The sequence below is a fragment of the Monodon monoceros genome, unplaced genomic scaffold (genome assembly GCF_005190385.1).
Source record: "Monodon monoceros isolate NGI ecotype Baffin Bay Population unplaced genomic scaffold, NGI_Narwhal_1 Super_Scaffold_18, whole genome shotgun sequence".
Lineage (NCBI taxonomy): Eukaryota > Metazoa > Chordata > Mammalia > Artiodactyla > Monodontidae > Monodon > Monodon monoceros.
The window spans coordinates 179,776,591-179,844,936 of NW_021703774.1; the positions used below are offsets into that span (position 1 = coordinate 179,776,591).

The 68,346-nt window shown below is 60.1% G+C and overlaps 3 protein-coding genes across 9 annotated transcripts; 2 read left to right on the forward strand and 1 right to left on the reverse strand.

Moving 5' to 3' along the window:
* The first annotated feature begins 3,708 nt into the window (after positions 1 to 3,708).
* PEX10 (peroxisomal biogenesis factor 10) lies at positions 3,709 to 10,640 on the forward strand. Of its 7 annotated transcripts, XM_029229837.1 has the most exons (6): positions 3,709 to 3,932; positions 4,883 to 4,963; positions 5,354 to 5,760; positions 7,022 to 7,197; positions 7,285 to 7,417; positions 8,263 to 10,640. In XM_029229837.1, exons 1-6 carry the CDS (start codon positions 3,821 to 3,823, stop codon positions 8,329 to 8,331), a joined length of 978 nt encoding a protein of 325 aa, XP_029085670.1. In that variant the 5' UTR covers positions 3,709 to 3,820; the 3' UTR covers positions 8,332 to 10,640. The 7 variants fall into 7 exon arrangements, with proteins under 7 accessions (XP_029085670.1, XP_029085667.1, XP_029085671.1 ...); XM_029229834.1 differs by having other exon boundaries at positions 7,022 to 7,417; XM_029229838.1 differs by lacking the exon at positions 7,022 to 7,197.
* Positions 10,641 to 10,671: 31 nt separating this feature from the next.
* Positions 10,672 to 21,013, reverse strand: RER1 (retention in endoplasmic reticulum sorting receptor 1). The gene is made up of 7 exons (XM_029229839.1): positions 20,858 to 21,013; positions 17,273 to 17,354; positions 16,110 to 16,214; positions 14,237 to 14,336; positions 12,883 to 12,961; positions 11,573 to 11,708; positions 10,672 to 11,006 (listed from the first exon to the last, which is right to left on the reverse strand). Exons 2-7 carry the CDS (start codon positions 17,351 to 17,353, stop codon positions 10,917 to 10,919), a joined length of 591 nt encoding a protein of 196 aa, XP_029085672.1. The 5' UTR covers position 17,354; positions 20,858 to 21,013; the 3' UTR covers positions 10,672 to 10,916.
* Positions 21,014 to 21,285: 272 nt separating this feature from the next.
* MORN1 (MORN repeat containing 1) lies at positions 21,286 to 44,949 on the forward strand. The gene is given in 10 exon segments (XM_029230259.1): positions 21,286 to 21,361; positions 22,502 to 22,573; positions 23,477 to 23,575; positions 24,063 to 24,173; positions 25,075 to 25,165; positions 25,745 to 25,832; positions 34,470 to 34,572; positions 35,542 to 35,646; positions 44,163 to 44,286; positions 44,687 to 44,949. Coding segments are annotated over 10 exon segments (1,008 nt in total). The 3' UTR covers positions 44,826 to 44,949.
* The last annotated feature ends 23,397 nt before the right edge of the window (positions 44,950 to 68,346 follow it).

The following is a 68,346-nucleotide window of genomic DNA, read 5'->3' on the forward strand; positions in this document are numbered from 1 at the left end:
GCTGGGGTGAGGTGTGTTCCCAGACCGCCCAGCCGGTGACCACCGCCAGCTGGAGGAGCCTGTTCTCCAGGTTTGTCCTGAGGGAGTGCTGCGCCCTAAAGGTCAGTGGGGAGCAGCGGGCTCTTCCCCAGTCTCTCCACCCGCCCAGGCGCTGGCTGCAGGGAAGGGGAGAAACAGGCTAGTCCGGCCCCAGGCCTGGGGCTGGAACTGCAGCTGCCCACCCCCTATGCCCCACGGAGGGCAGCAGCACCCACCTCTGCTCCACACCCCGAAGGCGCCTGCCCAGTCATGGACGCAGGCCCGTAGCAAGGCTGGTGCCCAGCAACCCGTGTCTCTCCACCCCCACCACTGGGTGGGCATCTCAGCCTCAGTGGCCCCTCTGCCATTCTCCAACAGTGAGAAACACCCGCTCCTCCTTATAGGATGGGGATACACGGGGTCCAGCGAAGGCTCTGCCTGGGAGCACCCCACCCCACAGTCCCAGGGAGGGGTGCACCCAGCCCGGTGTCCGGCCGGCCTCGGATGATCCTGAGCCCTGGGATTGGGCGGGAGGGGTCACACAGTGAGACTGCCTTGGCTAGAATCAGGGGCCTCGAGCTGACCCACCTTGCCCCTCCTTCCTTCTTCCGACAGGTGTTCCTGAGTCAGGCTCGACGGCACAGCAGCCACCCAAGCAAGAAGCCCGTGTTGGGTGAAGCCGGCCTCCCAGGAAAGGGACACAGACCAGCTGGCCACTGGCTTGCCCACCAGTCAGCTGGGTGGGGCTGTGGGAGGGTGGGAGATGAGTGGCGGGGCTGGGAGAGTGAGGGGAGCAGCAGGGCCATGCCCACCCTCCAGGCCGGGCTCAATGAACGTCCCAGAGGAGGGACCGATCTGACAATGGGAGGAAGTGAATGAATTTGGTGGTGATGTAATCGAGAAGAACATTTGTATTCTACTATAAGTTAATCACTACAGGGATGTTGCCTGTAAGTGTAAATTCTACATAATGGCCCATCTCTGTGAACCCTGCTTCCCAGGTAGTGAGCATTAAGCTAAAATACCTTTGTTTAGCTCACAGGAAACATCCTGACCAGGCCCACGTGTGAATGACTGCAGGGAGGAAGAAATTCACACACCCCCTCCGGAGGCTGACCGGAACCAGGAAATGTTTGACTTTATTCCCTCCCCTTTTAGTACAAAAGGAGCCTGAATTCTAACTCAGGCACAATGGTTCTTTGGAGCAGGGGCCCACCATCTTCTTGGTCTGCTGGCTTTCCAAATAAAGGCATTATGCCTTGTCCCAACAACTCACCTCTCTATTATTGGCCTGTTGTGTGGTGAGCAGTACGAGCTTAGACTCAGCCTGCGTCTGCTGGTGCGCGCAGAGTATACGCTTAAGATCGGCATCTCCATTCCGGAGACCAGAAAACTGAGGCCCGGAGGTCAGACAGTGCGTGTGAGAGGTACCAGTGGATGAGGTCACACAGCCGAGGTCACAGCAGGTTCCTGGCTCAGCACACTCGGTTTATACACAGCAGTGGACATCAGGGCCCCACGCTGGGGCTGGACCCCAGTCAGATACCTCTGCCCGGCGCGGGTGGCCGCTTCCCCGAAGTCCACACGGCTCTTCCCCTTCCTGTCCCAGGAGCCAGGACAGAAGTCACACGGTAAGGCCTCCAGCAAGAGCCCTCGTCCCTCCAGCCCATCCGGAATCCCAGAGCCCGAGAACACAGCGGGCAGCACACAGGGCTCGGGCTCGCCTGGCCGCCAGGGGACCCGGAGAGCTGACTTGATGAGGCAGGGACTCCTGTCTGTCCCTCCCACCCGCCTTCCCTCTGAAACCACCTCGTCTCCCTCCCTGGCCGTGTGGCCATCTCTGCACCCGGCGAGTCATCACTCTGTTCTCCTTTGGTTCTGATCCAGATTCACTCTTTGGGGTGAAATTCACTCCCCAATCCATAATTCTACCCGCAACGTGGTGGAGCAGATGGGCCCACAGCACCATCTGCTGGCCATTCTGGGCTCTGACCCCAAACTCAAGTCACAGTAGGGGCCCTGGGGCACCAGCGGCAACCCCAACCAACCAGCCCCGAGGCAAGTGAGGACACCGGGGAGATCTGAACCCAGCTGGACCCCAGGCCGCACATCCCCAAGAACAGACGCTCGGTAACACTGTTTCTGGCCTTGCCCTGCCCAGTACGGCTGTGCTGGTGAGAAGACTGGGAAGGTGCAGTTCTGGGCAGGGAGCCGGGACCAGCCAGTGGGGGAGGTGCCCTGGGCAGGCCCCACCCCTCAGGCTTCCCTAAGGAGCCAGCCGGTGACCCTGAGGAAGGGGACAAGACCTCTTCCAGATCTGACTTGGTGCCGGTGGACACTGCGTCCATCTGTGCAAGCCCATAGGCCAGGGGGTCTCAGGGGCCAGCCTGTTAGTTAGGCAGAAACTTGTGAGGCCTCAGGGTCTCCACCTGGCCCCCGCCTGAGGGCGCACCCCTGGCTGCAAACCCAAGCAACAGGTGGCCTCTGCGACTAGGAAACTGGGTACACAGACAGGGGCACCGCTCCAAAGCGACACGGGGGCTTCGGTAGCAGGAGGCACTGCGGGACCACGCAGGTCCTGCCCCTTCCCTCTAAAAGGTGCCTGCCTGCCCCTGGTGGAGGCCCAACGAGCTCTGAGCCTGTCCCCAAGGCCTGGTTCTGTGTCGCTGAGCTGTGCCAGCCTGTGCATGTACCCACAGCTGACGCCCAGGTATGGGAGAAGTGAGGCCAAGAGCTACAGCCTGTCTCAACCCACGCCCTCCCGGCTGAAGTCAGGGGGGCCCCGTGGCTCCCCCGCCCCCTCAGCCCACTTGCCTTCTTTCTCTCCTGCTGGGCCCACAGCTCCCCTTAGTGCCCACAGGACAGGGCCCTCTGGTCTGTCTGGGGTATCCCTGCACCCCCTCCACTGGGGCACAGATACAGATGCCATGACCTGCTCCAGACCCAGAGCCCTCAGGGCACCCCCCTGCCTCCTCCCACTGCTCTCCCCCCAGGCCCCTCCCCCGGCCCTCGGCTGCAGCTCAAGTCCAGCCGTGGCCTGTGTCTGGGCGCCGGGCTCTCCTAGCTCCGTCCCCTCAGGTGCATGGCCTTCCAAGTTCCCCAGGCCCTCTTCGGTCCCCTCTCTGAGAGCAGCTGGGAGGGGTCAGGGGTCTGCACTTGTGGGGCCTGGGCAGCCGCCAGTAGAAACACCGCGGTTCAAGAATCAGAGCTCCCTGCTCCGCCCCAGGCCGCAGAGCACCTTTCCTGGGCCCGCAGTGGGGGTCGCGGGGATGAGAACACACGAGGTCCCAGCACCCCGCAGAGGGTACTGCGGGGAGGGAGACGAGCGCCCTCCTTACTTCTGGCCCCAGGGGGCGGGCAAGTGCCTCCCCACCGGGCGTCGGCACGCCCCCTCTAGCTCCGATGCCTCTCGCAGTACCTGGGGGCTGTCCCCGAGGCCGCTCGCCACCCTGCGCCGCTCAACCCCCCACCCCGCGCACCCGCCCCCTCCCGCCCTGCGCGCGCTCCTCATCCGGGCCGCGTTCGCCCCGTACGGACCGCGCACGGAACCCACGGCCCTACCACGCGCTGGCCCCCGTCAGCCCCCGCCCCGCAGCAGGCCCCGCCCCGGAACGCGCGCGCGCCGTGACGCACAAGATCTGTGACGCACAAGGTCTGCACCGCACGCCGAGCAGCGCCATCAGGAGGCGCCGCCGCGTGGGCGTGGCTATCCGCTTTCCCGCAGCCCCAGGTCGTCACGATCTCCCCGGTCACCGCGATCTCCCCGGTCTCCACGGTCCCCGCGGTCCCGCAACCCTAGGCCATGGCCCCCGCGGCCGCCAGCCCCCCGGAGGTAGTCCGCGCGGCTCAGAAGGACGACTACTACCGCGGCGGGCTGCGGAGCGCGGCGGGCGGCACCCTGCACAGCCTCGCGGGTGAGCCCCCGCGGGGCCGCGGGGGCGCGAAGCGGGCCGACGAGCCTCAGGCCCTCCGGTCATCCCCCTGCAGGCTCGGCCAGGCCCTGCTCGCCCCCCCAAGACCTGAGGCGAAGGAAGGAGCGAGCGCCCCGGGCTTTGCCCCCTGCTGCCGGGGGCGGGGGTGGGGGCCGGGCACCAGGCGTGGAAGAGTCCACGGCTCTGGGGACACGGGGAGTCTCCCGTGGAGCAGCGGCGTCGGAGCCCAGTGGAGGGGCAAGAGCGTGGGGTGGATTCCAGACGACAGCGGGCTCCTCTTCGGAGTAGCCGAAGCGAGGCTGGGCCGTAGACTCGGGCGGGTAGCCATGGGCAGGTTTTGAGCAGGAGAGGGACACGACACGATCAGAACAAATGGCCCGTGTATTCGTTTTGCTAACACATTCACTTACTCTGTGCCAGACACTGTTCTCCGTGCTTCAGAACGTTAACTCATTTTATTCTCGACACATCCCTGTGAGTGGGACCTGTTGCTAGTCCCCTCCTTAGAGACAGGGAAGCGGGAATTCCAGAAAGATCTTGTACCTTCCTGAGGTCACAACCAGCAGTGTGGGGAGCTGGGATTTGATGCTGGATGGGTGGTCTCGGCTTGAGCTCCTGGTCACTGTACTACACTGTCCTTGTGGCCCTTCTGGGCTCTAGAGCAGCTGCCCAGGCGGGTCCTGGACGGGGAGGTGGCTACAGGTTGGTAAGTTCTCAGGATACTCGGTGGCCCAGGCGAGGCAGGTATAGATGGAGCAGAGTGGACAGCACAGGAGGCCAGGGAGAGAACAGAGTGTGGTTTAGGACAGTATTAGCCACGTGGAAGGGTGACGGGGCTGGGTCTTGGCAGCAGGAAGGAGGCTTGTTCCTAATCCTTACGCTGCACCACCCTCGCCCCAACCCCTCAGAAATGACGTGGTTCCTCCTCTCAGGTGCGAAGAAGTGGCTGGAGTGGAGGAGAGAGGTTGAGCTGGTGTCGGATGTCGCCTACTTTGGCCTCACTACACTGGCAGGTAGCAGCCCCTGGCAGGATCTCAAGGCCCACAACACACGCCGAGCCCAGAGGACAGGAGAGGGGCTGTCAGCAGAGTGAGAAGCTTCTGGAGGTGCTTCTCAGTGCCCCCGGAGCTGGGCCGCATGCAGCCTCAGGGAAGGAGGGAACCCCGAACCCTTTCCCTAGGTGGGAGGCCAGGCCCTGAGCCCAGGCTGGGGCCTCTGGAAGCTCTGCAGTACCCCTGTCACATCTGTCTGGGACCGTTTCTCCATGGCTGAACCCGTGGCCCTAGAGGGGTCCCAGCGCTGAGCCCTGTCACGGGGCCTGGGCTATGAGGATTGTAGGGACCCAGTACGGAAGTCGCTGGCAGGTCCCTGCCTGTCTCTCTCACCGGTCCCTCTCCCCACAGGCTACCAGACCCTCGGGGAGGAGTACGTCAGCATCCTGCAGGTGGACCCGACCCAGGGCCGAGTGCCCTCGAGGTTGCGCCGCGGGATACTGGTGGCGCTGCACACCGTCCTGCCCTACCTGCTGGACAAGGCCCTGCTCCACCTGGAGCACGAGCTGCAGGCCGATGGTGACGGCGCCTGGCCCTCACGGGGCAGCCTGGCCCCCAGTGCCCGTGGCCAGTCGGGGACAAGACGCTGGATGCGCCGGTGCACGGCCGCCTTGACGGAGCAGCAGCAGGGGACGCTCCTGCGGGCTGTGTTGGTGTTCAGGCAGGGCCTCGGGTGCCTCCAGCGTCTCCACGTCGCCTGGTTCTACATCCATGGCGCCTTCTACCACCTGGCCAAGAGGTTCACAGGCATCACCTACGTAAGTCACAGGTGCCGCCTGGGGCCGCTCTTCTGCAGGGGACCTCCGTCCCCGAGCACAGTCACAGGGCCAGAGCTGAAATCCTCCACTGGAAACGTGGGTCTTGTCAGGTCCCGTTTTGCTGAAAGACCTGCGCAAGTCTGGTTTCCGTAAACTCTGAGGGTAGGGCGAGTCTGTCTTCCTGCCGCCAGCACGTGTGACCGCCCCGCTCTGTACCCTGAGCGCAGGCCTGGGGCCCTGGCTCCTGGGCCCCGTGCCCACCCTTCCAGGCCACCCTGACAGAGGGTCAGGTGTAGGGACACCCTGATGGTGACCCTACAGCGACCCTGTTGCCGCCAGCGTTGCCGCCAGCATCCCCGCTAGCCTCCCCTGGGCTCCGCCCGCCGCAGGCACTCTGACCCTCCAGAGTCTCAGCTGATGCCCTTGCTCCCAGGTTCACCCGGAGGGCCTTCCCTCGGGCCCCCTGCCTCCCCGGAGGTCTCCAGGCTCCCTTGGCAGTGCTGTCCCGGCACGTGCACCCCCTCTCCTCAGCCCAGCCCCAGTCCTCACCGCGTTTGCTCTACCTGTTAGGTAGGGTGTTTGCTAAGCTGCTGCCACAGAGGGGCTGGAAACACGGGCTCAACCCAGTCAGGGCATTGGGGGCTGCCACGGGGCTCTTCCTACACAGGCAACCAGGGCCCTGCCCCTCGGGCTCCAGGCTCTGGCCAGTCTGGCTGACCTGACTGTCCCCATTCCCCGGGGGGAAGGAGACAGAAGCGGGGGGCAAGCAGCTTTCCCTTGGGGGACGTGGCCGGGAGTCCCAGCTGCGGAACATCACCCGGGTAGTCTGGTGCCTTGCTAGAAGCGGGAGCTTCTGTTCCTCTCACGGGGCTGAGTAGCGGGTCTGCCACGCTTGGCGCCCCTCCCATCCCACTGGGCGCCGCTGCTCAGGCTTCCCAGTTCTTTTTCTATGAGGCTTGGGGGCCTGGTCGTCCCCCCTCTCCCCGCGACACCTTGCCTGCAGCCTAGTGACTGCAGGCTTTGAGGTTCGTGGCCGTCCTCGCTCAATGCTGGGCTCCCGCCGGGGGTGACGCCCTGAGCTGTCCAGCTGCGCCCCCCCAGCTGCCACCCAGCGCAGAGCCTGCCAGGCGCTGCTGCCCCATCCTGCAGCCAGAGGGCAGGCCTTGGCTTCGTCCCACAGGGGAGGCCTGGCCCCTGGGCCACTCAGTGCCTCACGCCAACGGATCATGTGACCGTCCCCCCCTCCCCGGGTCCCTGACAGCTCCGTGTCCGCCATCCGCTCGCAGAGGACCCTCGGGCCCGTGCCAGCTACAGGCTGCTGGGGCTCGTGTCCCTGCTGCACCTGGCACTGGCTGCGGGCCTGCAGCTCTACGGCTTCCGGCAGAGGCAGCGCGCCCAGAGGGAGTGGAGGCCGCAGCGTGGCCTGTCCCACCGCAGGTGCGCAGGGCTGTGCCGGGGCGGGGGCTACCCAGCGCCACGCGGAACTCAGGCTCAGTCCTGTCCCATCGTCCCCTCTCCTGCCAGGAGCTACAGAGAGCGAGCAGTTTCCAGAACCTCGCTGTGCACGCTGTGCCTGGAGGAGCGCAGGCACTCGACGGCCACGCCCTGCGGCCACCTGTTTTGCTGGGGCTGCATCACCCACTGGGCCGACACCAAGGTGAGCGTCCTGAGCGTAGGCCCCCGGGCCACCCCCGCTGCACTGGGCCCGCTGCCTGCCTCCACAGCCGCGCTTGTTCAGTGGGGGGGGGGCTGTTTTTAAAAGCCCCCGGCTGGGATGGAGGCAGGGAGCTGCGGTGGCCGGAAGCCTGCTGTGACAGCTCTGCTCCCAAAAGGAAGGCCCCAGCCACCCACCTGGGAACCCTCGGAGCGAGAGCCGCCTGCTCGGCCTTGAGATCTCAGGGTGTGGGATCCAGGGGGCCAGAGCAGGGAGCTCTGCCACCTTACTCCTGCACTGGCTTCAGGGAGGGGCCGGTCCCGGGCCCCCGAGTACCCCCGCCCCGTCTCTCCTTGGGGCCTGAGGTCAAGCCTGCCTCGTTACTGGGATGTCCTGTCCACACGCTGCCCAAGGAGCCTTCCTCAGGGCCTGCAGGGCGCGGTGGCTGCAGCCTCCTCCGTGGGGTCCAGGCCGCTCTGCGAGGCCCTGGGGCACACGCATGCCTGGCAGGCAAGGGGCTGACCTTCCCGGGCCAGGAGGGACCCGGCCCTGAGGGTGGGGACAGGGGACCCGTGAGCTCACACCCAGAAACTCTGAGAGGTTCAGGGCAGCCACGGTCGTTCCGCGGCCAAGCGCCCTCCCTTGTCCCAAGTCACCCGTGGCCTGGCCATCTCCTCGCTGGTCACCGTCCCTGCTCTGCTCCCCGACTGCCTGCATCATCTCAAAAAAATGTTTTTCTGTCCTAATGGAGACGTGTGTACATCCGTGTTTTACTGGAGATGCCAGTGGGGGAGGGACCCCCGGGGTTGTAGGGGTCACAACCCATGACCTTCCTCCTCCCCCCACAGATGGAGTGTCCCCTCTGCAGGGAGAAGTTCCTCCCCCAGAAGCTGGTCTACCTGCGGCACTACCGCTGACCCGACGGAGGGAGAAACCCAGGAGTCCTTCCTGATGTCAGGAGGAAGTTTATTCTCAAGGTTGACAAGTTGACTGTACTTGCACAGAAATCATGAAACTCTCAAGTCTTTTATTCTTTGTCACATAAGATACCGTGCCAGCCACCGGGGAGGACAGGCGCTGGACCTGGCCGTGAAATGGCTTCAGGGCAGGTTGGGCAGGGCCTGCAGGGCTGCCAGCCAGACAGCTCAGCACTTAAACAGAACTTCCCTCCCTTCCCCAAACCGGTCGTTTATATCCAATACCAGGCACACAGTGAGGGCAGGGCCAGACGGGCCAGGACTGAACAAGGGCCGGGAACCAGCAGCCTGCCTTCCCAGCGTGGTCAGTCTTCCAGCCCAAACGACCCACAAACCTTAACCCTCGTCACTGGAGCTGGCTTTTGGGGCGAGGGGGCACAGCCCTTCCCGGAAAGGAGCCGTGATTGCCCCCTAACACATTTGGCAGGTGCCTTCTAATAAATGTCAGGTTTGTTTCCCATTTTAGAAAATGGAGGGCTTCCCTGGTGGCGCAGTGATTAAGAATCCGCCTGCCAATGCAGGGCACATGGGTTCAAGCCCTGGTCCGGGAAGATCCCACATGCCGCAAAGCAACTAAGCCTGTGTGCCCCAGCTACTGAGCCTGTGCTCTAGCCTGCGAGCCACAACTACTGAGTCTGCGCGCCTAGAGCCCGTGCTCCGCAACAAGAGAAGCCACTGCAATGAGAAGCCCGCGCACCGCAACGAAGAGTAGCCCCTGCTCCCCGCAGCTAGAGGAAGCCCGCACTCAGCAACAAAGACCCAACCCAATGCAGCCAAAAATAATAAAGTAAATTTTAAAAATAAAATGGAAGTGTGTGTCCTGGCCTCTGAACACGAGCCGTCTCCTCCTGCTTGGAGCGCCTGGCAGGCCCCAGCCAGCCTGACCCACTGAGGCCACCCGTCTCCAAAGCTGGTGGTGGGCCAGCTTGCCTACACCGGCTCACTGCTGTGTCCAACACACTTCCTGCCACCTTTTTTGTTATTTTCAGGTTTTTACATCTACCTAAGCTGTGCAGAGACAGGACTTTGCCGTAGGCATCCTTACAACAGCAATTCCACAGAAGTGCTGGTGTGTTAGCGCCGTGAGGTGAACGGAAGCCCGTGTGGAAGGGGCCCTCCCAGGGCCCCTGCAGGCCGCTTCTCCCTCCATGTGACTCTGTGGGACCGGTGATGCAGGAACAGAGACTCCTCGGTGAGCAGAGGTCAGCCCCAGAGGCAGGCCGTGACCGTGGGCCCTGCTCCGGACAGGCAGGAGCCCCAGGGGAGGCTCCACGGTTCCCAAAACCCCTTACTTACACTCACCAAGTGCCTGCAATTTCCCGTATTTCCCTGTGCATTTACCAGGAAAACAGTATGAAAAACAAAACAAAAAAAAGTCTAGAGTTTCAACACCTCAGGTGCCACAATGTGGTAATAAAAGTACCGATTTGGACATCATTTCCACGTGAAGTTAAAATTCAGGATCGGGTACACAAATGGTCTTCATACGGCCTCTTAAAAGCAAGAGCTCAATTTCAGCTATGCAAAACCTGGCAAAAGAAAAGCCAGGCGGTAAACACTCGATGTCTGAAACCCGCAGACAGATGGAAACAGCGCTTGCAGCAGGGAGTGGGAACAGACCCCCAGTGTCTGGGCCGCGGCCTGAGCAGCACGGCCCGCCCTCCAGGAAGGCTGCACTCCCCTGCCAGGCCCTCACAGTGCCGGAGGCGTAGCGGGTTAGATGAAGACTACAGAAGAGCAGCGACGTTGTCTTTAATGAAGTTGGAATTAAAAAGTCACTCGGTAAAATGTTTACGAGTATTGGTTTTTATCACATCAAAAAAGTTGACATGCAGGTCAGAGCTGTTTCCCTGTAGAAAGTGGGAAGCCATGTGTTAAAAGCCACAGAACTGGCTGCTCCTGCCAGGTGTTTCTGAAAAGGGGCTGCTGCATGAGAACACGTTTAAGTTAAAACAACCCTTCACGTATCAAAGAAATGTGTCAAAATAATCTCAAACAATTAAAATATATATATTTATAATTCCAGGCCCTCAGAAGCAATCATGGTAGTTAAGAACGAAGTTTTGAGTCATCATGATAGAGGCCAACTCAACACATCTCTAGCGAGATGAAATTCGGAAACCGGCATTAGAGCCCAGAGTTGCTGCAGAATCTCCTCCACGCGCCGGACGGACAGGCGAGCGTCCCCCGGGGCCACGGTGAGCGTCCTGGGAGGCAGCAGCTGGCGTCCTGGCTCCTTCCGCGGGCCCGGCCCCCCCGCCCCCGCCCCCCAGCCCACATGGCTGTCCACCCGGCCTGCCCTCTGCAAGGCCAGCGTCTGGACGCCTGACCAGCACTGGAAAATAAATCAACGCGATTCGGTTTAAATGCCAGTTTCTTCAAGAACCTGATATTTCAGTTACAAATTATTGAAGCTCCTTTTTAAAAAGAAAATAACTCCCTTGTAATCAACTACTTTATGTGAGGAAAGAAGACGGCGTCACAGCAACTTGCGGCCGTCCAGGGCCCGCGGAGGGCAGCCGCATCTAGCTGGCGAACGTCTTGCCCACGTCCTCCTTCCCCTTGTACGTCCTCTTGCCGTGCGTGAACGGGATGTACCGGTACTTGATCATGTGCTGGGGACAGGCAGACGCGTCTCAGCACGGCTTCCCCGTGACCCACCTTCCCTCCAACTCTGAGCCCCACCTTCTCCACATACCAGGCGTGGAGCCAGAGCTCCGGCAGACGCCCCCGTCCCCCAACTGCCCAGCGGAGCCGGCCGAGCTGCTGGAAACCCTGAGGGTGTGGGATGGGCTTCATGACGCCCTGTGTGCCAGACGGGCTAGCGCTACTGAGCTGGGGACGTGGGATAGGTGGCACCCGGGCCCAGGTGGTTGGTGGGGTGGGGAGGCCAGGATGAAGCCGCACCACCCTGTCTGGCAAGGCCCATTCTAGGGTGATGTTGGCAGAACACACCATCCAGGAGGTCCTGGGCCCTGACTGTCCCGCAGTATGATGTGCCAGACCTGAGGGTGTTAACTGGCTGTGCTGTGCTGGCGGGGAGCGGGCACCACACCCATCAGACCTGCAGGGAGAGCAGGGTCCACACGGCTCTCCCGTGTCTCGGGCCCGAGCCGGCTCTCCCAAAGCTACCAGTACTGGGTGGCACTGTCTCACGGTGCAGAATCACCTGGGTTTTTACCTTTATTTGCCTCTTCATCGTGATACAGAAAAGCATGATGAAGTACATGACCAGGATGGGCCAGAACACCGGGACGTTGAATGCCTCAAAGAAGGTGCAGACCATCGCCACCAGGATGCCCTTGGTCGCTGCGTGCCTACCGGAAGGAGAGAAGGTCAGTGCTGGACGGCAGCCCCGAGGAGGGTGTGGGTCTCCACTTGCGGAGTGGGGTGGGCGCTGCGTGTGGCGTGTCTGACGTACTACGTGTGACCACGGACACAGCGTTCTTAGTCCCTTGGACACTCGAAGTTTTCTGAAATTACAGAAGTGTAAAACAGCAGTGGGGGCCCTGGCACTGCCCAGGCCAGCAGCTGGGGGATGCAGATGCCCCCCATGTGCTGCTGCGGCCCACGTCTAGAAATCCAGTCCCGAGCCTCAAGGCTTGAGTCCCACACGCCCAGCAGGCCATCCCCCAGTGGCCGAGCAGTGTCCCCAGGAGAAGCAGGTGGAGTCAGGCCTCAGGGCCACCATCCCTCCGGCTTAGGGCCCAACCATCAGGGTCACAGCCCTCCTTAAAATCCCCCTTGGTCTCCCTTTCCTAGAGAACAAAGGCCACCTCAGAGGGCGGGCAGGACCCGGCCTTGCCCGCTGCCCACCCTCCCCCGGCAGCCCCGGGCCCAGCGTTTCACACTCATCCCACAGGGACTCACCGAGCACCTGCACGGCCACCCCTGCACCAGGAGGACAGGCTGAAGGGCGGCAGCTCTTTGCCTTCACTTTTGTGACAACACAGGACAGACACGTTCACAGACCAGCCCCCCCCCCCGCAACACACACACACACACACACTAGGGGGTCACCTCCATCCTCCTGTCACATTCGTACTTGTCACAGCATCACACACACGTGACCGCCTCCAGGAGGCCTGGGGACGCCCAGGCCACCCCGAGGACCGAGTGGGGAGAGAGCTGGGCCCCCTTCGGGCCACCAGGGGGGCGCCGTGCACAAAGCAGCATCCCCCCGAGGCCAAGTGTGCCACATACCCGGGACCCGCCTCCCCAGAAGCAGCCTCTTTTCTGCGGCATCGAGGTGCAGCAGTGTTACCTTGGGAGGGGGGTGGGCACTACAAGGCCCCATTACCCCCCTCCACGCCCAGCGGGCACGCTTCACATTCTGGGTGAGTCAACGTTCAAAACGAGGAAACACAACAGAACTGGCGTTTCTCCAAGGAGTCTAAGCTGCTGGCTCGCTGGGACCGAAGCGCCTGCCCCCGTCTCACGGCCGTGTGTGGGGCGAGCGTCCTTCGCAACCACCGTTAGGAAGTGACTCACCAAAACTTAAACTCTGGGAGCCTTCGAATGAAGGGCCGGAACTCCTCATTCTGTTTGGTTGGTAACGAGGGGCCATCATCTGAAAGGCAGAATGTCACCCGGAGGTGAGGCACACAGTGTACCTTGTCGTTTCCACAGCTGCCCTTTTAAGGTTCCCTAGAGCTTGTGAACCAGCGGGCCTGATACGTGACAAACAGATTTACATCCTTTAACCGGACATAAAATGGGGACCTTCAGTTGATTTAGAAACCGATTCACTGCTTTAGAAAATCTGTATTAGAATTTCTTTTTAAGACCAGTTTAAGTGATCACATAAAAATTCAACCACACGCCGATTTTCAGGAACGTGTCAACTGTACAACACGAGGTACAGGGAGGATGAAAGTCAACATCCCACGAGAGCACACAGGCGGGAGCTGTGCATCCACTCTCAGGGGCGCTGGGCTTAGGACGGCCACCCTCTTCAGTGAGCCGCGAGCCAGGCCTCGGGCTGACGCCCCCAAGCCGCCTCCCACCCCACGTGGGAAGGTGCCCTCCCCAGTTAACAGATGGAGAAACTGAGGCCTACTGAAAGGGCCTCTTGTTTCCTAATCCCCCCAATGCAGCACCAAATGAAAGGGTTGTTTCCTTTGCTATTTTCATCAAATACTCCACAGAAAAAAATACACAGGCTCCGATCGTGATGTGAACAGGCTGCGTAAAGTGTGCCTCTGCCATTAACAACTGTGCCTCTGACTCCATGGGCTCCACAGGAGCTGCGTCGGGTTTTCCCAACAGTGGCTGCGACGTGCCGGAATGGAGGCCTCAGCATCTGGTCGTGAGCCATCCCCGCCCCCAGCTGGCCCAGCAGGTGTGTGCCAAGGCCCCCACCTGGCCCAGGTACGCCAGGAGCAGCCAGAGCCACGAACCTTTCAACCCATCGTCCTTAGGGGACACTGGGGGGCCAGTGGCCTCAGTCAGCCATGTGGAGCCGCCGTGTAAGCTTGCTTTTGTGAGAAAGGGACCTAACAGGCAAGCATGGAGGGGACGTGGACGGGCCAGCTACCCAGGAAGCAGGCCCTGGCTCCCCCCACTGCGGGACCTCAGCAGGTTCCACAGCCTGACGGCTCACTTTCCCCCTCTGCCACACGGGGGTGACAGGAGCGCCTGCCTCCTGTGACTGTCACGAGGGCTTAGCAAGTCGTTCCACAAACTTGCCAGGATCACTGAACTTGCAGGTACATTTTAAGCACCCAGAGAACAGTCCCCAAAATTTAGATTTCAAATGTTTCCAGAGAAAATGGAGCAATCCTGGGAAGTACAGAAAGCCCACAACTCTCCCCAAACAGAGCAAAGTGGACAGTCTCTACTCTACCTGAATCTTCCATTAAGGAAGGATCCACTTTTGGAGAAAGGAAAGCTATGAAGAGATTTAGATGGTAGATTCCCAAGGCATAGGTCACGATGTACCAACCCTGGAAGAGAAGGAGAAACGGTCAGTGAGGCCACCCTGAACCCATTCCCTGTCTGGACTGAACCAGGACATGGAGTCATAACAAGTGACCGAAGTGCAGTGAGCATCCATGCTGACAGTTTATCTTAAACTGCACCGTGGGTCTTGAGAGTGGATAAGCCAAGGTCCACACGGCAAACGTTTTCAAGGGTCCATTAGGTGCACCCAGAACGTAAAGCCACCAGCCCCCCGGAAGGCAGCAGAAACGGGGGTGCTTCACAAAGCCTCACACCCGACCTGCACACCCGGGTCACAAGCCCTGCCCTCGGCCAGCGGCGCCTGACCCAGACGCAGGTTCCGGACCAGCCTGAGACACTGGGGCTCGAGCTCCTTCCGGCAGGCGGTTCACACCACCGCACACTGTGTCAGGAATGTTCATAACGTTTGCCCAGAAGAAAACCAGAGCCGGAAAATCAGTAAACCAAGCACAAGTCAGCAAAGTGTCGTGGAGCCAAACCCCCCTCAGGCGGCACAGAGAAAGGGGCACACGTGCCACATGACTCGCTCTTAGAGAACAGACTTCATCCGATCAGAACCACAGCTGCACTGCAGGACCAAATGTAAAAGCCTAAACATTTTCACACAAACAAGATGAGCCCTTTCCACCTTGAAACGTTTTCAAGTCAAACAACAAAGACCTAAATGTGCAGAGTTAACAGCTGAGTTAACTCTGCACAGGGAAAAGTTAACACACAGCTCCTCGTGGCGGGCTGAGTCTGAAGGGGCGCCAAGTCGGGTAGAGACTCAGAGCACAGGAGAACCAACCCGTACGAGATGCACCCGCCCCCGCCCAAATCCCCCAAGTCAAGGTTTCTAGGTCATTCATTCCACTGAGAATGAACCAAGGTCCAGGTTCTTAAAAAAATCCTAGACCCCATCACAGCAAACTGAACATCAGTTATAGACACCCAATACAGACCGCACCCTGCTGCAGAGCTGGACCGGGGCCCCACCGCCTTTGCGCCGAGCCAGGGCTAGGCTTCCTTGTAGGAACGCAGACACAATACCATCTAAGGACAGGTCTCTATGCTTAGCTTAGGTGAGAATTCCCCAGAGCACTGGACGCAGCATAGCATCCAGTAGGTGAAGTATCCATCTACGCACACACATACTCCTAAACCTTGGGAAATACCTGGAAGGAGGGTGTTTGCTTTCAAGGAGGGGGAGAAAAAGCCTCAGCCTCCTTCCTCTGGACACAAGGGAGCATGAGCTGCCCTCCTCTCAGGGTCTACAGAGCACTCCCGTCCAGGAGCCCGGCACTCACCAAAGGTGCGGGGAGGGCGTCCGTCCCCTGGAGGAGCCGTGCTGCCCTCGGTCACCCCACCCGGCCCTCCTCGGACACCAGCACAGCTCACGGCACCCAGGGAATGGGGTGGCAAGTCCGGGTGATTTTGTCCCTAGAGTCCCCAGCCCCCGTAAGTCCCGCCCGAGGCAGGGTCAAGGAGCGCCAGAGGGTTCCCTGTGCAGACCAGGACACTGGAGAGCGCTGTCACCTCACCAGGCCCGGCTGACACCAAGACTGTCCTGGGAAGTCCAGCAACAGAATACAAGGAACTTAGAACGGGATGTAAACATTTAAAGACAGTCACTGAAGTCTTTCTTATACTTGGTGCTTAGCTGTAAAATTATCTTTAGAGACCCCTTCCTTCACCATAAACCCACCTAATCCAGAGACAGAAGGAAAAACAACACCCCAGCCAACACCACAGGGCAGTCACCGCCACCCCCCACCGACCTGCAGCAGGTAAACTCGGATCATGTAGACGAAGCTCAGGCCCAGCGTCACCACCCATCGCACAGCCGTGTATGGCGTAGACTTGTCGAGCCAGGACTGATAGATCTGGAAAGAGAGTGCCCAAGTTACAGAGACCCTGCAATTCCTTCTGCAGAGCACACTTCTTGCCAGCATTTGCCTCAGATTTTAAGTCAATGGCACTAAGCGGTGACTACAATTAATCCAACATTTGCAGTGTTTCCTGAGGCAAGTCTACCCCTTAAGCAAAAATACTACAGAACCACCTCTTGCAGCACGTAGTCCTACAGCATCGGCCCAAGGGGCCATCGTGGGGAGACTGAACTTAAACCCCAGAGAGGATGGGACAGAGAAAGGAGAATGTCACCACCCTGCATGTGGGACTCCACCCGAGGTCCCGTCCCAAAGCCCACCTCCCCCGGAGCCGGTCCCAGCCCGCCCAGGAGCCGCAGAGCTGACTGCCTTAATCCTTAGATTCACATATGTGCACGTGTGCCTACATACACGTGTATGTGTGTGTGTAATTAATATACACGTGTGTAGTCTAAATTTAATTTTGAGATTTTAATTATGAAAAATTTCAACCATTCGTGAGAATGAGCCTCCACGTGCCCATCACCTGCTTCAATAATTAGGAACTTCTCCAGATGCTAGTTTTTAATTTAAAAAATCAATTACAGTTTTAGTTTTGAACCAAACTGTGCGATTCTTCGCTGAGTTAGACTCCTTCCTCCAGAACTCATAGGCCTCGCTGCAGCCCCAAGGGGTATTCCTGCCACGGAGCGCAAGCCTGGGCCAGGGCCAGAGGGGCCGAGGGGACGCAGACATGGGTGTCTGGACGAGGGTACAGCAAGGGCAGAGCAGGGGCCGCCAGGTCCATCCCGCCCAGGAGCTAAGAATGGTTTTCACATTTTAAAAGTTGTTGGAAAAAAACACAGAAGACAAGTACATGGCCTGAACCTCAGGAGACCCAGCACCCTCACGGCAATGGGAAAAGCTTCTGAGAGGGTGAAGAGGGTGAACGAGAGACCCAGGGAGGGGCTGCCCACCCTGCGGGGTCTGCCAGCACACTTACGCCCCAGGGAAACGTCCCAGGGTCAAGTCTCATTTAAATGTTTCCGCAACTCAGTGACCTGAAAACCAACCTGTCCAAGTCTTGTGAAGAATCTGTACACCACAGAAGGTTTCCCGTGGACGGAATCTCCCACACTGTCACCTTCTGACATGCTGTATACAAGAAAAATACAACATACTTTTAAATTAAATAAAAAGTACTCAAGGACTGGATCATTTTGCCCTATTTTCATCAACACCGTCAAGCAGGTTTCCTCAGCATTCACTGTTTCATCCACGCCGTGGCTTCCTTCTGTGTGCCTTTACCACCAGTCACCCAGAAAAAAGAAACCAGCCAGCGACACGCTTTGGTGGAGAGCCAGGAAGGCATGTGACATGCAAAGCAGCAGCACCGGGTGGACTTTCGTTCCTGCTAATGTCACCTGGCTCACTCTCCTCCGGCAGGTCCCCAGGAGCCGCCCTCGCTGACGGCCAAGTCCTCTGGCCCCATTTCTGTGTCCACCTCCCGGGGCCGGTCCACAGCACGGGCCACCGCGCCCAAGCCTCCCCGGGGCTCGCCGGCCTCCAGCACCTCCTCCTGCCACTCCTCAGGCTCCCCTCGGTGCCCCCACTTCTCTAGGCCCCGCCCTGGCCTCTGTCCAGGCCACTGCCCACGGTGCCAGCTGTGCACCTCCAGGTCCTCCCAGACCCGATCCCCACTCCATGACCAGGATCCTCAGGTGATCATCCGTCTGCGTCCCAGTTCCTTATCTGTGCGTGGAGGTAATCCTATCTGCTCCTGACCATTTCAACATGCCCTGCGATTCCATGCGCATCTAGCCTGTGAGAACCCAGGTCACTAAGGGAAGCCAAGGGCATCGTCACCCCTATTCCACAACAGAGGATCAAGCCCCAAATAGCTTAAGCCACTTCTCAAAGTTAAGAGTAGCTCTGACCTCAGCTCCTACAGCCCAACACACCCCCGCCTGAACCTCGGGACCAGAGGATGCAGAGGATGGAGGGCCCTGCCAGCCTGAAGCTGGTGAAGACGCCGGGACAAAGCTCTCCCTGCCCGCAAACTTGTGGGCAGCTCCTTCCCGATCTGGCACCACGGCAGGGCTGGGGACCAGAAGTGGACTCCAGCTCGGAGTCTGTTTCCAGGGCCCCTGAGTGACATGGCTGTGCGGGCTCAGTTTCCTCATTGGGGAGATGGCACCTGCTGGCACAGCGGCCCTTCCCATTCAGACAGAAAACCACGGCTCCTGACGGCCCGAGCTGCCCCAACGCCCGGCCTGCGCACAGCGGGGCTGGGGCCTGAACTCACGCCCGCCAACACGTCCTCGCCACGTGCACTGAGCAAGTCCGCAGGCTCACGATGCGATCCCGGGTCCCAAGTGGAACAACGTGCCCGTTACAGCTGACCCTCGAAGAATGCAGAGTTAGGGGCACCGGCCCCCAGCAGTCGACAAGCCGAGTATAACTTTACAGTCGGCCTCTGGATCCGCAGTTCAGCCAACCACGGACTGTGCGGTACCGCAGTACTTTTCTCGTGAAAACAATCCACACGTGAGTGGACCCATGCAGTCCAAACCTGTGTTATTCAAGGGTCAACTGTACAACTCAAGTATTAAAATAACCTGAGCAGTCCCACCACACACGTCATCACATCTGTGTTGAAAAGTCTGTCATTCAGTGACACCATTTCCTGGAGCGACCGTGTGGAGGAGGCCAGCTAGGCCAGCGGGTGCAGGAGTGCCAGGAGTACCACGGAGGAGACTGAGAAATGCCCTTTGCTCTCAGGGGAGCCGAGGCTGAACTGAACAGGCAAACTCCTAGTCCTGTCTTTTGAGAAGGTTTGTCTTTACGTTCAACTGGGAAAAATTCCATTTTTTAAAAGGGGCTACATTAGAACATGTTACCTAGGACAGCCAGCCACCCTCTTTAGGCCAAAGCCAGGCCAGCACAAAGCTACATCAGTAACATCATTTATCCTTCGGTTCCATACAAATTACCCCTTATTTTACGTTTTTATGACCAAAGCGTTTACCTTTAAAACGCTTCTACTTGAGCTGAGGCATTTAGGTGAACATTAGAAAAACCTGGGTACTCCTTTAAAGTACGTGCCCTAAGTAGAAATGACTGCTTCTAAGTCTCATTCTTTCAACTGAACGTGTGGAAAATCTTCCCAAAACAAAACAGCCAATTTCAGATCACCTGGCAAACGACATACGCGGTAACACACGGCTCCACACCATGGCTGAGCTTGCGTACAGCGACGTTTAGAACGTGAACTTTGGAGTCAAACGGCCTGTCTATGGCGTGACCCGCAGGCCACCTCGGCCGGCCCCACTCCGATCTGTAAAGCACCTGTAAAGCACCGTAGGCCCCTCCCGGGCCTCTGTGGGAGTGAGCGGCCAGCGTGTTAGCATGAGCAGCAGGCCTGGCCCGTAGGGCGACCGAGGGAGGGAGGGAGCGAGTGGGTCTCCCTCAGACACGAGTCAGACCTGTTCCCGATCGGGGCAACCCTCACACGGCTGGGTGTCTGCGGTCCTCTTCCCTCTGCTGTTCCAAGGCCGCCGCCTCGAGAGAGGCCCCCTGTGACTGTCCAACAGGTGCCGGTCCCTCACATCCTGTCACTCTGTTTTATTGTGTGTGGGAATCGTTTCTGATTGCTTTCCGCTTTCTCTCCCTATTGCCTCCTACTACAACGCAAGCTTCTTGAGGGGGAGCCTTGTCTGTCCACTGCCAGTCCCACGGCCCACAGGGCCCGGCACAGAGCTCGCAGTGGGTAAGTTCTCTGTTGGATGTCACTGCTTCAGGCTCAGCCTCAAGAAAACAAAGGCAAAAATAAGACAAAACCACTCCAAGCAGAGACCAGGAGTATCACGTCTGGAGATTTGCGTACAGAGTTCCAGAGTCATCACTGCACCTGTCTGTGGAGTGGACCTCCCTCCTCAGATGGCCCCCGTTACACAGAGGACAGTCCTGCCTGGCGCACGGGTCACCCACAATTTGGCTCCCACTGCCTCTCCGTTCATCCCCCTCCCCATTCCTCCTGGGTCCCCAGCGTGGTAATTTTCCACACTTTCGCCGTCTGATGCTGTTCCCTCCGCTGAAATGCCCTTCCAGACCCCATCCACTCGAGCGCTCGGCCAAGCCCCGCCGTCGGCTGCTCCCTCCCCTGGGCGTGACCACCTTCCCGTCTCCACCGGGCCCTGACCACACCGTACCTGCACCACCACAACCGGGGGCCCCGGGGGGTCCACCTTACACACCCCCTAAAGTGAGACCCACCCGACCGAGCAGCAGGCGACCCGGGACGCTCCCAAGCCCAGATGCCCAGGGCAAGTTTCCGGAGGAAGCTCTGGGCCCAGCACGCGGGGCGCCGTCGGGCGGCTCGGCCCGAGCGCTCGGAATTCTCGGTTCGCAGAATGGCCAGGACCTGACCTCAAGACACCCAAGTCCACCGCGACGCTTCCTACCCAAATCCCGCAGGCCGCCCTGGGTCGGCAAGGGCACCGAGGCCCCTCGGGCCCCTTCCAGGACGCGCCAGCGGGGGGCGGGAGCCGGTCATCGCGGCGACCCCAGGGGCCCCGTTCGGCCCCGGCCCCGCGCGCGGCCCCCAAGACCCCCGCCCCTGCCCCGCCCCCGCCCCGCCCCACCCCACCCGCCGGCACCTCGCGGTCCACTGCGGCCGAGCGCGGTCTCCCGAGGGCCGCGGGAAGGAGGACGCGAGTGGCTGCCGCGCCGGCGCTTCGCTCGGTCCGGGAAGACGCAGCCAAGCACTTCCGCTCCGTCCTGAGCGGCACCGCCTCCCGGGCCTTCAAGATGGCCTCCGGGGCGGGGCCGAGAGCCTCCAACCATTTCCGCTTCCGGTGCGGGCGTCCAGGCCGTTGGCGGGGCGGTCGCGTCGGCGGAAGGGACGTGAGCGGCGGAAATTCGCCGCGTTGCGCAAGCGTAGTCGCGTCCTCTGGCTCCGGGCCCAGACAGCTCCGCTCCAGAGATTGGTAACGCCCAGAGACTGAGCCCGAGGCCACGCCCCCTCGCGACCAATGAGCCAATGGAGGAGTGCTATGAGGTTGCTAAGGGAAACTCTAGAGGCAAGATGGCGTCCGCCCGTGATGGGTGCGCGAGCTCCCGCCTGGCGCGCCGAGACCTGCCGGCTCGGCCACTGCGGGACGGTAACAGCCGACTGCGCCCTACCGGGCCTCGGTCCAGATGGGAGGGAGGCGGGCAGGTCCGGGCGCTCGCTGCGTGTCCCCGCACACGCACTTTCACTTCAGGAAGTCCAGAACCCGCAGCCCCCAAGCCCAGCGGGGCTCCCCACGCGCGCCTCCTCCGAGCCCAGCCCGCAACCCCCGGCAGCCTTGTCGCCCCCAATTGGGGAGGGACGCGCGTTCGCGTGTCCCGGTGCCCGCGGGATGGGCGGAGTCCCGCGCCCAGAGTAGCAGAACCGGCCGTGTCTTGGAGACCCAGCCGGCAGGAACCGAGTCGACCCTGGGTGTCCCTGCGTCCTGGCAGGGGTCGCCTCATCTGACCGCGCCTCCCAACGTCCCCGACGCGCGGTCAGAGGAGGTTTGATAGAACCTGTTCATAGAATGGAAAAAACGGGGCCGTAGAGATCCGAGTCCACATCTCTTAACTTCAGGTAGAACCCGAGCCTCGTTTATGGCAGGTACCAGAGTCTGGCAACCCCAAGCTTCCCTAGAAATGCTCGCCCCAAGTTGGCCTTGAAATAGGGGGGCTGGTGGGAAGGGGGCCCTGCCCCCTCCAGGAACTACTGGAGTTGGGGGATGGTGCACCCAGCAGCTGACTGGCAAGAAGTGACGATGGGCAGCCCCTCCTTGGATGCAAGTGTGGATTTTGTCTGGAGGGCACAGGAGGCCACAGGGGGGATGAGGTCCCTGCAGAGAGATGACCGGGACGGCTCTTCCCCTTGTGCCCTCACTTACCCCCAGCTAATTCGGCTCAGTTCAAATGTCCCCTCTCAGGAAGGCTCCCCACCCCCGCGCACACACATCCACCCTCCCACCAACCCGCACGCTCCTTTCAAGGACCCTGCGCTCACTCCTAGCCTGCCTCCCCCGGGGCCTCTCTGCACAGAGTAGGTGCTCAGCGTGTCTGGTGCATAAACAGATGAACAGGGAGAGTCGTGACCCAAACTGAGCCTTTGGGGAGCAGTGGGCAGGGGAGTTCACTGGGGGTGAAGCCACAGACACCTGGAGAAGCCCCCGGGACGGCCCGCACCTCAGTGCTTGCTGGTCATCAGCCAGGTCACCTGTGTCTCTTGCTAACCTGTGCGCCCTCCTTTCAACATTCAGGTTACGGAGTCTACGTTTACCCGAATTCTTTCTTTTGATATGAAGGAGAATGGAGAGGAAGCAGGAAACATGGTAAGGATGGGCTGTGGCCTCTTCCTGCAGCCATGCCGCTGATGGCCCGTGTCCCTGCCGATCTGGGGGCCACACAGGTGCTGGCCACACCGGGCCCTCAGCACTCACTAGTGCCCGTGAGGGGCCATCCTGCAGCGCTGGAGGCCTGGACAGCTCCCCTGGTGCTGATGAAATCTGCTTTTCTTTTTTGTCTGATGATAAAGAGACTGCCTGTTTTTGTAGAAAATCTAAGCAGCAGACGAAAGCAAGTATCCAGTGAAAGTCCCCTGGAGTCCCCCCCAGAGGCAGGCCTGAACTTTCCAAAGTTTACACGCATGGTTTTGTGCCTGTTTGGGGTTCTGTCTGCTCACATCCTCTGCCTGGTTTTCTACTGGAGGATTGATCTTTCAGTATTTTCTCATGAGCTATTTTTATATCTGTTGGCTGCCAGGATTTTCTATATTTTGAACCTTTTGACTTTTATTGACTTTTCTTGTAACGTTTTTGCCCCACGGATGTTTCTCACTTTTGTGTTGAAATCTCTGGTTCTCTTCCTGGCCTGGACAGAGTGGTTCCTCCTTTTTGAAATGTATGCTTCAGTGTCACCTTATGACCACAGACTCTCTCTCTCTCCTTCTGCCACTTGGGGACTTGGCCGTCGAGTCCCCTCTGAGGAGGTCTGGGGGCGGGGTCCTTGCACTTTCGATGGCCAGAACAGCAGGAAGACGCTCGGTCATGTTTCACGGACGTTCTTGTTGGTGGACGTGTGTGGGTGAGCCTGCAGAGAGCACGTGCTGGACGAGAGATGGAGCCAAACGCAGAGACTCACGGCTCCGCGCTCGTCCCTGAGAAACAAGCCCGGCCACACGCATGCCCCAGCGGCCACTCCCAGCCACTGCCTGACAGCACGACGTCTTTCACCAGGCCAGGGCAAACTTCTGCTTAAAGACGGGAGTTACTACGAAGGCGAGTTTGTAGACGGAGAGATCACGGGAGAGGGCTGCCGGCACTGGGCCCTGACAGGTTAGCTGGCCCGATGCTTTCCTCCTAAACCAACCTTGGTGTGAGCTGGCCCCTCCCTCCGGGTGCAGAAGGTACTTCCATCAGTAACCTGGGGACCCCTGGTTTCCCTAAGGTGTCTCATAATGGCCTCGTGCCAGCCTGGGGCAGGGTGGCCACACTGCTGCCCGCAGAACCTCAGACCCCCACCGGCAAGCGGGTGTTGGGTTCTCAGCGGAGAGAAGCCTCACGCCACGGACTCTGGCCTGGCGGGGCCTTTGCCCCCAGCACACAGATGCCCCAGAGAGGGTCCCCTTGCGATGGAGTCTGCACGTACACTGCTGGGAGGGAGGGAGTCCCATTTCCCTTGTTCAGGGTGAGCGGTGAGATAAAGGGACACCGTGTTCTGCTACCACTGCCCACGGGTCGGGCAGGAACTACTGGTTACCCCGCTGGACTCAGGAAACGAGTCTAACCCTGGACACCGCTTCCCGCCTCCCATCCACACCAGGGAACACCTACACCGGACAGTTTGTTTTGGGAGAACCCCAAGGACATGGCGTCATGAAGTACAAAGCCGGCGGACGTTACGAAGGGGAGCTCTCCTGCAGCCTGAGAGAAGGTCCGGGGTCCGCGGGAAGGCGTGAGGCATCGGCCTCGGGGTGGACACTGTGGGGCCCGTACCCGAGCCTTCCCCGGATACTGACTTGGGGCCTGGACGGGCCTGGGCGCGAGTGCACTCCCCGATCCGGTGAGGTTCGGAGCGCAGGGCTCACAGCGAGCCCATCAAACCTGGTGACTCAGTTCCCTGCTCTGCCATCGCCCTCAATCCCGTGTCAGCAGTCTGGCCTGGGCTCGGCCGGGCGGGTCTCCTGGACTCGCTGAGGGTCGCAGTGGCTCAACCAGCACTGTGGGTCCTCTTGACCCTCGGCTCGGTCACCTCCTCCACGTCCTATGGGACCCAGCCAGTCAGGAGGCCACATTCCGGGGAGCATCAGGCAGAGCCCCGGGGTCGCCGGAGCCAGCGGAGCAGTCCCAGCCCCCGACAGCATGCCCGGCGCGGGTGCAGCTCTGACCCCTCCAAGGCCTCCCGTGAGGGGTCAGGACGCCCCCCTTCCTGAGTGTCCAGGCCCTGAGACTCCGTGTCCTCACGAGCACTTCCTCTGGCCTTTGGGCCCTTTGAGTAGGTGGTAGAGGCCCTGCACGACTGACGGTCCTCAGCGTGAACTCGCACCTGCAAGCTGGCCTTGACCGCGCGGCAGCACCACCCCAGCCGGACAGCAGAGCGTTTCAGTCTCCGATGCTGGGGGGCCGGGGCGCCCCCACCCTCCCTCAGCACCTTGAGAGCTGGACTCAGAGCCGCTCCCGCTGCGTGTGGATGCCAGGCCGCCCCAGATCGGATTGCGGGGCCGGGGGACCCCCATGGGGCCCAGCTACAGGGGGTGCCGACCCCATCCTTCTTCTAGACACCCCCCTCCCCAAACGGAGGTACGAGGTGACCCTCGACTCTCGCCCGCCTCCAGGACAGGGGAACCTGGTGGACGCAGATGGACAAGTGTACTGGGGGTCGTTTCACGACAACAAGCGGCACGGCCAAGGGCGGATGGTCTTCCGGTGAGTCCGCCATCCTGTGGGCCGTACCCCCATTGAACACCCAGCCCTGAAAGTACGGTCTGTGATTTTTTCATATGATCCTGCAATTTCTCCCTCAGTTACTGACATTGGTTCTGTGTGTATTTAGTAGAAAGAACATCCATTCCCCTCCTTCAATGAAACACCAGGTGAGAAGGTTGGGTGGGTGCGAGGGTGGAGCGGGGCCGAGTCGGGTGACGCCCGCAGGCTCTCAGCTTCGGGCCCAGTGCTGGGCGTCTTTCACACTCCAGGCAGTTTTCGTGCAAAATTTTGCCCTTGGGATTTGCAGGCCCCCCCATTTCCTTCCCGTTTTCCTCTCCAAACCTTCACACCTGGGGCCCAGCAAGCGGGGCCTCCTGTCACTGCACGCCACCGGGCACCAAGGCCACCTGCCCCTCTGGCTGGGCCCTGGCAAGGCCACAGCTTGTGCCATCTGTTCTGGGCCTATTTTTGCCTTGGTCCCGGGGGTGCGTGCTGAGCCCCAGTCGGAGGAGCCGGTGTGCGTCACACAGCCACCTGGCCCTTCCCAGCCTGAGAGCAGCCTCTGCGTTTGTCCCTCAGGAACGGAGATGAGTACGAGGGTGACTGGGTCCGGGACCAGCGCCAGGGCCACGGGATACTGCGCCATGCGGATGGCTCCATCTATGAGGTACTGGACCCACCGGCCGGGCGTCCTCTGCTCCTGGTGCCGCCCGGGGTGCAGCCCAGGTGCTGCCCTTCTGACCCTGCGATGTAGGGTCGGCCACCATTCCCTTTTCGCTGATGAGAAGATGCGGTTCAGAGAGCTTAAGGGCCACACGCTAACACCTTTCCGTCCCGCCTGGTTCCTGAAACACCCCATGACCCAACACTCTCTCCTGTGGGAATGGCCTGGTGAAGCCTTTTTAAGAGGAGATACCCGTGGGGTCCCAGTGCCCTCGATAACCTGGGGAAGCAGGCGAGGACCCCTCCCTGCTGCTCGCAAGCAGGGCTCTGCGCCCCACCCCCCATCATCGTGGCAGCTGCTACTCTCGGGTTGATGGGGGGTTTTAGGTGTCACGAGGCCAAGAGATTCAGGCACGTGGGAAGACCTTCTCGGGCCCCCAGAATCCATCATCCTTGTGCTTCCCGCACACCGTCCTGTCGGCCCGGCCGGCCCTGCAGAGATGCAGCCAGGGGCCAGAGAATGCCGCGTGAGCCAGGTCTGAAGGATGGGAAGGGTCCGCCGCATGGAGACCACAGGGAAGGGCATTGCAGGCAGCAGAAGGGCGAGGCTGGGCTCCAAGGCAGGAAGAAGCCTGCGTGGCCAGAGCAGGGGTCAGGGGAGGCAAGGCAGGAGGTCCAGGCAGTCCCACGCATAGGCCTTGGAGCCACGAGGGGTTGGAGTTTTATCCTACACATCACAGAAAGTGCTGGAAGGAGTTGGTGACCTGATCCCTGTGTTTGGAAGGTTTCTCTTGCTCTCACTCATGGAGAGAGGTGATGGCGGCCTGCATGGGGTGTAGAACCAAATTTGGGGTGGTTTGGAGGTACAGACACTGGACTGGTTGACAAGAGCAGAAGCGAAGATGTCCCTGCATTTTTGGCCCAAGCGTCAGGCGGATGGTGGTGATGCCTGAACCCTAATCCACCGGAAGACAGAAGTCACACCAGTAATTGAACATGAAAGTATTAACTAGTGAAAGACAGCAAAATACTCAAAGGCGTAAAAGCAGGAATATGGCAAAAGCAAATGCGAAAGTGGCCCCAGGAGGTGCCCCCAAAGATGGGGTGGGGACCGGCCTGGTTGCATCCTCGGGCCTGACCGCGTGGGGCTGAGGCCGTGGGAGATGTGACTTGTGGCACGTGGTAGCTTTGGGAGTGACTGAGCTGCCACCGAGCTCGGCTGTGATGCGCCAGCTGAATCTGGGCCTCGGGAGCCGAGGGTTGCACGTGGCTGTGGATGTAGTGACGGCGGCGCGAGGCCCTTGGTGTCCTGGACGGGAGCTCAGGTCTGCACTCAGCTCCAGCCACGGTCCTGAGAGTCCCTCACTTCTCACAGCCTCAGGGCTGAAACAATTTGATTGTGTGGGTTGCAGAATTAGGTTGTCAGCTGAATTCGTATCTTTGCCAAGTTTCTCATGTGAAAGTTAAGAGTGGAGATTGGGAAAGAAGTCCCAGGAGACGAGGGAAAGCCCAGCCCCTCCGGAGACTCAGACCTTGCCGACAGGGGGTGTGGCCACAGCCCGCTGGGTTGGAGGAGCTTCCCTGGGCGTCTGCTGCCAGCCGCCGGGGCCGTGTGTGCAGGAAACCCTGGGACACAGAGGAACTCGCCCAGGACAAACCCCTGTGCCTGAGGGGTTAGGAGTGGGCACCCTGGAGCCCGAGGGAAGCCTCTTCCCCGCAGGGTCCCTGCAGCGCCCAGCACGGCACCAGCTGGCAAAGTGACACGTTTCAGGGTCCAGCTCCCGGAGCACAGAGTCGGGCAGGAAGGGTCGTTTGGGGGCTGAGAAGCAGTAAACTGGTAACTGGCCAGGGCGCTTCCTGAGATGGAGTGGCCTGCTGGGGAGTGTGGAGTCTTGCCCTGGCTGCGAGGCTCCCCCCGGCATGCTCACCTTGCCTGCTTGTAAAATGCAGAGCTCTGCTTAGGTGACACCACCTCCCAGGCCCCTCCTGGGACCGCAAGTCCTGGTCTGGGTAGCCAGCCACTCCCGGGGTGCCGCCTGGGCCGCTGCGGTTGGCAGTTTGCGCCAGAGCCCATTTGCAGATGCCGCTGTGCCCCGGCCAGAGCTCTGCTTCTTCTCCCCAAGGGGGACGTCTGTCCATCCTCATGGGGCCAGGCTTTAGGGCTCATCCTGGGCAGCCACAGTCACTGGCCTGAATTCTCCAGAGCTGCCACGGAAGAGGGAAACACAGGGGGACCTGGGAGGATCTTCCTCGCTCGGAACCCCCAACAGCGTCCACACCTCGCGGGCTGGGGGTGTGGGGTCGCGGTTCTAGTGCTGGCACTGCCCTCAGCTGCTCTCTGGCTCCCCGACTCTCTGGACCACCGTTCCAAAGACGAGGAGGCCTCCCAAACCAGGGGGTGGCCGAGCCCTTGCCTTCTTCCAGAGAATCCCAAAAGCCTCCGCCCCCACCCTCCACCCCGCGTGCCCTTCCCCCAGAGGCAGCTTGGGCCCCTCCAGGGCCTCTGCATCAGTGGCCTGGGCACGGGGGGCCCTGCTCGGGCCTCCCCAGCAAGTCGCTGCTCAGCCGGGGGGCCGGGGGCTCTCCGCCGCCATCCGCCAGGGGGCAGCCCGGCCCTGCCGACCGCCCGGCCCTGCAGGGGGCTCCTCCGCTGGCTGCGGAGCTAGAGCCGCGTCCCTCCGAGCGGATGCCCAGCGGACGCCGGCTCGGATGTCAGGCGGGAGCCGGCAGAGTGCGAGGGGCTAGCGGCTTCGTCCCCCCGGCGCTTTGCAGGTGAACGAGGGTCCTTCCCCAGGATTCAGGCCGTCCGCCTGCGTTCCTGCTGCTCAGCGATGCCCCAGCCTCTCAGGTCCGCGCGACCCAGACCCTGAGCACCGGGACACGCAGCCCCGCGGTCGCAGCCACGACCATGTCCTGAGGGCCCCGGGAGGACAGCCAGGCCCTGAATCCCCACGTCCCAAACAGCTTCCCGACGGTGTGGACACAGGAGCTCCCAGCTCTCAGGGCCCGCCTCTCCGTGCTGTGGGGATGCCTCCTGCTCCTGACCTCTAACCTGTGACCTCTGGGCATGAAGGGTCCCCTGGGAGAGATGGAGCCGCCAGAGGGAGTTGGCATGTCTCCCATGAGGGTACAGCTGTCCCCAAGCTTTCACTAGGCAAAGAGCTTTCTCTATTTTTTAACTTTATTGCAAAATACACATAACATAAAATTTACCATCTCATCCATTTATAAGTGCACAGCCCGGTGGTATTAAGCACATTCACATTGTTGTGTAGCCACCACCACCTTCATTTCCAGAACTTTCTCTTTTCCCCAAACTGAAGCTCTGTCCCCATTAGACACTCACTCCCCAGCCCCCGGCCCCCGCCCTCCTACTTTCTGTCTCTATGGATCTCCTCCAGGGACCTCATAGAAGTGGGGTCGTGTAGGATGTGTCCTTTCGTGTCTAGTTCATTGGACTCGGCATCGTGTCCTCCAGGTCCATCCACGTTGGGGCTGGTGTCGGGACCTCCTTCCTCTTTAAGGCTGGCTCCTGCTCTGCCGTGTGGGTGTTCCTTCCGCGCTGCGTCCGGCTGCTCGTCCATCGACAGACACTCGGTCTCTCTCCACCTCTTGGCGCCTGTGAGTGATGCTACTGTGAGCACCGTCCTGCTCCCAGCTCTGGGAACGGCGCAACTGCTGGGCCACGTGGCGATTCTATTTTTAACTTTTTGAGGAACCTCCACACCATTTTCCATTTTCCATTCCCACCAGCAGCGCACCAGCGTTCCAATTTCTCCACATCCTCCCCCAACGCTTGTGTTTTCTGGGGGTTTTGTGTTTGTTTTTTGTTTATTTATTTTTGGCTGCATAGGGTCTTCGTTGCTGCACGCAGGCTTTCTCTAGTTGCGGCGCGCAGGCTTCTCATTGCGGTGGCTTCTCGTTGCAGAGCGCAGGCTCTAGGCGCACGGGCCTCAGTAGTTGTGGCTTGTGGACTCTAGAGCGCAGGCTCAGTAGTTGTGGTGCACGGGCTTAGTTGCTCCGCGGCATGTGGGATGTTCCTGGACTTCCAGGGCTCGAACCCGTGTCCCCTGCGTTGGCAGGTGGATTAACCACTGCACCGGCAGGGAAGTCCCATGTTTTCTGCTTTTCAAATAACCGCGGTGCCAATGAAGTGATTAAGAGACAGGCACCAGGCAGCCCCTCGGAGAGCAGCGTCCTCCGGGGCCGCCTCCGTGGAGCCTGGGGACAGACTGTGGGCTGTGGAGGCGAGCGCACACCTGGCGGAGGGGACAGAGGGGTGCTCTCCAGTGAACCTCAGCCTCTGTGCACATGGAATGTTCCTACCTGTGCGGCTGTGCCGTGGTGCCACCAGCAGCTGCGCTTCTGCCCGTCCCGGGGCACCTCCGTGTGCATTGGCTGCGTTTCTCGTGTTGGCGTTTCTCTGCATTTCTCGAAGGGAGGCCTGCTGGGCGGCGCACCTGCTCACCGCACAGAGCAGGTGGTCGGCCTCATGCGCATCTTCACCTGCTGGTGGCTCCCAGCCTCCCCTCTCCTCACCTGTGCATCTGTAGGAATGCCAGGGGCTCCGTGTCCCTGTGCCACTGTCCTGGCCGGGAGGTCACAGTCCAGGAACGGGGGCCTAACCGTGAGAAGCATCTGGGCCCGTTGGCACATCGTAGGAGGAGGGGCCTGGGCTGCCAGAGCAGAACCGGCACTGCCCCATGTTCCCGGTGGGGTTCTGCGCATACGGGTGTCAGGGCCCGGAGTGTGAAGGCAGCTTGTATTTGCATCAGCAGAGCTTGTCACGCTTTGAAATCCAGGGGACTTACGGCCAGGACCGTGGAGGTCAAAGACACCTTAGGGACCCTGCTGTTAGCTGGGAAGCGAGGGGCATTGTGTCTGCAGAGAATGATGGGCAGGGGCCACCAACACTCTGGCCTGTGTGGCCACTGCTGCCCCAGCAGGCCACCCCGAAAGCTGGAGATCCCGGGCCCCTGCAGCCGCAGGCCCAGGCAGGTGACCCGGGGCCACGCCCCTCCCTGGTCTAGGAGCCGTGGCCTCAGGAAAGTCCTCACCTGCTCCAGGAGGGAGTTTGGCGACAGTGGGAAGTCACCTCCCCCAGACTGGATGCCATCAAAGAAGATGCTGTGGATAGCCGGGCCCCAGCCCCCCCTGGTGTGGTCGGCCAAACCCCGGTGCCCTGGGGAGGACTGGAGGTGGGGAAGAGATGGATGAGCTGGGAAGGTGGGCTTCTGACTGGGGCGGAGATTCAGAGTGTGTCTGGGAGCGCCTGAAAACGCAACAGGGCAACGCAGCCGCAGAAGCAATTCCAGGGAAAGCACCGTCACTTTTCCCGGGAATCTGTTAACTAGAAAGTGCTTCCCGAAATGAGAAGAGTCAGGTGTGTATTTCTCACAATTTATTCAAACTCGTGTGTGGTGGGGAAGGCACCCAAGCGGCCCCTCGTCCCACCCCCGACTCCGTGCTCTTCAAAGAAAGGACCAGGGAAGGAGTTCTGAGCACATAGGTCCCCATCCTGGAGCTGAGAGGCCCTGGGGTTGCCTCAGCCACCACCGGCCAAAAGATGTGCCCCACTCACCCCACGGGGCCTCTCCTAACAGGGACCCTGCGCACCCGTGCTTCGCGTGCAGGGTGGCCCGGCCATCCTCGCATCTTCCTGCACTGCACCAGCACACACAGGTCCTCACCTGCACGGGGAGGAGAAGGAAGAGCCGCCAGGCGCAGAGACGCGTTAACACGTGTTTGTTCGCGCTCTGGTGCGTGTCAGCTGACTGAGAAAGGGCAGGGTTTTCGAAAGCATGATTTGTAACATTAATTAGATTCTACGCTGTTGGATGAGTTACACTGCTGGAGTGTATCGTGTATCTGTCCTGGGAAAGCGCTGTGTTGCAGCCTGAGCTGGGGGGTGGGGGGTCTCAGATTATGGGAGCGCGATTAAGCGGTCGGTCAATGCGTGGATGGCGAGGACTGCACAGTGACTTGGCGGGGAGCCTGACCCTGCTCACACCCAGCGGGCCGGAGTGGGCCGGGGCTTCGTGGTCTGAGGGGCACGTTCACTGCCTGTCTGCTCTGTACGCGGCAGCCCGTGCGCCCGCAGGCCATGCTCCAAGGCTCTGTGTGCTGGACCCGCCTGAGTCTGCTTCTGGCTCCCAGGCAACCCTAGGCCCTGCCTGCCTTCTTCCTGAAAACCCACGCTGCGCCTTCGCAGAGGGCCAAGGGGCCGGGCAGGGCGTGCAGAGACGTGGACCCCGACACGGTCGAGGGCCCCAGTGGCCATCGTGCTGTTTGGAGAGGAGCCCGCGCTCATTCGAGCCCTAGTTGTCCCCATGGAGCCCTGCCCTGGGAAGCTCATGCCCCAGAGCAGACAGACAGACGAGACGGGACCACGACTGAGAGGGAAGGGAGAGGCCGCTGGGAGGGAGCCGCGGAGCGCCACAGAGCTCGGCCCTCTTTGGCGGGAGCGCTCAGAGTCACGTGATGGAGAAGCTCGAACGGAGGCCGAGACCGTGTCACGGGGGCAGGCGTGCGCGCGCACTGAGCTCCCGCCACTTCCCCGTGGCTGGAAGCCCCGTCTCCCACCTGCCCCTGGGCGTCCTCCCCCGTCCATCCCGCAGGGGCGGTGACCCCAGCACCGCTGCCCAGGACAGGGGTGAGGCCTGCGCTTGTGCGGGCAGGCAGCACACTGGCCCCGGGCACAGAGCGGGCGCAGCTCCAGCTGGGGGCGGTGTGCGGGGGAGGCAGCCGGGCCCCACAGGGGGGTGTTTGTCTCTGGAGGCGACCACCCTTCCCCGGGGCCACCGGCCCACTGCCCAGGCACCCCAGCACAGAGCCTCAGACGAGGGCATGAACCTCTACGTAAAAGGGCGGGGGGCGGGCGGGGTGATGAGTTGATTTGTCTCCTGAGAGGCTGCGTTCGATTGGCCGTGAGACCTGCTTCCCGAGTTGAAACCGGTCACTTCTCAGGCCTGGGGACGGCGGCGTGAGGGAAGCGAAGGGTTCCGGCGACTCGTTCACCTCTGAGGAGCACCACTGACCCCAGCAAACCGACTACGGGGCTCGAGCTGGGAGAAGCTCTGACGTCAGTGTGCTCTACACAGCTGGGGGTGGGGGGCGGCTCCCTGCCCCCGAGGGCTGGCCCCACCCAGACTCAGAGACAATGGCCCAGCTCGGCCAGGACCCTCCCTCTCTGCTCCCCCCCAGTCACCCCGCCCATCGCGATCACTGAGCATTGCTGCCTCCACCACACAGTAGACACAGGTGCACACGCCGGCATGCATGCACACCTATGCACAGGACCCCTTCCTGGGACCAGGCATCAAGCTGCTTGGAGTCCACACTGGCTCCGGGGATGGTCAGCTAGTGACTCTGGGGCTCCCCAGCCCCAGCCCAGGACGGCAGCACGGGGCCCACTGGGTTGGCGGCGGTCCCTGCTCTGGCGTGATACCTGGGGCCTCGCCCGCTCTTTGGCCTGGCACGCTGCCTGCAGACGTGAGCCACGTCTTAGGGGACGTCGATAGACCGTCTGCGATGTCAGCCGTGCTGGCACCGAGCTTTCCGGGCACACAGCCCGAGTGTGGGCCCAGAGGGCAGAGCTCTCTGGGTCTGGGGGCTGGAGGGATGAGGCTGCCCTGCGGCTCCAGGCCTCCCGTGGGGGGGCACAGCCACGCCTCTGCCCAACTGCCACCCCCAGCTGGCAGCCGGCCCGTCCTGCAGCCGCGAGCTGTTGCCTTGCCGCTACTGCCATGCACCCACCAGGGCGCCGCAGTTGTCTGGTGCCCCGGCTGGAGGGGGAGCCGCGGCCGGGCCCCTTCCCTGTCACCTTGTAATGTGAACACAGCGACCGTGTGTTCCAAACAGCCGTGGAACCTGTTCCCCCAGATCTTGGGGTGTCTGAGCTCTTCAGGGGCCGTTCCCACAGGCCCCACCTCCCAGGCGGCCCCTCCCGAGGGCCTGAGGGGCTCCCGCCAACCGGAGCCCGGCCCCAGCTGCTGGGCGGCCTCGGGCCACTCGGAGGGCTGGGCAGGAAAACAGGAGCCCAGTCAACTTTTGCTAAAGAGTGAATCGAACCAAAACGCGCCTGTGGCTAATGCTTCTTCCAATAGGAGTAATTCATAGCTGAATAAAATCCCATTAAGATCTCGAACTTTTCCAGGAAAACAGTCTTCCTGCTCTTTGGCACCATTCTTCCGCTCTGTCGTGTGTATCGTTTACAAAGCAGGCTTATTATGGGGGTGGCAGAGTTGGGGTGTGCAGCGAGTTGGCACTGCCCCCAGGGTGCGGCTGTGTGGGTTCCCAGTGTGATTTTAATTGGCCTTTTTGTTATCAAGGAGCGTGTCAGAACGCTCAGCACCTCGACCCCGCAAGCCTCCGCTCGCTTGCCTGCACAGTCGGCCTCCCGTGACTCTGCACAAATGCAGTATCTTTGTGTTAAAAGGGTTTTGTGCTAAAAAGTGTGCCCTTTGGAGCCATATTTTCTTTGCATTTTGTATTCGGGCCATTGTCTCCAAACTTCCTGGCTTCTTAAAGTTCAAAGGGCAGCGCCTTCTGCAGAGGTCCCCAGGGGCCTTCGGAGCCTGGGGGGCCGCCGGGCTGTGAGGCAGGGAGACCGGCCCGTCTGAGCCCATGACTCTCTCCACAGGGACGGTGGCACGGTGACATGTTCAGTGGACAGGGCAGCATGGCCCACTGCTCCGGGGGCGTCTACCGAGGGCTGTGGATCGACGGCCACCCCATGAGGAGGTGCCCCCGGCCTTGCCGCTGGCCCCGTGGGGTCCTCTTGTGGGGTCACGTCTGGGTCTGGCCGTGTCCTTTCTCAGGTGGCCCTGGGCAGTCTCGCGGGAGGTGTGGACCAAGCGGGGCTGGATGGAGTGGAACCTAGAATCCCCTTTCGGGAGAAACATGCTCTGCTGTGGTTTCACGGGGCTCGTGACACGCAGAGGCCCCCGTCAGACCCTGGACCCAAGTGGTCCTGCTTCAAGCAGGGCTCCCAGCCTCGGGGTCTCCTAGCCTCGGGGTCTCCCACCCACGGGGCTCTGGGCGTCTGGCCCCCCTGCACAGCCTCCATCCAGCCCCCCACCCTGAGCTCTCTGCACTGCAGTGTGCGCACAGGTGGCCTGTGGCCTGCAGGTTCCTCTGCTGGCGCCTCACCCTCCCCGTGTTGCCTCTGGGCATGGGGGCTTCTGTTAGACTCCAGGGACTTGGGTCACCGATCAGAACCCTGGTGCCAGGTCCACGGGTGCAGCTGCTCACTCAGAGCTGTGGGTGGACCCTGCTCACCAGGCCAGCTCCCAGGCAGAGAGCCACAGCCTCGTCCAGCACACATCAGGTCGCTGACTCAGACGCACGCAATGCGGGGCCCGGGTCCGAGCAGTGGGCGGGAGGCCGTGCGGGAACGTGCCCCGGGTGCACTGGGCACTGCTGGGCTGTCACCTCAGCTCTGCCGTCCCCCTACCGTGATCAGGTCAGTTCTGAGACGACCCACTTCAAATCACTGTAGCCGGCCCTCAGGACGGGGTTAAGGTCACGGCGTCAGTGACGGTCCCCCAGCCCTGACAGCTGTGCCATCCATGCGCCCCCCACCCCCGCAGCGCCCCTCAGGGACACGGTCAGGCCTGAGCGGCTGCACAGGGCATTCAGGATGCGGGATGCAGACCCGTGGCACTCACCGCCCTGACCCCACGACAGGTGCGCTCTGCTCTCCCCAGCACAAGCTACAGGGATCATGATTTTGGGTCCGGAGGTGATGGACGTGGCCCAGGGATCTTCCTTCACATTGACCATTCAGCTGCAGCGGGACGGTGGGGAAGTTGCCATGAGTAAGTGTCTCCAGGAAGGCGGCCAGGGTTATGTATTCTTTTCAGAAGAATAAGCAGTTGTCGGGTTCTGAAGTAGCAAAAACGCAGACAAGATGCCACAGGTGGCTTCTGGCCTCCCGGCTGCACCCAGGTCACCCCGTTCCCAAGTCCTCGCTGCCAGAGCCTCGGCAGAAAGGGCAGTGGGCGTGCGAACCCTCCAGCCGGCGGGAGGCCGCTGTGCGGTGCATGTGCGTGTGTGAGCACATGGGCTCTGTGTGTGCATCTGTGTGCATGTGCGTGAGCACACAGGCGGCCCTCCCGGTGGCCACACACTCAGAGTCAGAGGACAGAGGAGGCCATGTGGGCGCCGGGCCAGCCGCTCAGCCTGGCAAGGGGAGGGTTTCTCAAGCTCCTCGTGGGGTGACCAAGGTGGACAGACGCCCATCCGTCTGGGCTGCGTCTAGATGCTCAGTCAGCCGTGCGGCCAAGCAGAGGGACGACCGGGCTTCCCGCCCCGTGAGCAGAGCAGACCCAGAGGGACGGGGCGGGACCACCGGAGACAGACGTTCCTGCACAGTGGTCCAGCTCGGTTCCACGGCTCCGCGTAGGAAGCATGACGTGCAGCATAAACCAAGTATATTTAGTCACAATTGGCTTATTTTAACAACTTTATTGCAGCATAATTTACATACCATAAAATTCATCTATATTCAGTGATTTAATGCAGGGTTGGGCGACCATTGCTACACCAGTTCCATTTCAGCACATTTCCTCCACCCCAGAAAGACCCCTCATTCCTGCCCTGTTCCCACCGTCCATCCCAGGCACCACAAATGCCTTTTCCTGGACACTGAGTGTAGATGGAATCTCACTTGTGGTCGCGCTCTGCTCCTCCCTCCCGCCCAGTGCGCGGTGCTGCTCTCCTCTTTGTGGACCACTAGCCTCCCATCCTGCCCGCCCAGTACTTTGCTCACCTGCGTCCGTGGGCGACAGTCCAGTCCTTGGCACTTGGCTGCTGTGAGCATTCATGTGCAGGTTTTTGTGCAAACATGTTTCATTTCTCTCAAGTATATATTTATGAGTAGAATTGTTGGGTCAATTGTTGGGTAGGTTCGTGTTTAAATTTTTCAAGAAATGGCCAAACTCTTTTCCAAAGTGTCTGCACCATTTTACCATCCCATTAGCAATGTACGAAGGTTCCGATTTCTCCACATCCTTGCCAGGGCGTAGCCATCCTGAGGATGTCAGGGGGCATCTCCTCATGGATTTTTGTTTTCTTTGTTTTTTTCTTTTGGTTGTTTTTTGGGTTTTTAAAAAATCTTTTGGCTGCACCGCGCGGCATGCAGGATCCTAGTTCCCTGACCAGGGATCAAACCTGCACCCCCTGCAATGAAAGCACAGAGTCTTAACCACTGGACCGCCAGAGAAGTCCCTCCTCATGGTTTTGATTTGCGTTTCCCTAAAACTAACGACGTTGAGCAGCTTCTCGTGTGCTCATTGGCCATTTGTACGTCTTCCACAGAGAAATATTTATTCATATATTTCACCTTTTTTTTTTTTTTTTTTTGGATTGGGTTGTTTGTCTTAGTTATACAAGTCCTTTATGTATTCTGGATACAAGTCCTTTAGCAAATATATATTTGCAGATACTTTCTTTCAGTTTGTGGCTTATCTTTTAATGTTGTCTTTTGAAGGGCACAATTTTAATTTTTTTTTAAATTTATTTTATTTATTTATTTTTGGCCACATTGGGTCTTTGTTGCTGCGCACGGGCTTTTCTCTAGTTGCAGCGAGCGGGGGCCACCCCTCAGTTGCGGTGCACAGGCCTCTCATTTTGGCGGCCTCTCTTGTTGCGGAGCACGGGCTCTAGGTGTGTGGGCTCTGTAGTTGTAGCTCGTGGGCTCCAGAGCGCAGGCCCAGCAGCTGTGGCGCACAGGCCCAGTTGCTCCGCGGCATGTGAGATCCTCCCGGACCAGGGCTCGAACCCGTGTCCCCTGCATTGGCAGGTGGACTCCCAACCACTGTGCCACCAGGGAAGCCCTAAAATTTTGATAAAGTACAGTTTGTCATTTTTTTCTTTTATGGACCATGGTCTTGGTGATCTAAGGATTCTTAGCCCAAGTTCACAGAGACTTTCTCCTGTTTTCTTGTACAACTTTTGCTCTTACATTTAGGTCTCTGATCCCTCTTGAATTAATTTTTGTGGGTAAGATAGAGGTCTAAATTCATCTTTTTTCATGTGGACTCCAGTTGTCCCAGTGCCATGTGTTGAAAAGACTGTCCTTTCCCCACTGAATTGCCTGGGCACCTTGGTCAGAAGTCACTTGACCGTAAGGGTGAAGGTTTATGTCTGGACGTCAGTTCTGTCCATTGATTGATGTGTCTATCCTTACGCCACTGCCACACCATCTTGATTATTGCAGCCTTCCAGTATGCTTTGAAACTGGAGATTCCTCCAACTTTCTTCTTCTTTTTCAAAATTGTTTTGGCTAATCTGGGACCTTTGTATTTCCATATAAATATTTTAGGATCAGCTTGTCCATTTCTGTGCCCCCAAAAAGGAAAGAAAACAAGCTGCTAGGATTTTGTCAGGGATGCATTGACTCAAGCTGGGAGAACCGCCATTAGCAGCGCTGAATCCTCTGATTCGTGAACATGACACATCTCTCCACCTATTTTTCTTTACGTTCATCAATGTTTGTATTTTTCAGTGAGCAAGTCTCGCACTTTTCTTAAATTTATTAATAAACGATCAGTGATTTATTATTGTTTAATTATAATTTGTTTATTAATACATTTGTTACATTCTTTTATGCTATTATAAACGGAATTGTTTTGTTATCTTCACTTCAGAAATTACTAGACTACGGTTGATTTTTACATGTTGATCTTATATTCTTTGACCTTGCTGGTTATTTCTGAGGATTTCTTAGGATTTTCTATACACAGGATCATGTCGTCTACAAATAAATACAATTTTACTTCTTCCTTTTCAGTCTGGATGTGTTTTCATTCCCGGCAGCAATGGCTGAGGGTTTTAAACCCTCCACCTCCTCGCCAGCACTTTTTGCTCTGTCTTTCTGGTTATAGTCATCCTAGTGGGCAGGAGGTGGTATCTCATTGTGGTTCTGATTTGCATTTCCCTAATGAGTGATGATCTGGAGCATTTATTTTCATGCACTTATTGGCCATTTGTACGTCTTCTTTGGAGAAATATCTATTCAGATCCTTTACCCATTAAAAAATTGGGGCAGGGCTTCCCTGGTGGCGCAGTGGTTGAGAGTCCGCCTGCCGATGCAGGGGACACGGGTTCGTGCCCCGATCCGGGAAGATCCCACATGCCGCGGAGCGGCTGGGCCCATGAGCCATGGCCGCTGAGCCTGTGCGTCCGGAGCCTGTGCTCCGCAACGGGAGAGGCCACAACAGTGAGAGGCCCGTGTACCACAAAAAAAAAAAAAAAAAAAGATTGGGGCAACTTGTCTTTTTATTGTGAGTTATTGAGAGTTCTTTATATATTCTGGATACAGCTCCCATATCAGATATCTGATTTGCAAATATCTTTTTCCCATTTTGTGGGTTATCATGCAGTTTCTTGATGGTGTCCTTTGAACACGTACGTTTAAATTTTTTTTTTTTTTTTTCGGTACGCGGGCCTCTCACTGTTGCGGCCTCTCCCGTTGCAGACCACAGGCTCCAGATGCGCAGGCTCAGCGGCCATGGCTCACAGGCCTAGCCGCTCCGCGGCATGTGGGATCTTCCCGGACCGGGGCACAAACCCGTGTCCCCTGCATCGGCAGGCGGACTCTCAACCACTGCGCCACCAGGGAAGCCCATACGTTTAAATTTTGATGAAGTCCAATTTACCTATTTTTTTCTTTTGTTGCTTGTGTTTTTGGTGTCATATCTAAGAAGATTGCCTAGCCCAGAGTCATGAAGACTTATTCCTATATTTTCTTCTAAGAATTTTATATTTTTAGCTCTCACAGGTAGACCTATTATCTATTTGGAGTTAATCTTTGTATATGTTTGGTAGAATTCAATATGAAGCCCATCTGGGCCTGGAGTTTTCTTTGTGAGAGGATTTTTTTGTTTTGTTTTGTTTTACATCTTTATTGGAGTGTACTTGCTTTACAATGGTGTGTTAGTTTCTGCTTTATAACAAAGTGAATCAGTTATACATATACATATGTTCCCATATCTCTTCCCTCTTGCGTCTCCCTCCCTCCCACCCTCCCTATCCCACCCCTCCAGGCTGTCACAAAGCACCGAGCCGATCTCCCTGTGCTGTGCGGCTGCTTCTGTGGGAGGATTTTTAACTACTAATTCCGTTTCCTTTGGATATAGAGCTGTTCAGTTTATCTATTTCTTCTTGAGTGAGTATGGTGTTTTGTGTCTTCCAAGGTTTCAGATTTCTTGGCATAAGCTTGTTCATAACACTCCCTTGCTCCCCAGTTAATGAATTGATACCATCTCTCTTGTTCTTAATATTGATTATTGGTGTCTTCTTTCTTTTTTTCCTGACTAGTTTAGTGAGAGGTTATCAGTTTCATTGATAAACAGCCAACTTTTGGTTTCATTGATTTCTCTATTGTCTGTTTTCTATTTCATTAATTCCTATTTTGTTTTGTTTTGTTTTTTTAAATTTATTTTTGGCTGTGTTGGGTCTTCATTGCTGCGCGCGGGCTTTCTCTAGTTGCAGCAAGTGTGAGCTACTCTTCATTGCGGTGCGCAGGCTCCTCATTGCGGTGGCTTCTCTTGCAGAGCGTGGGCTCTAGGCTCACGGGCTTCAGTAGTTGTGGCACGCAGGCTCAGTAGTTGTGGCTTGCAGGCTCTAGAGCACAGGCTCCATAGTCGTGGCACACAGGCTTAGTTGCTCCACGGCATGTGGGATCTTCCTGGACCAGGGCTCGAACCTGTGTCCCCTGCATTGGTAGGTGGATTCTTAACCACTGCGCCACCAGGGAAGTCCCATTAATTCCTATTTTGATCTCATTATTTCCTTGCTTCTGCTTAGTTTGGGTTTAATTTGCTCTCCTTTTTTAGTTTCCTAAGGTGGAAAGTTTCTAACGTTATTTCAGACCTTTCTTTTCTAATATAGAAGTTTATTGCTATGAATTTCACCCTTCATACTGCTTTAGCTGCATCCTACAAATTTTGACATGGTGTGCTTTCATTTTCATTCAATTCAAAATACATCCTGATTTTCCTTTTGAGTTCTTTTTGGACCCAAGAGTTATTTAGAAGTGTGTTGTTTCATTTCCAAGTGTTTGGGAATTTTCCAGAAATCTTTCTGTTATTGATTCTAACTTAATTCCATGTGGTTAGAGTCATACTTTGTATGTCTTGAATTCTTTTAAGTTTTTTGAGACTTGTTTTATGGCTCAGAATATGGCTCAGAAGAGTGTGAATTCTGCTTCTGAGTGGAATTGGGTGGCATATTCTATAAATGTCAATCAGGTGAATTTTGTTGACCCTGCTGTCGAGTTTGCTATATCCTTGCTGATTTTCTGTCTGCTTGTTCCATCAGTTATTGAGAGTGGTATGTTGAAATCTCTGATTATACTTGTGTTTTTGTCTATTTCTGCTTTCATTTCTATCAGTTTTAGCTTCATGTATTTTGAAGCTCTATTATTAGAAGCATAAACATTTAGGATTTTTATGTCATTTAATTAACTGACTTCTACAATCCCAATCTTTATGCTATTGTTTTAGTACATTTTACATTCATGTATCTAATAAACTTTATGATACATTGTTATTATTTTTGTTTAAACAGTCATTTACCTTTTAAAGAGTATTTAACAAACAGAAAAGGAAGTCTCACCTGTTAGTCTCATCTGCTGAGTTACCATTTCTGGTCCTCATTCCTTCCCATGGATCCAGATTTCCATCTGCTACCATTTTCCTTCTGCCCAAAGGACTTAACTTTTAACATTTCTTGTCATATGTGTCTGCTGGTGATGAATTCTCTCAGCTTTCGTACATCTTGATTTTGCTTTCCTTTTTGATAGACATTGTTACCGCATACAGGATTCTGGCTCATCTTCCAGGTGAGCTTTGTGGTGTCACCTTGTCTGCATTGTTTTCTCTGAGAGATCTGCTTTCATATCCCTGTACAAATGTCCTTTTCCTCTGGCTGTTTTTCAGGTTTTCTCTTTTTCACTGGTTGAATAATTTGATTGTGATCCGACATGGCGTAGTTGTCTTCGTGGTTCTTGTGCTTGGAATCTGTTGAGCTTCTTGGATCTGTGGGTTTATAATTTTCATCAAATTTGGGAATTTTCCAGCCATTATTTCTTCTGATAATTTTTCTGCCCCCATTTGGGGGACCCAAAGCAGTGGGTAGCCTCTGCCCCCACTTTGGGGACCCCAATTTTCCATGTATCAGGCTGCCCCCCATCCATGGATTCTCTTTCCCACCCTCCCTCCCTTCCTTTTTTTCTTTTTTCTCACAGTGTCTCATTCTGGATCATTTCCATAGTTGTGTTTTCAAGTTCATGAATCTTTTTTTCTGCAGTATCTAATCTATTGTTGATCACATCCGGTGTGTTTTTTCATCTCATGGTTTTCACCTCTAGAATCAACTTTGTTCTTTTTTATTTTTATTTATTTATTCATTCATTTCCTTGGCCGTGTGGCACGCAGGATGTTAGTTCCCCCACCAGGGATCGAACCCGCAACCCCTGCAGTGGAAGCACGGAGTCCTAACCACTGGACCGCCAGGGAAGCCCCACCTTTGTTCTCTTTTATATCTTCTGTGTCTCTACTTAACTTTTGAACACACGAATACAATTATAATAATAACTTTCAAAAACATCCTTTTCGGGACTTCCCTGGTGGTGCGGTGGTTAAGAATCTGCCTGCTAATGCAGGGGACATGAGTTCGAGCCCTGGTCCGGGAAGATCCCACGTGCTGCGGAGCAACTAAGCCCATGCGCCACAACTACTGAGCCTGCGCTCTATAGCCCACAAGCCACAACTACTGAGCCCATCTGCCACAACTACTGAAGCCCGTGCACCTAGAGCCCGTGCTCCACAACAAGAGAAGCCACCGCAATGAGAAGCCCACGCACCACAACGAAGAGCAACCCCCGCTCGCCGCAACAGAGAAACCTGCACAGCAACGAAGACGCAATGCAACCAAAAATAAATAAATAAATTAATTCAAAAACAACCAAAAACCTACTTTAAAAAAAAATGATGTCCTTTTCCACTGTGTCAGTTCTGGGTCAGTTTGATTGAGTTTCCTCCTTGTTATGGGCCATACTTTCCTGCCTTCTCTGCCTGGTAATCTTTGATTGGATGTCGGACCTTGTGAATTTTACCTTGGGGGCTAGAGACACCTGTGTCCCTGTAAACATTCTTGACCTTTGTTCTGGGGCGCAGTTAAGTTGCTTGGAGACAGTTTAATCCTCTCAGATCTTGGTTTTTGGATTTGTTGGGTCTGCAGGGGGCCTCAGTCTAAGACCAGTCACCCCCCCATTACTGAGAATTCTGCTCGACATGCCCTGACTTCTGAGTTCTCCAGCCTGGCTGACAGGACGAGCAGGCCTCCCATCCTGCTGGGGCCTCTCGTTCTCCCCTCACTCATGCTCTGATCTGTGCTGCACTGACCCTGAGGTGCCCCTCTGCTCTGCTCCTGCGTGGGCCTGTCTACCAGCCTCTACCCGACCCGCTCTGTACCAGCCCCGCACGTCCTCTCAGGGCAGGAACTGGGCAACTGTGGAGTCCGTTGTGTGTTTCCCATCCTTCGGGAACCTCTGTCCTTGCCTGACGTCCAAGGTCTTGAAAACCACAGTCTCATTCAGTTTCATCTGCTCTTTGGTTGCTCCGAGTAGGAGGGTCCGTGGGTCCCAGTTACGCCCTCTGGACCAGAACCAGAAGCCGATCAACCCACAGTTGTCTCTACACTTGGCTCCTTGTCTCCCCAAGTCCATGACGTTCTGGTGTTTGCCCTGCGTGTCTCCTTTTACGATCTCAGCAACTCGAGGCTGCACTGGGCCCTCACTGGCACTGGTCAGTGCTCGTTGTTGACCCCAAGCCCCCGAGTGCATGTGACCAGGCCTGTGCTGGGTGCCTCGGGGATGTAGGCGAGTGGGTGGAGCCCATCCCCCAGGCTGAGGTGGGAGATGGGTGGCCGTGTGCTCAGTCGGTCCCCCACGGCCCTGAGCCTGTAGCCGGTGAAGCCCTGAGGCCAGCCAGCAAGGAGAGGCCCTCCCAGAGAGTAGGGACCGGTCAGGGCCAGAGGCACAGAGGTGCCCTGCGGCCCGGAGCTGGACTCAGGTCGGGACTCCCAGGACAGGGTGGAGCGGGTAGGCAGAGGGTGGACAGTCGGCTGAGGGCCAAGAGGAGTAGTGGGCCCAGGAAGGTGAGCGGAGGGCGAGGTGCCCGTGCTCTTGGCCCCTGGCAGCGCCCTGCTCCTCCTGGACACTGTCGCAGACATTCCTCACGGAGGCCGGGGTGGGGGGCTGGGGGGACCCAGGTGCTGCCGCCCCGCCCCTGCAGCCCTCGGCAGCCCCTCTCTCTCCTTCGGGAAGGTGAGGGTGGCCGGGTGGTGGAGATCTCCGCGGGTATCCGATACATGCAGCTCCCAGCTTACTCGGAGGTCAGCTTTTTCAAAGTGGACGATGGTCACAGAGAGACACCCATCCAGACCCCGTTGTGAGTAAGGGTGACCCCGCGCGACACCCATGAGGGTGGGGAGGGGTCCCTCCTCGACTCTGCTCCCCCGAGCCCCTCCCGCACCCCTCCTGCTCCCGCCAGGACACTGCGGGCACTGGGGTCACGACGCACTCTGTCTGGCGGAGGGGGAACCAAGGTGCCTCTGACTGTGGGGTCCGGGCAGGGAGGGGGTTCCAGGCAGAGGGCAGGGAGGCAGGGAGGCCAGGGCTGCGGCGAGACACCCTGCCTGCCCCCACTTCCTTCCCACCACCCTGGTCTCCGAGCGGCCACCTCAGCCCTTCCTCCTACCTGGACTGGCCCCTGGATCCCCGTGTCCCCGCAGCCAGGTGTCACCCAGCTCCATGTCGAGCAGAGCCCAGCCCTGTCCTTCCCTCCTCAGTGGGTTCCAGTGCATCTCCTACCCTCTGTCCGGCCCCAAGTCCAGAGACCTGGAGCCCAGAGCTGCCCTGGAAAGTGCCGGCGCCAACTCCCCACTCCCTGAGGGAGACCCCTGCGACCTGCCCGGTGAGTGGGGTTAACCAAGGGGTCAGCAGTGGGCAGCGCAAGCTCAGGGGTGCATGGGGTGACAGCGGTGCCCCCGAACCTGGGCAGGAGGAAGTGTAGTTGATCCCTGAGAACAGTGGGCCTGGGAGACACGGGGCGTCCCAGGAAGACATCCCAGACAGCTCCGAGGGGCGGTCGCCGTGGCGATGGGTTAAAAGGCGGGCTGGGGGCTGCCAACCTGGCGTCCGGGCTGCTGGGCGTGCTCGCCGTGCAGACCCAGGGCCCCCGGTGGGGGAGGGGCGGGGTGGGCTGGGATGAGTGGTCCGGGCCACTGCACCGCTGTCCTGGGCTGTCCATGTGCACAGCCCTCATTGCCGTGAACGCAGAGTGAAGTCAGTTTGTTCGTGCCCTGTGAGCCTGGCAGCAAGTGAGGCCCCCGGGCCGCTGGTCTCAGGGCTGTTTCTGTTCAGGGCTATCCCTGGAGGGTGGCAAACCCACCAAGGCCGCTGCCAGCAGGAGGCCTGTGTCGGCCTGGACAGGACACCGTGTAGGAGCCCTCCCCCAGGTCACCCCCGGCTCTGTGGGGACCTTGCGGGCCCGATGGTCACACGTGTTCACCTGGTTTTCCGACCGACTCCACCCTGCCTGGAGCACAGGGCCGACAGCATCTCTGTGTGCGCTTGGCTCCAGGATCTTCATGGAGATGTGGCTCCGGTGTCGGGCAGAGCCCGCACACCCCAGGCCCGGGCAGCGGAGACCTGTCTCCGTGGAGTGTGGGCCTAGCTTCGCCACGGGTCTTTTCTGGAATTACTCCCGGAAGCTGGTGCTGGAGCTTGGGCTGAGTTGGTTTAATCCCTGCAGTTCATGCTCAGGGATCGAATCCTCCCGCAAACCCAGGGCTCGCGTCTTCGGGGAGAGTGGGCCTGTGAGCTAACAGGGGGCGTCCCAGCCACGCATCGGCTGATCAGCTGCCGGGGGTCCCACCTGGTCCCCGGGGCCCCGACACTTCTGTGAGGGCTGCTCGGTAATTGGGGCTGGGGTCCCTGACGGGCAGATGCATGCACACTTCGGTTTAGGGCCCTCATGCTCTCCTCAGCCTCTCTTTTTATTTTTAAATAAATTTTTATTTATTTACTTACTTTTGGCTGCGCTGGGTCTCCGTCGCGGTGTGCGGATTTCTCATTGCGGTGGCTTCGCTTGTTGTGGAACACGGGGTCTAGGCACACAGGCTTCAGTAGTTGTGGCACGCAGGCTCAGTAGTTGTGGCTCACAGGCTCTAGAGCGCAGGCTCCGTAGTTGTGGTGCACGGGCTGAGTTGCTCCGCAGCATGTGGGATCTTCCTGGACCAGGGCTCGAACCCGTGTCCCCTGCATTGGCAGGCAGATTCTTAACCGCTGCGCCACCAGGGAAGTCCCTCTCCTCAGCCTCTTGAAGGGGCCCCCATCCCTCCAGTTAGGATTCCAGCCCTGGGCGCCACCAGGTGGGTGCGGGGCACAGATTTGCCGTGTCCGGGGCCGTGCGGTGCTGAGATGAGGCACGTCCAGACTGAGCCCCAGGTGCCTCCCTCACGGGGCAGGCGGGGCCAGCCTGGCCAGAGACCCCATCTCTGCTTCCGCCTCAGTTTATGGAAGCAAATTTGGCTGCATTGTCATCGGGGAATGTGCTTGTATTTCTGTGTAAAAGCGCTCACTGGGTGCCAGGCCCTCCGCTGGGAGGGCTTTCAGAGCCGCTAGGAGGTCTCGGTGGAATGCGGAATGCGAGCCCCGCGTCGCTGAGTGCGGGCCTGCGGGCTGGACTCAGCGCAGCTCAGCACGGGCATTGAGCTGTAGAAAGTGCCCCATAGGGAAGCCGAGGGGCACAGACCCGCTGGGTTCCGGCCGTCACCCTTCTGTGTTCGGCGCCAAGTCGGAGGGCCCTGGGTCCCCGGCAGGAGCATCTGGGGACTGGCCGGAGAGTCTCCATCATTTTCCAGCTGACCCTCCCTGGGCTTCAGTTTGCTCTTCTGCCAGATGAGGTTGTCACAGCGTCCACCTCCAGGACGGCTGACCGAGCCCCTGCGCCCCACTCCGTCCCTGTCTCGGGTCTGACCCGGAAAGTGCCCCCGAGAAGGGAGAGGGCCCGCCGCCCAGAGCTCAGGGAGGTGGGCTCCCTTCTGCTTTTGCTCCTCCTATAGCACTGATGCTTCCCGTCGTGCGAGCGGGTTCACGCAGGACCGTTCCCAGTGAAAGTCTCCCCCCACGGACACAGCTGCAGCAGAGCATCTCCCCCACGATGACACTCGCCCTGCCCCCGAGCCCCTCGGACGTGTTGCGGGGAGCCCAGGTCGGCCCAGGGTGGTGAACACGCTGCGTCTGTCTGTCCTCCGTCTGTCCTGTGGTGCACGCTCCAGCCCTGCCATGAGGAAGTGAGCGGTCAGCCTCCAGTGAGGAAACGGCTTCAACTCGGGGGCCCTGCACCCCGTCAGCAGGAAGGCAGACCCTGGGCTGCAGGCCTGGGGGGCACCCAGTCGGACCTGGGACCCTGGTGGGCAGAGCAAAGCCTCAAAGTGGCCAGAGGGGGACACGGGGCTGCTGGGCTAGGGAGGGAGCAAGCGTTTTCTTTTTTTTTTTTTTTTTTCTTCGGTACGCGGGCCTCTCACTGTTGTGGCCTCTCCCGTTGCAGAGCACAGGCTCCGGACGCGCAGGCTCAGCGGCCATGGCTCACGGACCCAGCCGCCCCGCGGCATGTGGGATCCTCCCGGACCGGGGCACGAACCCACGTCCCCTGCATCGGCAGGCAGACTCTCAACCACTGCACCACCAGGGAAGCCCTCTTTTTTCTTTTTTTAATATTTATTTATTTATTTGGCTGCACCGGGTCTTAGTTTTGGCACACAGGATCTAGTTCTCTGACCAGGGATCGAACCCTGGCCCCCTGTACTGCGAGCACAGAGTCTTAACCACTGGAACACCAAAGAAGTCCCAAGCCTTTTCTAATTCTAATACAATGGCTTATTCTATGACTATATGGGGACAGATATCTTTTCTTTAAGTTTTATTTATCCCTCATCCTAAAGGAAAGCAGAGTGCGGAGTTCTGGGGCAGGCCCACATGTACAGGGATCAAAAACCAGGGGTCCTTTCCTCATAAGAGTGAACTTCTGTATTCTCAGAACCAGAGAGATAAACCCCGTCCCTCTCATGCTCACCCCAGCACGGCTGTGGCCCTTTCTCCAGCCAGCACAGGGCCTGAGGGGCTCAGGTGGCTGTCTCTGCCTGTGTGCTAACTTGCGTGAGGGCCGTGAGGGGCAGGACGCGGAGGCAGAAGGCGGCCCCTGCTGAGTCCAAGGGCGGGGGCATCGCCGTGGTCCCTGGGAAGCCTGGGGAACGTGCCCTCAGGGCACCAGCCTCAGCCAGGATCCCCACGCGGACAGGTCTCGAAGAGACCCAGAGGGTTTCAGATGGAAAGATAATCCAGCGCAAGCCCTGAGATAAACTTGGGCCAGGAAATCTCTGAGGGGACAGTTTCTACTGAAGCGAATTACAGGGACCCCCGCACGAAGGAGTCCAGTGAGACGTCCGGCTTCCCTCTCGGCCCAGAGTCGCGGGCGCTACTGAATGCCTGCCATGACCGACGCGTGCCACAGAGCCAGACACGGGACGGCTCTCGCCGAGGCCTTGTCCCTGGGCCCCTTGCCCTCACCGGGCAGCTCCACCGTGGTCGCCCGTCTCTCCAGCTGACTCAGGGCACGGAGCTCACCGCGTGCCTGCTGCGTTTGGCTTCTTCCTGGGCAAACCACACGCTAACAGCGAGGCTTCGCTGCTTCTCTCAATACAGCCGTGGCTTCAACCCCATCGACGTTTGCTGCTCATGTAAGTTCAGAGGCAGGGGTGACATCCCTGATTGCCAGGGACTCCCACTTCTGTTTCCTATTCTGCTACTCTGTGCACCACCTCGTGGTCCTCGAGGGTTGCACAAGCACCAGGCATCATGCCCCTATTCCAGCTAGCAGGAAGGGGGAAGCATAAGGAGCGAGGGGCCCTTCGCTTCTAAGAAGCTTCCCGGGGGAATCACTCCCACTGCCGCTCACACCTCATTGGCCAGAGCTTGGTTACGTGTCCACACCAGGCCATACGGAGACAAGCAACGCGATTTGCCAGCTCGGACCCAGCTCTGCCATCAGAGAAGGAGGGGAGGGTGGTCACCCAGCCGTCTGCCAAGTGGTTTGGAAGCCCGAGCCAGACACGGTGTCGTCATGCGGCACTGCCGGCCCCTGCTGGGCACCAGCTGAGCGGGAAGCAGCCTGCAGGCAAGGATCCTGGCCTCCTGCCACCTCCGTGCCGGTGCGCCACCCCGTCTCCTTTTAGGAAGCAGGCCCCGTCCGTGACCCCTGCCCGCCCTGTGGCCTCACCCTGCAGCCCCGCGACAGGACTGTAAGGTCGTGATTAATGGGTTTTGGTAAAACGGGCTGGTGGTGAAGATACTGATTCTGTTAGACCAACGGGCGCCGTGAGGGTGTCGCAGCCTCGGGAGCTAATGAGGCCCCCAGGGAGTGGGCGGCCCGCCAGATGGGGCAGGCCGGCTGGGGCTGAGGGCTGGGGGTCCGGAGCTGCCCCCCCTGGCCCTGCCCTGCCCTCCTGCCATGGGGTTCACTCACTGACAGGAGGCAGTGCCCCGGGCCCTGAGCCGAGGCCCCGGTGGGTGAAGGCAGAGCTGGGGGCCTGGCCACGGGTCGGGCCAGCGGGACCTGGCAGGTGGCACCTGCAGGCCTGCTCCTAGAGGTAGCGCTGGGTGTGGCAGGTGGGGAGCCGCTGCGAGTGGGGGAGGCCACCCCACCCCCGCCGCTGGAGCACGAAGTCAGGTTCAAACCTCGGAGTAGTTAGGGGTCTCCCGAAGGCTGGAGGTCGGGCTGCCCCAGGACAGGAGGGAGGGAAGGAGGCCCGGAGTAGAAGCATCGCGGCTGAGGCTGACTTGAAGTTAGAGCAGAGCCCGAGTCGTCTTACATTTTGAAGCAATTTTCCAGTTCCAACCTGTTCTGAGAATCGTGCCGACAGCCCGGGGTGCGTGAACATGGACCCCAGCAGGCAGCAGCAGCTACAGGCACTTGGCACCCCTGTGCCCCACGCTCCGCCCCCAGACTTTCCTGGACAGAGGGGATGTGGCCTCTCAGTCACAGGTTCAGAACCTTGGGCGCCTGGAGCTGAGGCCTGTGCACAAAGGACGGGCCCCTGGAAGTCACCCCCGCTCAGGGGTCTCAGCCCCCCTCCGCCCAGCTTCACCCAGGCCTCCCGAGCACCTACCCGGGGGCTCGGCCCTCACCCCACCCCAGCCGGGGCCAGGTTCTCAAGGACGGCAGGTCAGCATCTTCCCTCCCGCATCTGGTGGGCAATTAAGAAAGTGGACCCTCTAAAAACTTGGCTTCTAATTATACAAATAAGTAAAAGGAGGAGAGAAAATGCTTTCTCTTTCCCAAGGCCTAATGTCAGTAATATGTAATTCAAACTCTATTTTATTATTTTGTTGATATGAAATATCTCAGTTGTTCCATTGTTTTTAAGTTTTGAATAGATGATTTGCTTTCCGTTGAGAAGAAAAGAGGATTTCATCGATGTGGCTATCGCCTGACATTCTAAACCCTATTTTGGTTAAATTATAGCACCCAGATTTTAGTAACAAAGCACATTGATTTTATATTCAAAAATTTTTTTACATTTAGTCTCTTAACCTTTTGTAATTCCCACCCACAGCTTTAAACGACAGAACCCTTTTATGTTAATTGTTGTCAGTGGGGTGTCTGCCTTGCCCCCCCCCCCCCCCCCCCCCCCGGTAATTTAAGCCCATTGAATCCTAATGCAGGTGCTGGTAATTGCGAGTCGGACATTGTCAGCCTGGCTGAGCCTGGGTGGTTCAAACAATCCCCCGTAAATTGGATTTGGGAACCTAAAAAAGCCGTAGCAGTGAGGGAGAACCTCAGATTGCTTTCTTTTTTTTTTTAAGGCACAAAACCCTCCCAGGAAATGTTTCCAATTGGTCTGAGTGGTTCCTCTTTTTCACTGTTGAACAATGGTTTTGAGTATTTGTCAGACGGGACCTAGGAAGAATCCTCATAATTATAAGATGATTTTGAAAATCAAGGTGCCCTTTGCTGCTAATCCAGTCTTGCCAATAAAAGTGACAGAATGTGTAGCCGAGAACTTCTGGAAATTTCATTGCCTCTTGGGGTGATAACACGTTTTAATATTGTCTACGGTTAATTATGGCAGGATAGTATGGAAGATCCATACTTTTAAAGGAAAATTTGTGCTATAAACTTCTTGTCTAGGAATCATCCCAGCTAGAGGAAACGTCCCAGAGAAATATAAAGACACCGCGTTGCTTCCAGGGCCAACGCCGTGGGTAATGATGGAGGTGAACTCAGGTGTGAGGGGGGATGTCTGCCCGGAGCCAAGCATCAGGAGGGTGAGGGGTCGGGATCCGCAGGACCCCGAGACCACAGCTCCTGGGAGCCGGGGCCTCAGGGGGTGCCCTCCCTGGTGGCTCTCCTGGACACTGGGCCCTCTGGCCCTGTGGTGGCCCTGTGGCCTGGGAGCCCCAGGGAGGAGGAGGGGCCGGTCAGCAGGGTGGTGGGGGCCTGACCCCCAGGGTGGGTCCAATGGGAGCCCCCGCTGGCTCCTCCTTCCCACGGATGGCTGTGGGTCTGGGGCCGGGCAAGAGGACACCAGCCCCTCCCAGTGTCCCGCGACCCCGAGGGCACAACCAGCGGGAGAGCCCCTGCGCTGCCTCGGATACCCCACGCCCTTTGGCCCGACAGCGGATCTCTGGCGCCGTTTGGTGGGACCCACAGGGTGGAGAGCAGAGGGAGGCGGGTCGGCACCCAGGCTCCCAGTGCAGCCGAGGTCTGGCATGGCGGCAAATCTGCACCCCCGTGGATGCTCGCACTGGGTGCACACGTGTCCTTAGGGGGGACCGCACGGCGGGCAACCGGCCCGGCCCACCCCCTTCAGCCCCCGTCGTGGCCTCGAGGTGAGGACACCCTGCCGGGCGGGCCAGGTGGGCTCTTTCCCTATGACCTTGGGGGTCTGGGCCGTCTGCTGGCTGGGCCCCAGGCCCCTTAGAGCCACCAGACCAGCCAGGGACGGTGGCTTATTAGTTTTAACTTTACGTTCTGACCAGGGACCAAGAAGCAAACCCGACCAGTGGCTGCTCGCAGCTTCCAGCATCAGTGGGGGCAGCTCCTGCCTCGCCCCGCGCCCGGGACCCTGCGTCAGCCCTTCTGCCGCCCACGTGGGCGCCGCCCATGGGGCTCCCCGTCTTCTGTGGTCAGAGCCCGCACCTGTCTGCAGCCTCGCCCCAGGGGCTCTCCTGGGCACAGTTTCTGCCCCCGTGTCACCTCACACGTCACGGAGCCTGTGGCGCGTGGCAGCCAGGGCACCACACTGGGGTCAGGCTCCCGCCTCGGTTGAGGCGCTGGTTGATGCGGCCACGACCCAGCTGGCAGGGCACTGGGGTCTCGTGGTGCAGGCTGTGGCCTCTACGGTTCAGGAACAGCTTTAGCCTGGAGACTGTTGAGGGCGGGAGGCAAGTCAGGCCCCCTGACTTGTCCAGGGTCCCTGGGCGAGGGGCCAGGACCCGGCCACCGTCAGGAAGCTCGTTCCGAAGGCACCGGGGAGGGGCTTGCTTGGGGGTCGCTGCTGTCCTGGAGGCCTGGCCTGGGGCCCCCATGGGCGGGGCAGAGTCAGGACAGGGTGATGCGGAGGAGGGGGCTGGACTGGCAGGGCGCCACCAGGAGGGGGTCGCCCCGGGCCTGAGGGGCTACACTCGTGGGCCTGTGAATGCGCGCGTGAGTGCATACCCCAGGTGAGCGTCTGTACACGGGTGTGAGTGTGTGTGTGCACCAGAGCGTGGAGGGTATGTGCACGGGTGAGAGTGTTTCCCATGTGGCTGAGTCCTGTGTGCGAATGAGGCTGTGTGAGTTGTGTGCACGCCCGTGTGTGTGCAAGTGTGTGCTCGCACCGCTCCGTCAGGGCCTGGTTCCCGGAGAGCAGTGCGGGGAAGAGGGCGAGTCACGCGGCCTCCCCGGATCCCGCCCCCCGGCCCACCTGCTCCCAGGTGCCTGGCAGCTGGAGCCCCTGCAAGCCATTTCTCGAAGCCTCAGAATCAGCACGTTTTCTTTTTAAAGGCAGTTTTCAGCTGTGTTCCCTCCTCCCCGCCGGGCCTCGGGCCTCATGCCAGCCCTGCCCTGTGCGGGGGGAGGCCAGAGGCAGAGGCGGTGTGACCTGGGCCGTGCCCCGCATGCCAGCCACAAACTCCGCGGCCGGACAGTGTCCTAGACACAGTGACAAATACCCGTCCACCCTTTTCTGGAAGAACAGAAGCACATGAGTGCTTTGTTGTTGAGAAGCGCAAGCCCCCAGCCTGAGGCTGACCCCGTCCCCTCTGGAAGACAAGCTCCCGCCCCTGGAGACCCCGGACCTCCAGGGCCCAGCGAGGGCCCCGCGCCGCAGTCCAGGCCTCCTCTGCGTGCTGACCGCCCCCTGCAGGGGCCCTCACATTGGAAGGCAACCGCCGGCTGCCCCACTTCAGGCCACTTCATGGCCCCTGCGGCCTCTAACCAGGGCTGTCCGAGACCCCCAGGATGGATGTCGTCAAAGTGGCAGCTTTAGAAACGGCAACTTCCCAGCGATCGGAAGGACACATCACCGCAGGAGAGACCTTGGACGCAGCGTCCTCGGGCCCCTCCCCACCCCCACTCCTCCACCCAGGACAAGGCCGCTGCTTAGTGAAGCCACGTGCAGGAGACAGAGCACACGGGGAGCACAGGGGCCGCCGGCTGCTTTCCAGTCTCTGGCCAAGGACTGCGGGGACGGACGGGGACCCGTGGCTTAGTGGGCACCTCCAGGGGCCCCCGTGTGGGTGGCCGGCAGCTCACCTCGCCCTGCAGGGCTGGGGCCCCAGCACAGTTCTCCCCCAGGCCCGTGGGGCCTGCCCAGCCTTGCTCTGCCAGGCTGCGTGCAAATGGCTCGGCTGGGGGAGCCTCGTGGAGGTGCGGAGTGGGTGGGGGTGTCAGAAACAGGCTCGGAGAGAACCCCAGATTCGTTCCCCAGCCCTGGTGGCTTGCCAGCTGAAACATGGCCCCTCGTGTTCCTCAGAGTGCTAGAACGCCGGTCTGAAACCAGCAGCGTGCCCTCAAGGGGGCAGGACGCCTCAGTGCAACGTCTCTGAAAAGGGGGAGTTTTCAGCCGAGCTTCGATGCGTACAGAGCGTGCGGCTCCTTTCAGAGAGAAACACGACTGGCAGCAGGAACGTGGCAGACAGAAAGCTCAGGCTGTAGGAACGTGCATCCTGTCCCTTCTGAGCGTCCAGTGGGGACGATGGCTTTGCTTCACAAAAGGACGGGCAACACCAGGGTCGGGCTTCCCCTCAGTAGCCGGTGCCGTGGCCCCAGAGGCGGGATCTGCTGAGCTCAGCCCGGGGTGGCTGCCGGGGCCCGGGACCTCGCTCTGCCGGGGGTCCTGATCCACAGCCGCCCACCACAGGTACTGGAGATTCCAAATGCCCACCATGCCCATCCCTCCCAGGCCAGGCCAGGTCACGGTCCCCTTGCTCGCCTGGAAATTCTCAAGTTTGAAAATCTCTTAATAAAAAAAAAAGCAAAGCCTCGCCCCCGGGTGGGTAAGAGGGTCCAGTTACAGATGAGGCACTATGTTCCTCACACGGTGAATTTCTGCTTCTGGGGCTGATTCTCAGGCCCGTGTCTCCACCCCAGGTGCAGGCAGCCCGGACAGACGAGGCTGAGGTGGAGGAGGGTGCCCTTGCAGGGGCTCCTGAGGGACCTGCGGGTCCAGCCCTGGGATCTCTTCAAAGACAAGATCCGTGCACCTGCCTCCACCACAGTGGTACCTGCAGAGCAGCAGGGCCCCTTGGCAGGAGCTGGCTGTTCTCAGTTTCCCCCTCCATAAATAGGGAGACAATGGCTCCTCCTCTAGGCTGAGGTGAGGGTTAAATGCATGTTAACCACATGGGAAGAGCTTAGAAAAGGATCTAGCCCCTGGAGAGTGTAGAGTGACCATAATGTGGATGTGAGAACAATCCTGGTGGTGACGTCAGTGATGGTGATGATGGTGGTGATGGTGATGGTGGTGATGGTGATGGTGGTGATGGGGATGATGGTGGTGATGGTGATGATAGTGGTGATGGTGATGGTGGTGATGGTGGTGATGGTGATGATGGTGATGATGGTGATGGTGATGATGGTGGTGATGGTGGTGGTGGTGATGGTGGTGGTGGTGATGGGGGTGATGGTGGTGATGGTGGTGATGGGGATGATGGTGATGGTGATGGTGATGGTGGTGATGGTGGTGATGGGGATGGTGGTGATGGTGATGATGGTGATGATGGTGGTGATGGTGATGGTGATGATGGTGATGGTGGTGATGGGGATGATGGTGATGGTGATGGTGGTGATGGTGGTGGTGGTGATGGTGATGGTGATGGTGGTGATGGTGATGGTGATGGTGATGGTGGTGATGGTGGTGATGATGGTGATGGGGATGATGGTGGTAGTCAGGGTGATGAGGACAATACAGCAGGCAGACCTGGTCCTAAGGACACCTAAGGACTGAGGCCATAAGAGCCAGGAGGGACTGTCCAGGAGAAGCAGGCTTCAATCCTTGGGATGTCAGCAGCCACACAAGGCATGGAAGGAGGCCCAGGAGTAGTGTGTTTGGGGATGGAGGAGCCAGTAGAGGTGGGCAGCAGGGAAGCTGGAGAGAAGCACAGGCAGATGGGGCCCTGGGAGGTTGGGAGGAGCCAGGAGGAGATGGAAGAGGCCCCTGAGTCTGGCGCAGGTTGGGAGGGACTCTTGTGTGGCAGCGTGGATGAAAGGGGGAATGGGAACTGGGCAGGAGGTGGGTGTGAGGGCCCTGAGCCCCTGGGGGCAGAGGCAGCATGAAGGGCTGGAGCAGGGAAGCCGGGGCATCACTCAGCTGCAGACCTAGCACTCGCTTCCTGTGTTCTTTCTCGAGGAGCCTGGCTTCGTTTTTCTGTAACAGAAACAATCCCCACTTGGTGTAGGATGCTCGCAGCAGGATCTTAGATGGGTTGAGCTGTCCAGAGGGTGCCAGGTGGGGTGAGAAGGCAGGACTCCTGGAGGATGTCCGGCCACGCCTGGGGGACAGTAGCCCATCCACTCTGGTCCCTGCGGGCTCCAAACAGACCCACCTGCAGGGTTTTGAGCAGGCAGCTGTGGCCTTTCTTACCTCCTCCTGGCCTGGACCATCTCCTTGTACCAAATGGTTCACGGGCGCCAGACTTGATTCCCGGCTCCAGGGTCAGGAGGGCAGGAGTGGGAGGGTCAAGGGGTCCTTGCTCCGCCTCTGGTCACCTGTGGGGCTCAGGGCGCACTCGGGTCTCCCAGCCACACCGCTCACCCCATCGGCCAATAGGGTAGGCTGACCCGTTAGATGTCAGCAGCTCGTAGCTGCACTTACCCCGCTGCAGGCATTTCTGTCACTCTCATCTCCCTGGGCAGGACACACGCATCCACCGCTGAGGGGAGCCCCTGCCCATGGGGTCCGCTGCGTGGGAAGTGCCACTGGGACAGCTCTGCAGGACGCGGACGCCAGAACGAGTGTAGGGGGAGCCCGTCCAGACATGCAGAGCACACCTTCTGGCTGGTTCGCCAAATGCACGTGGAGGAGCCCCAGACAGGATCCAGTGAGTGGGGGGGGCACCTCCTCTTTTTCCTCCCGTCTCCAGCCTCCAGGAACCGTGGCAGGGCTGGGGAGCCGTCCCTCAGAGGTTTTTGCCGGATGTTAGGAAGCCCTCCGAGGCAGACACCGCCAACGGGACCAAGGCCTGGTCCGTGAGGGGTGGCTCCGTCTGGGGTGCACGGGCAGTGGCCCTGGGGCTGGAGACCTCCCTGGGCAGGGGAGCGTGAGAGTCGGGACATGTGCGCACGTGTGCCTGTGTGTGCACACGCGTGCCACGTGGGGAGACAGCATCGGGGACTCTGGACAGAGGTCTGCAGGCCTGGTGGCACGGGAGCCCAGTACAGATGCCCCCATGCCCTCTCTGCCTGCGCCCGGCTGATGAGAGACCCTCCAGGCCAGACCCCAGGCCACAGCAGAGCTGTGTGCACCCACTGGACAAACGGGGGTCGGGGGGCTGGCACGCAGCCCAGAGGGGGCCCTCGCCAGGGGCCTGGGTGGCTGGAGAAGGGGCCCGAGGGTGCCCACCTGGCCGTGCGCAGCCCTAAAGGATGCCTTCCCCGACCCCTGGTCATCGAGACCCAGGGCCCACGTGTCCTCCCTGCATGGACCTCCCTGCTTCACTGGCTTCTCAGGTGCTCGTGTGTCCCTGTCTCTGTAACCCGCCAGCCCCTCGCTGCTGGAGTCTGCCCTGAAGGCTTGCACGGTGTGTCTAGTCACCAACAGACAGGATGGCTCGTCCGCTTCGGGCTGATAACCTCTTAGGGGTTTGAGTCTCGCAAATGGAGGAAACATCCGGCCTAGAGCTGGCTCTCCCCCGGGTAACAGCCGGGCCTGCACGAGGTCTCTGCGCCTCTCGCCTCTGCGTCCTACACAGGTGATTAGGGAATCTAATTGAGTCGGCTGTAAAAAGATAATTAATTGGCATTTCCCTCCCGGAGAGGTCAAGCTGCCTGATCTCCCTGGTCAGCAGTGACCTTTATCTTGCTGATAAAGCCATAATTGTTGTAATTAAAATCGACATAAAGGCTTCAGAAGTCACTCCCCAGATCTGGAGTCCCGCATCTGCTCACAGGGCCGCCTGGCTGGGGAGGACCCAGCAATGCGCCAGGAGCAGCGCCAAGGGCCCTGGAGGCCGAGGCGGGACCCCTCCCCCCAGGAACATTGTCCCCTTTGGAGCATAAGGGGGTGAGGGCGTTTCTTCCTCTTACATGGCATCCTCAGGGCCCACTGCAAACTCGGCCAGGAGAGTGGCTGGCTGACCTGTCCCCAGGGAGGCTCTGCAGGCTTGGACATCACACAGCAGAGCCGACAGAAGCTGAGTGACCCAGTGGATGGGCCAGGAAGCCACCATCCAGCCAAGACAGAGGAGGTGGCAGGGAGCATGTCCGAGACGGGGATCAGCCAGCGGGGCTGAGCGTGGCCCGGCCGGACTGTGCTCTGGGGGCAGCGGGGGCAGCGGCCTGGCTCCATGGAGGGCAGGTCGAAGGGCGAGGAGGACCCTGGAGTCCCACCGAGGGTAGAGCTGGCAGCAGGCGGGCAGTGCTGGGGCCCGCGAGGTCGTGGCGGGCATGGAGAGCGTGGTGGTTCAGAGTCGAAAGTATTTGTAGCAGAGCTGGCGTCGCTGGGGCTGCTGAGAGCAGATGAGGCACGGGGAGGGGTGCGGGGGGGGCATGGAGGCTGCCCCGGCTTCTGGCTCAAGCGCCTGGAGTGGGTGCCCATCCCCAGAAGGCGGTGGGCAGATTGGGGCGGTTCCCCTGAGCAGATGAGGCCGGCGAGTGGAGGCGGCAGGAAGTGGCCTGGTGTCCAGCACGGGCAGCGTGTGTTTGTGGGGATGGGCACCCCTCAGTCTCCTGTGTCCAGGATCCCAATTCCAAAGGCTGCCCCGCCGCCTGCCCCTCCTTCCCCTGTGGGGCCGTCCACTGGGGTCAGATGCACTTCCCAGCCCCCAGTCCCAGGCCAGGGTCCAAATGCACCTGAATCTAGGAAGATTCCCTCCCAGGACTGTAGACACAGCTGCCTCTGGGGTTTAAGCCATTTCGTGCCGAGTCTTGGAGCACCCTGCTCTTCTGTCCCTGGACGGCGCATGGCACGTCCCGGGGGTCGGGAATGCCCGCCCTTGTGGCCGAGATGGAGGCGGTCCTGAGCTGCCATCGGGTTCACCATGCCCTCTCCCCGCCTTGTCCACCCTGTTGGTTTCCGAGGCCTGGGCTCCAAGGCTGCCTGTGATGGTCGGGAGGACGGGCCTCTTCCGACAGCCCTGTTGGCACCCAGAGCCGGGGGGCGGCAGCTCAGGCTGGGTGTGGACCGTCCCCCAGCCCACCCCCCGGCCCCCGGCCCCCAGCCCCTGGCAGTGGCGTCTTGCGGTCCCAGGTCTGAGGTTACTTCTCCGGGAGGGACGGCGGCCCCGGCCAGCCCAGCTCCGCCTGGCGTCACTAGCACGGTCACCTTGTCAGAGCACAGCGCAGGGTCTCTATTGTCCAGAGGCGTTGATAAAAGAGGCAGGAGAAGTCAGCGCCTCGTGAAGTCACGTGGAAGCTGGCGGTGCGTTAAGAAATGGAAACGGTGCTATTAGCAGCACAGTTCCTGTCGTCGCCCAGGACGTAAGTAGTGTGAGGGCAGCAGAAGCTACTGAGGAGAGGACGTTAGCAGAGAACGTCCTTGTGGAAGGGAAGACTTTCCTTTTCATAATGTGCCATAATGATGAGATGAAGACACCTCCGAGAGAAATAATTCCCCACCTGTAATTTGGAATTTCTTCTGGGACCCGTCTCCACCTCTCCCTGCAGAAGCTGGGCTCCAGGGAAGGCGCGTTAATGCCTGCAGCCCCAGGGCCCCATCCAGAGCATATGGATGAGAAACACCCCTCCACTCACCCAGGGGCCCCCCCACCAAGGGGGGCCGAAGAAGGGTCCACCCTGCAGACTCCACTGGCAGGAGCGTCCAGCCACCTCCCTGAGGCTCCTCCCCACGGGTGTGCATGGACAGAGGGTGGGCAGCAGAGCCCTGAGTCCAGCCCCCATAGGACAGCGGGCCTGATGGGCCTGTTTTGGGGACGGTCCTGGGGTGACCCTGCACCAACGCCACATCGCAGAGTCCCCTGGAAGCTCAGCTGTCGGCCTCTGTGCAGAAAAGGCCGAGTGCGGAGGTGCAGGGCTGGGCTGCACCCCTGTCTGTGAGCCGCCGGAGCATGGGGGCGGGCCTGCTAGGGGAAACGCTCCCCGTCGCCCTCGCCCCTTGGGGCCCCAGGCGGAGGAGGGATGGAGGAAGCCGGGGGGAGCAGCAGTCCGGGGGGCACCCGCTGCAGGACAGGCAGGCCGAGCCCAGCCCGCTGACACTCCCCAGCACTGGAGAGCTCCAGGGTCTCCTGGGGGGGCGGCTGCAGCCCCACCCATGCCCCTCGCCGTCACGGGTGCGGTCTGACATCACCCGCACCGGGCAGCCGTCAGCAAGCAGGACTGTCCTCTGGCCACACTGTTCAGAAGTGGGCACTGGGCTCTGCCTGGCCGAGCACGAGGCCTCTGGCCTGCGGCCTGCCCAGGCCTGCCCCGGGCAGCCCGGGCCTCAGCCGGCGGGGGCCTCGCGACAGGAGACCCTCCCAGCCCCAGAGCATAGCCTGCCAGGCCTGGTAGCGGACCCCGGATGAAGGGGCGTCAAAGGGCTGTGGCCCCCAAAGCGTACCAGCCACAGAGCCTGCTCTGTCTCACTGGACCTGGCCTGGCCCTGCCTAGGGAGGGCCACGTGGCCCCACGCCGGGCAGTAGGGCCAGGCCCCCAGGGCCCACGTGGCCACCGTGGCCCGACCACCGCAGCCACACAAGTCACGCTTCAAACTTTTGCTTTGTGGCACTTAAAGGGCCTTTTCATTCTTCATTTTTCTGGAAAACCTCTTTCCCCTCCGCTGGGGGACACAAGCCCCGCTGTCCTGAGGACCGCCGGCGAGCAGAGCGAAGCTGCACCCAGCTCTCTGACGTCCGCCTCGGGCCCCCTCCACCCGGGTACCACCCCATCCTGTTCCTGGACAGCCTCCGCGAGGTGAGGCGGGAGAGCCCCACGTGGCTCAGACACTGAGGCCAGCACGGGGGGCCCCTCGGAGCCCCACCCACTCCTTCTATAAGGCGGGCAGCAGGCCCCGAGGCCTGGGCTGCAGGAGAACGACGCTCACAGTGCGGGCCCCACCAGGAGACAGCAGGTAGGAGAGGTCGACCCCACTCACGGGCGCCTGGGGGCTCGGTCTGGCCTCCCCATCAGCTGGGCCACAGGCAGGGCCTCGCAGGTGTGTGCATTCGAGGACAGGGGGCCCTTCTCCACCCGCCTGCCCGGTGTCCCCAGGCCTGGGCATGGAGGCCGCGAGCGAGACATCTGTCTGCCCTGGAATCACACATGCTTCTGTGGCCTGGGGCGAGGGGAGCCCGGGGCCTGGTCCAGGACGGCGATGTCCCTGCAGCACCGAAGGCCTCGCCTGGGATGGGGCAGTGGGGGTGGAGCAGAGCGGTCACAGGGGATACTTCCTCACAGGGCCTGCGGGACGCTCCAGCGAGTGGACAGACGCCGGGGCCACTGGGCGGGGAACCAGGCCCTCAGGCGGGTGGGCGGGCACCATGGGCTGGCGCTTCGTCTCCCCACGTCCCTCCCCGCCCCGCACGGCCGCTCAGGCCACCACACGCCCATCCTACAGGCCCGGAGACCGCGGCTCGCCCAGGCTGAGTTGGGGTTTCTGTCTGACACAGTGGGCAGGGCTGTGTGGGGAGGCGAGGGGACACCCTCTGCTGTTCCTTCTCAGACACATGCTCCCTGCAGCGCTGACCCTGCCCCGCAGGAGGGAGGCTGGATTCCAGAGGAACTTCCTGGGAGCCCCTCACCCGCCCCCGCCAAGCCAAACAGACCAGCCCCAGAGGCTCGGGTGGGACTGACCCTCAGCCCCGCTCCAGACCTGAGTGCCTGGGAGTCCTGAGCACGGGGTGACCCTCCACGGAGCCACCAGCGCCCCGCCACCTGGGGTCCCCTTCACGGGTGGAACCTATGAGGTGTGGCCACGCGGAGTACAGCCGGGCTGGCAACTGGGCCATGAGACCCGGAGAATCCAATCGCCGCTCCTGAAAGATAGGAGCCCTCCTTCCCGAGACAGGCAGCCGGGCCCTGGGTGGGCGGGGAGGGAGGACACGGCCCCTGAGGGGCCGGGGAGGGGTGCCAGGCCCTCCGAGACGCTCGCCTGCCACCAAGGCCCGGCCTCTGACCCGAGCGTGAGGCTTGCCAGCCACGGGAGCCAAAGTCGGAGTGCCGTGGAAGCCTCTCGCCGCCAGCCCGCGGCACACGTTGAAATAGCCACACAAGAGCAGAGGCCCGTGGGCACAGACGCAGCCACAAAACTCTAGGAAAAGGAGAAACGCAGGACAGATGGGCAGGGGGTCCGCAGCACCGCCCTGAGATGCTGCAGCCGCCGACGCTCCCAGCGATCGGCTTGCTCATCGGTGGCGCCGGCGGGTGTGGGACGGGCCGGGACACCTGGAGGCTGGCACGGGGTCGGCAGGCTGACAGGCCTTTGATCCCACTCGCCAGGGGGAGCGGGGGGTGCGCCATTTCCAGCAGAAGGGGCCATCCTTCTGTGTCGTTCTGAGTCATGGTTTGTGAATTAAATATGAAGCTCACTGATAACCGGAGAAGCACAGACTCAAAACAGAACAAAACAAACAGGCAAGATCCTGTGAGACACGAGACCCCACGTTGCCCAGTGTTTCAATCTCGGGAACACACATGCAAGCCAAAGGCTGAAACACCCCAGGAATAACTCACATAACTGTGCACACACCCAGATGCTCAGGGCAGAACTGGTGCTTGATTTGGTAACTGTGGCAACCCGGCAGCTGAGGTTGATGTGGAAACGTCTGATTTCAGCAAAAAGAAGCTTCTCACCGTCCAATTCTTCTGCGAAGACGGGGGAGCGGCCACCTCCTCCCACAGGCCGGCCCTGCTGAGGGCTTTCCAAGCTCTTGAAATGAAATGTCCTCTGCTAGCGTGGGTACCACCCCAGGAGGGCACGTCTGCGTCTTATACTGCTCCGTGCCCACGTGTTGGCCCGAGTGTGAGGCCTGGCCCATTCTCCCTGGGGAGCCCCATCTGAGCTTGTTCTCCGAATATAGAAACCCCGGAGAGATATTTTTAATCCTGAATTCTCCCACAGCTCCTGGGCCACCCCCTCAGCCGGGCCAGCTGTGGAGGGGCAGGGCCCCGTATGCAGAGCTCCCAACGGGGCCTGGAGCTGCCGCGGTTAAAGACACGTGCCAGTGTGGACAGGCAAACCCCGACCTGGCCCCAGCGCCCCGGCCCGAGCCCACCTGCCTGGCCTGCGTCCACCTCCCAGGCCCCGGGGCCAGTTCCTGCAGTCGTGAGATCCTTTCCCCCAACAGACCCCAACACTCCCACTGCCCAGATGCCCTGTACTGACGGGCATTGGCCTCAAGGCTTCCCCCAGGGCCCCAGCTCTGTGCCCCCAAGTCCCCGACCTACTCTGGGTCTGTGTGGTCCCCGGCCCCATACAGGGAAGAGGCGGGGACCGGCCGGAGGTCCCCAGCACCTCCTGCTCTGCGTTATGGGGCGCGGGCCGTCCTGGTCCCTGCCCACCACCACTTCCTCGCACTTGTTCAGGCGTCAGTGCCCTGTGCCAGCCTCCACACCTGCCTCTGGACCCAAAAGCCCACCTTTGGGACTTCTAAGAAACCCATCCTCTCCAGCAGCCGGCTCTGGCAAGTCAGAAGCACCTGGGCCTCCGGGTTTGCGCTGAGAATTCCCGCAGAGCCGTGGACATTCGGTTCCCGCTGGGCCCACTGTCCCCACCCCTGTCAGGAGGCACAGCGTTTGCACAGGGCTCCCCGCTACGTGACCGGGGCAAGGTGACACCTCCTCCTGACGCCTTTCGAGGCCCCACCCGGCGGCCAGGTCCCAGGCTGGGGCTCTGGTTTGTGAATAACAGAACCACAGGGGGCGGGGGTGGGGGGGAGAAGGGGCACGTGGGCCCCTGCAGCCAGCGGGGCCTCCTGAGTCCTTAGTGCCCTCTGCCCCAAACGGTCTCACCAGCAACACACGGCGGTTCCCTCCCCCACCAGGGCCACCATGGAGCCACCACAGTCGGCTGGGGGACCCCTCTTTCTGTCATGGGCAGCTGGCCTGCAGGGCCTGACCCAGACGCCAAGACGGAGTGCAGGGCCAGTCGGGTCTCTCGCCAGCCCCCCACCCCACCGGGCTGGCTCAGGCACACGCAGAGGCCACAGGGCCGTCCCTGTCCAGCAAAGCCAAGCCCGTCCTGTGTCACCATCCGCATTTCCGCACTTGTTTGTTGACAGTCTGCCTCCCAGCCCTGGGGGCGGGGGGAAGGCTGGGGGGGGGCAGAAGGAGGCAAAGCCTGGGAGAGGCCAGCATGGGGGCCGCCCGCAGGTCTCACCCTGTGGCAACCCCAGGGGGCACAGACCACCGGTCACTCCTGGTACAGCCCAAGGCTGCCAAGGCCCTGCCAGGGCCACCCCAGACGAGGCTCTCCCCGCTCCCTCTCCCCCACCCCCCCCGCGGCAAACCCCAGAGTCGCCGTACCCCCCGCCGGGGTGGTTCCTCTCTCAGACGTGTCCGTCACTCTTGCTAAAGACACAGGTATTGACAGAAGCTGACCGCAAACCACCATAACTGTCTCCTGCTTGTTCCGAATCTCGGGCCAACTGGCAAACACCTGCCTGCAGACGAGGTTCCTTGAGGTACCAACAGTCTTCACGGGAGCGAGACGGGGTACGTGGATGCCTGGCGGGTGCAGCCCAGCCCTCGCCCTCACCTCTGGTTGGCAAGTGCGCAGCAAGCAACGCTAGAAACCCTTTCCGTTTCCCCCAAAACCCCGTCCACAGGGCCCTGAGTTTGGGGCCATCCGACACCTGGCCGTGACCGTGAGCCTCCAGGCTGACCTGTAGGCTTTGGCCTCTAGGTGTCGGACCCCAAGGTCCAGGAAGGGTGGAAGAAGCCGCTGAATTCAGAAGCCCCAACCCAGGGTGACCCAGGAGGAGACCAAGGGTAGGCCGGCGCTCCTCAGCTTCCGGGGCCCGCGGAAGTGGTCCAGGCGGCCAACTGTGGGGCTGGGCCCAGGGCGAGCTGACCTTGCGGCCCCAGGGCCACTTGACCCTCAGAGCAGCCCCGGCCATGCCCACAGCCCGCATGGCCCCCCACTCAGCCACCACCTGCCTGCCCTCCTGCCCCAGGGCCCCTGCGTGTCCTCCCCTGGTAACCCCTCAGAGCTACAAGACACCTCACGTCGTCACTTGTTAGCTTCACCCATCGTCACCATCTAGAGGGTTCCAACAGTAGCCGGGGTTGCAAACGTGCCTCTCCATCCCCACGAGGGCTGGGGTGACGCAGGCCCTGCAACCTCAGAGCCGAGCGGGTCTTTATTTCACGTAACACGGGGGCAAGTTCAAGGGGAACCACCTGCTGTTTGTCACAATGTTCAGGTTTAATTAAATTACCTTTGTGCCCCCTAAAGTAAGCCTTTCCGTGGAGGGAAGGGGTCCCGCTGGGGCGTACCGGCACCCTCGGCCTGGGGGTCGCGGCCTCCCCAGAGCCTAGCCGGCAGCCCACCAGGCCCCGGCGCCTCCACAGACACGCTCTGACCATTTGTTCCTGGGGGTGCCTGCCCGTTCAGGGAAGGGGCGCCCAGCCCACCGGGGCCCCTCACCACACAGACCCCGCCCTGTGGAGGGAGCAGGCAGGGTTCGCGCCCACCCGGCAGGGTTCCGGCCTGGAAGGGCCCTGCGTGTGGACGACAAGGGAGGGCCCGAGTCCTGGGGGTCGTACAGGGGGTGTGGCTGCCTTGAACTCCCCTTCCCCTGGGAATGAATGGCCTGCGTCCACGGGGCTCTGGCTCTTTCCGGCCATCGCATACGTGGCTTCTTTGCGCCTCAGAGTCTGGTTCCTGAGTTGCTGCCCCACCACGGTCAGGGGAGCCTGCCCTGGTCCCCAGTCCCCGCAGTGCCAGACCAGGGGAGACAGCGTGCGGACAGGGTGGCCCCTCCGTGTGGCCCCAGGACCCAGGGAGGCCGGAGGGCAGCCCTGTGCCGTGCTGCTTCCCGGGAGAGCGTGGTCTCCACCGCAGGCCTCGCTGCATTCCTGCGGAGACATTCCTGGCGTATTACGGAATTTCACAGCATGACACAGAGCCCTGTCAGTTCCTGAATGATGTGAGACTGTGTCAGCTGCACAAGACATTCTCCATTTCAGAACCGTGGCCGTGAGCCTGCCCGGCCACATGGGAGAATTCCACCGAATTGGGGAGCACGTGGCTCTGGTTGCATCTTCCCCAGAAATCCTGGATGCCGGCTCTGTGACAGGACGAGGCTCTGTGACAGGAAGACGCGCCCGCAGCCTCATCAGCTTGGTGGCTGCCCTTGACCTTGCCTGAAACTGCTCAGCGGAGGACCAGCCGGAGCCTGACACACAGCGACACACCCTGCTCGCTCAGAGAAAAACGGGTTTCATTAAGGCTTCCGTGATTAGTCATTTAATCAGTCATTAGGCCAATGCAGATGGAGACAATTTTCTACTTGAATAGACAGTTGAAGCCCACGGTCCAAGAGCCCCCCACCTCCGCAGAGGGTCGCGGTGACCGCCGAGCCCCTAAGACAGGCTCTCGTTCTCCCTGAGCCTGCATCCTGGGCTCCCCTCCGCCCACCGGCCCCCCTCCTCTGCCGAGTCCAGGACAGCCCTGGAGGGAGGTGGGGCGTGGTCCAGGAACCACCGGGGTCAGCAGTTCCTGTCTCGAGCGCTGGTCCCCGCACCCTGAATGTGCTGGGCCCAGTCAGGCAGGCCCGGCTTGGTGAGGCCACGGTGGGCAGACAAGAGGGAGGCGCACCTGCAGCCGTAGGGCAGGGACGGGGCCCCCTCGGCCCCCGTGATGGAGTAAACGGGCAACTCCACGGCCACAGGCCAGGGGCTGCCTGCCTCTCCCGGGACCCCCAGGCCTCCCACCATACCCTCTGGCCTTTGGGGGCCAATTCTGGGAGCCCTCCCCCGACTCCGTGTCCTACACGGGGCTCAGCCCAGGGGGCCACAGGCAAATGCTTTAGAACTGAATCTCAAATGACCCAAAGGATCCCCACGTGAGGACCGAGGCAAAGCCCACGGGCCCTCTGCCTTCCCGGCCCTCGGCAGGGAGCTCCTCTGTGTGGGCATTCATGGAAAACAAGAGAAACGGAAGGTTCTTTACTTCTTTAGAGACTTTCAAAGACTGAGAAGTGAGCCTGTCTTGTCCGCAGGAATAACAAGCCAGAGCAGGTGTGGGCCAGGCGGGAACAGCTGGCCGGGAAGCGCAGCTCTGGCACCCTGACCGCCCCACCCCACAGCAGAGCGGGATGCTTCCCCCCTGACGCAGGGCTGGAAGAATCACCCCGACGGCAGATGGGGAGGCTGGAGGCCCGACAGAGCCCTTAACCCTTCACACGCCGACCCCCAGGGCACCACCCACGATCCCCCTGGCCGAGGGACCCCCTCAGCAGGCACCCCCAAACAGAAAACACCCTGCAGGCTTTCCAGGGCCTGGAGCTGACTGCCCAGCGGTGCCCCGCGGGGCACAGGAGCCTCTGGGAGAGGAGCCGCCCGGAGGCCCGCGCCAACCTGGGGCTGTGCCTGGGGCTGTGCCTGGGGCTGTTGCTCCAGAGCCCACGGCACTGCGTGAGACCCCCTGTCTCTCGGGGGTCCTAGGGAGGCAGCGACAGTTCCCGGCTCGGCCCCACATCAGGGCCAGCCGCAGTGCTGCGACGAGCTGACTTTTAATTTTGGAACTTTCGTATGGGCTCTCCGCGGGGGCCAGAGAAGCCCCGGGGCCCATGCCCCACGTGAGCAGCAGGTTGGGGGAGCCTGGGCGGGCTTCTCTGCAGGCCGCAGACCCTCAGGGCGACAGTTTTCCCGAACTGGGGCCTTGACTGGGCCCTCTCAGCCGGCACATCCCAAGAGTGCTGGCGTGACGCTCCTGCCCACCCCCGGGATCCTGGGCCTCGACCCAGACTGCCCGGGGCTGTCCCCTGACCAGGCCGCGGGAAGGGGTCCCTACGCTCTCGCAGCGGGTCAGCCTCAAAGACTGGTCCCCATGCCCAGATAGGCCTCGGGGGATCCACACCCCACGCCATGCCCTTGTGTCCACTCCAGAGACTGGAAAACAGATGGCCTCAAGGGTCAGGTGCAGGTCTGACCACGCCCAGAGCCCGCACCCCAGCCCATCCCCCGCGTGTCTGTGGGTGGACAGGCCCGGGTCACGTGGGCCGCTGGAGACGCCTGGCCCAGTAGGGAACCAGTCTCTCCAGAGCGTGAGCCCCTTTCTCCCGTGGTCACAGGGCACCTGGCCAGGGGCTCCCAATGCCCAGCACCTCCTACAGCCAGCTGCCCGCAAAAAAGCTGGCTGTGTGCAGGTGCTCTGCTCGCCAGGGTCTGGCCGACCAGCCTCAAGCTTCTCATCCAATCACTTTTCTCACCTCTGCCCATTGGATCTCCTGACCTGGGCCACACGGAAAAGCAGTGAGAAGCCACGGGCCACAGAGCTTGGCTGTAGCCCCACACCCAACCTAGGCTCAGTGGGCGTCGCCTTGACAACAGCTCTGCTTAGGATCAGACGTGCTCACGGTAATTCAGCAGAGAAAATCCAGGGCAGACTCCTAGGGCCTTTGTGACCCCAGTGCAGTGCTGCGATGCACCAGCGCTGGCAGGACACTCTCAGGGCCTCCGGAAAGGAGAGGCATGGCCGTGGGGCCACCTGTGCCAAGAGGACAGCCAACGGACTGGCGGGTCCCTTGGGTAGCTGAGCGCCCAACAGGGACCCTCGCAGGAGGCCCAGCTTGACCACGTGTCCCA

Coding starts and splice junctions, on each gene's coding strand:
- RER1 (XM_029229839.1), bottom strand. CDS start 17,353: ATGTCAGAAGGTGACAGTGTGGGAGATTCCGTCCACGGGAAACCTTCT. Junction 12,962..14,236: donor TTCCTTAATGGAAGATTCAG/GTAGAGTAGAGA, acceptor TCTGCCTTTCAG/ATGATGGCCCCTCGTTACCA. Junction 11,709..12,882: donor CTCCCAGAGTTTAAGTTTTG/GTGAGTCACTTC, acceptor TCCTTCCGGTAG/GCACGCAGCGACCAAGGGCA.
- PEX10 (XM_029229832.1), top strand. CDS start 4,543: ATGGGTGGTCTCGGCTTGAGCTCCTGGTCACTGTACTACACTGTCCTT. Junction 4,964..5,353: donor TGGCCTCACTACACTGGCAG/GTAGCAGCCCCT, acceptor CTCTCCCCACAG/GCTACCAGACCCTCGGGGAG. Junction 5,761..7,021: donor GGTTCACAGGCATCACCTAC/GTAAGTCACAGG, acceptor GGTCCCTGACAG/CTCCGTGTCCGCCATCCGCT.